This window comes from Crocuta crocuta, unplaced genomic scaffold, assembly GCF_008692635.1.
Source record: "Crocuta crocuta isolate KB4526 unplaced genomic scaffold, BGI_CrCroc_1.0 scaffold266, whole genome shotgun sequence".
Classification (NCBI taxonomy): domain Eukaryota; kingdom Metazoa; phylum Chordata; class Mammalia; order Carnivora; family Hyaenidae; genus Crocuta; species Crocuta crocuta.
Genome location: NW_027531005.1, coordinates 6,980,301 through 7,032,465, shown reverse-complemented (window position 1 = coordinate 7,032,465; position 52,165 = coordinate 6,980,301). Strand labels below are relative to the sequence as shown.

Here is a 52,165-nt window from a genome sequence, read left to right as displayed (position 1 = left end):
ATGCGTCACACCCACCCAGTGTAGCTGCAGCTGGCCTTTTTCATATTTATATCTGCCTCTAAAGCTTTTGCATCAAGCAAAATAGAACTAGAGACAAGATCTAAAATGAGAGTTTCATGCTCTGTTCTTTTTCCTTTTGACCTTCATTTCCTTGATCCTGAAATGGCTGGAGTTCCAGGAGCAGCAAAAAGACACTGACCAAAAGGGACAGCTCAGGTAACCGAGGGCACAGGACACCCATTTCTTGGAGAACTTTCTGCTCCACAGATGGAGGAAGAAGTTTCCCCTCGAGCTCCCCCTCCCAGCGTTCCTGGATCTCTGACTTCCTCCCAGACCTTTGTGTGAGCTCCTCTGGGCTCTTTGGCCACCAGAGTCAAGTTGGCAACAAATCTTGCCAATTTCTTCCTTTGAAATGTTTCTCAGATTCTTTACTTCAGTTCTACTCCCATGGGTTCTATCCTAATCCACCTTGTGAGCTCATGCCTGGCCTGCAGTCATTTTCCACAAGTTCATTCATTCATTTCCTCATTCAAAAGCACACAGTGAGCCCTTGGTAAGCGCCAAGACTTTGAAGTCACAATGAAGAAAAAGACACAGTACACCCCCCCCCCCCCGAAAGTGTTTATAATTTGGTGGAGACTAGATGGGTAAATCCTAAAGTCACAAAAACTCTCTAGGCAACATTCAAAACTCATGCCTGTGGTCCCTCACTCCTCCCAGGAAGCTTTCAGGAAGGCCTGGGTCTGAGCTGAGTCCTAGAGGATGAGTACAAGCAGGGCTGGCCAAAGCGGAGGAGGCAGGTCATGCTAGGAGGAGAAGTCTGTGTGAGAGAGCATGACACGTTCTGGAAACAGCAGCCGGTTCCCTATGTATTTCCAGGTTCTAGTTTATCCCAGATCCACTCATCTGGGCATGTATGACCCTGCATAAACTTCCCCTTTTACCCATCTCACCTGATCACTTTCTCCTCCTCAAATAGAAGCCCCATGTCTCATCTTCTTCTCCAGCCCAAGTCGGCTCCAGTCAAGCCTTGGCTATACTTCCCTGTGCCTTATTCATCCTGTCTGCTCCCTTCCCCCGATGCTCCACCCTAAATCCTCCCTATTCTTCCAGATGAATCTTTCCTTAGTCATAACCTCTCTTACATTATTCCCTAATTACTCAATAGGCTTAAGTCTTACTTCTTCAAGCAACATTGATTTCTTTTCATGCTCTGTGTTATCTGCAGTGGCAAACACAGGGCTAAGAACACTCTAGGAGTTCAATAAGTATCCGTGCACCACACCACTGATAAATTATCCATCCACATTGGCCCAAGAGGCAACCAGAATTCCTATTTAGGAATTTAGAGGAATGTGTAGATTCCAGAGAAGCTCTGCCAACGTTCATCCAAACCAGGGATTAAAACTCAAACATCTGGAGAGAGTCTAGGTGTCGTATAAGAAATGGTTGACTTTTCTCTCAGCTCCATTGTAAGTTAAACAACAGCTGGGCTGACACTTGGTTTCAGCACTGAGGAGGCAATAATAGGACATTGTAGGGACAGTGACAATGACAAAGTGAAGGTTTCAATGAAGCCTTTAATTGTCACCATGCAAGAACACAGATCTGGTGTTGCCAGATACCCTGATTTTTCAAGAAAAGCCGATAATCTGGATTTTTATGTGACCTACCCGTTGCCCCACAAAAAAAACTAAAGCACAGCATAGGCTGACACTTAGTAGGTAAACTAAATATATCTGCGGACCAAATTCAGCCTGGAGGCTGCCAGTTCACAGCCCCTATTCTAAATGGTGAATAGAGCTGACGTTTTCCCCAAGCCTAAGAACGCTTTCTCATGTCATGTGACCGATAACATAATGGTGATTCATTGTATTAAATGTTTTCACACTTACAGTCGATCACACACCACACTCAAAACATACCCCATGAGATTATGGTTGAAGAAGACAGAATACTTCAATTTCAGAGTCAAAGGATATGTATGTCATGCGGACTACCACTCCCAAGCTGTCCCCAGGCTGACTTCAATGAATTATCCTAGGATGTCCTCAGGACCCTCCTCTTTCCTTAGAACTGAAAGAACCCCTTTTTCCTCCTTGGACCCAGATAGTGTATCCTTTGAGTCTGGAAGGACAGTCACACCACAGCCTCTTGGAACTTCTCGATGAAAAGAAGGAGAGAGCTCCATTCAGAAAAACCAGTGTCCCAAAACTTACTTGTGTAGCTGAACCCTTCGACGTCCCATCAGTGTGGGTGGTGTGGCATCTTGCAGTGCTTACCAAACTATAATGTGCAAATAGTCCCTGGGGATCTTTTTAAAATGCAGATTCTGGGTCAGTAGGTCTGGGTGGGCCCAAGGCCGTGCATGCTCCCAGGTGAGACAAAGCTGCTGGACTGCAAGCCACTCTTTGAGTAGCCGAAGCCAAGTGGACCAAGAACAGGCTCTGGCAGGGGTGCCCGGGTGGCTTAGTCGGTTAAGCATCTGACTTTCACTCAGGTCATGATCTTGCGGTTCGTGGGTTCGAGCCCCGCGTCGGGCTCTGTGCTGACTGCCAGCTCAGAGCCTGGAGCCTGTTTCAGAGTCTGTGACTCCCTCTCTCTCTGACCCTCCCCTGCTCACGCTGTCTCTCTCTCTCCTAGAAATAAATAAAACCCGTTAAAAAAAAAAAAAGAACAGGCTCTGGCTTAAGGCCATCTGGGTTCAAGGCCATTGCCAGCGCAGCTAGCAGAATCTCCTGGGGAAATTCACTCAGTGATCTTCTCCAAACCACATTGGTTCCCTCCTTTTACTGGCACTGCCTTGTTCAAACGATAGAATGGTTAAAACATGGGCTCTATTGCCTAGCTGCCTGGCTTTGAATGCTGGCTCTGACTCCTCAGTATATGACCATAGGTAAGTGACTGAACTTCACTGGGCCTCAGATTCCCAGGAAAATGGAGACTAGAGCAGCACTGACCTCTCAGGGTTGTTGTGAGGAGTAAAAGCGCATTAATAAATGGGATTGTTTGGACCCACGTCTGGCCCATAATAAGCGCCCCACATGTGTTAGCCATAACCTGTGAGACGGTTCTGTGAATTAAAGTACAAACAAATGCATTCTGTTTTTGACCTAGAGAAAGATACTCCCAGTGAAGACAGCATCCCTTGCACCCGCGACCTCAGTTGGAGGGATTCGTTCACTTATGGAGAGTGGGAAAGAGAGAACCCCTCGGGTCCGCAGCCCCTTTCGCTCCTCAGCACTCTGGCAGCCTCCATGGGGCCACAGCTGGCCCCACTCATAGGTACAGTGATGGGATTAATCTGATTGCCTTCATGGGACAGGCCTGGAGTTCCACCTCAGGCCCGGGGTCAGCTCCTAGGGTCCTGGGGGTGATTCCAGGAGGCTGGGAGTGGGAGTGGGGGGTGCCAGCCAAAGGCAAGTCAACCATCTTTGTTTCTGCCCTGTTCTCTACATCCAACTGGGCTGAGTGAAACCCTAAATGTGGGAGTTCCAAAGCCCGTAGAGGCCCCTGGGAGTTCCTGCAAGTGGCCCTGAAGGGACAGAGACCAGGACAACACTTGTGGCTAGACCTGATTTCTCTCCTGCTGTGTGGGAGGGGCTGCCTACACGGAATGCCTCTTGGGGCTCTTCTCTGAGGGTGTGGGAAGCTGGCTCTCCCTTTGCCTTTCCAGAGCTCTTGGGTAGCCCCAACCTTCTGCAGAGATTGAGGAGGAGCTAGGCAAAAATGGGGACGTGGAGGTGATACTTCTCTGGAGCCCAGCTCTTACCTGTCCATGTTCCAACACTCATGCATCCATCCATATATTCGTCTGGCAAATATTCATTAAGCACTTCTTAGGTGCCTCTGTCTGACCAGAGATTGATCCCTAAAGAAGGGAGGAGTGGTTTGTGTCTTCTCAAGTCAAATATTATTAATAAAGCACTAACTCTTACAAGATACCTGTTATTAATAGTTGACAATGACAAGACACTTGTTATTAATAGTTGACAATGAAAAAAATAGCATATCTATGTGCCCACAGAAGAACCTTTTATGTATGTTATAGCTCATTGGACATTTTTCTCTCTTACACTAACAGGAAACTCTATCTGAGTCACCCTTTCATACTGGGGAGAATCTATGCAGCCCTCACCAACACCACTCTGCAGCCTTCAGCTTTCTGAGGGACTCTATCTGGATGTGGGGGAGGAGAAAGCTGCAACTAAGGAATCACTAGAATCATCTCATGCTGATAGCATAGTCTTTCCTTGGAGAACCATTTGGGAGCACGGCTCTGGGTGAGAAGCATTATTCCTGCATGGTTCCAGTACGTAACTCCATGCACTCCGGGCCCGCACCACCACCTATCACCACACCTCGCCTCCATTCCGCCATCAGAGCGAGCACGAGAAGACATGCTCTCAGAAGGGCCAAGGCCAAGAGATGGAGAGAAGGAAGGAAAGGGAAGCAGCACTGGAGGAGAGGTGGAAGAGACCAAAATGGAGGTGAAGAGAGGAGGTGGAGGGAGGAAGTCCAAGAAGAGAGGAGATCTCGCAGAGAGGTGGTAACAGGAGACAGAGGGACCTGAGAAAGAAGCTGAGGAGGATAAGAGAAGAAACATACCACTGAGAGATGCCTCGCCAAGCTTCTATTTATCTAATTTAAAACTTGAAAGTAAGGCCATATACCAAAACAGAAATGTCTTTTCTTCTCTGTTCAGATAACTCTGGATAAATATGAGGGGCCAGAAACTCATTCCAGCTGAGGACCTCTCCTTAAGTTTTCTTTTTTGCCAGTTTTTTCTTGGTGGTGGTGGTGGTGGTGATCATCGCGCCTCTTTTCTGATTCAAGCTTCACACCTCCTTCTTTAGCTCACTTCCCTAACTTGGACTTGCTAGCCTAGCTCTGACGATTCAAATGAAGGTTTGGGTTTGAGGCCATAGAAAGTTTCCTGCAGGAGGCAGTGTTAAGACAAGGTGTGTGAGGTAGGGGGAATTTTTCTTTTTGTGGTCAAACTTTCTAAGTTTCCTGTTGTGCCTCAGTCCTACTAGCACTGGGTCAATTTCTTTTGCATATGACACCCCCATGAAATGTTGACATACCTTATTAGTGCTTATTAAACTAGCGATTCCTCAGAGAGGAGGTACAGCCTCAAAACATGGGGAAGTCAGAGGTTCCTGGCTCAAAGTAAAGGCAAAATCAGAGGTTCACAAATCATAGGTCAAGGGAAACACAAAGGAGTATCTGTCAGGTGGCCAATGGACTGGCCTCTTTGTTTAAAATGTACAATATTTCATATTCAGTAAAAAACAGACTATGAGTGTTTCAGAAACACTGCCCAGACTTCCAAGTGGAAAACTTTTTTAAGATGTCTTGCTTTGTTTTAAGATATTCTAGAAAGGTCTTTTCCTTCACGGGAGTAATTTTCAGATTGAAATGGTTGGAGGGCTAAAAAGTTAGTTCCTGGATCACCATCGCTCTTTCCAAGGGTGGGTTTTGTCCTAAATCTTGGTGACTTCAATATGATCCTTCCCATGCCGTGGTCACAGTTCCTCGATCTGCTGCCCAGTAATCCTGCGCACACCTCTCTTCAGCCACTGATTCCCATGATTTTATCCTGGTGTTTGTCATTAATAACTGCACCCCACCCTGTTACGCCCACTCTGCAGCTCTACCACCTCCTATCATTCCCTGAGTCCAACAACCCTTCCACCCACCAATCCCACAATCTGTTGCTCCTTGGACTTTCACTGTTCCTCAGTCTCCTCATGTCATTTCCCTCCCCTCAAGTGTAGAGTCCATACTCTGTATTCAGCATGCACCCCCAGCACCCTGTGTGTCTTCCACTTGATTGTATACACTTGGCTAAGTCAAACTCTCTGCCAACTCCGTTCTTGTATCATGCTGCAAAACTTGCTTGGAGAAAACCATGTGACATATCAGTCACATGACCCTCCAAGTCATCATCTCAAGCCTCAGGAGGGTCCTTAATGTTGCCTGGAGATCATACTATGCTCCCCTCATCTGTTCTCTCTGCTGAATGGCTATTTCACACCTCTGCCTCACGTACACCCCTACCAGTGCCTTCTGATGACCTAGCTTCTTTTTTTTTGTTTTAAAGTTTATTTATTTTGAGAGGAGTGAAAACCAGCGGGGAGCAGGGGAGGGCACAGAGAGAAAGGCAGACAGAGGATCCAAAGAGGGCTTTGTGGTGACAGCAGAGAGCCCAATGCAGGGGTCATACTCAAGAACCATGAGATCATGACCTGAGCCCAAGTTGGAAGTTTAACCAACTGAGGCACCCAGGCGCTGCCCCCCCGCCAGCTTCCTTTTTCACCCAGAACATAGCAGCAACTGAAAGAGAACTCCAAACTCTCGTGGCCATGTCCACTACTTACCTGGCACCAGACCTGTAGATCTAGTTTCTCTCCTTGTTACTATGGAAGAACTGAGTTCTAAGCAAAGTTCAGCTTTTCTCCTTTCGTACTAGTTCCTACCCCATTTCTTCTACCCAAGGACATTCCTCCAGCAATTCTCTCTTTTTCCTACATCAGTTTTATCCCTGCTCCTAGATCCTTCTCGACAGCAACAAACTGGTATTTCTCCTAAACATATTGTTATTTCTTCTTTTTAATAATAGAATAAAATAAAACAAAACCTCTGTTGGTCTCTCTCCCCCTCTGCTCCAATTTTCTCTACCCTTTAATGCAAACTCCTTGAAAGCATTTCCAATTTCTTGCTTCCTATTCTCTCTTGAGTCCCTCTGATAAGTTTTTGAACCCACTTCCCCACCAAACCTGATCCCACATTGCTAAAGCCCGCGGCTAATCAGTCCTCATCTTACTGTTATCAGCATGTGACTTATGTGATTACTCCTCTCTCTTTGAAATACTTTCTTCACTTGGCTTCTAGAACAATGTATTCTCCTGGCTCTCCTCCTTCACTGACTTTACCAACACCTGGATTGTTGTAAGAGCCTCCGCAACAGGTGGCTTGTTTCTATTCTCACCCTCTTCAGCCACATGTAACCTTGTTAAAATTTTAGATCACGTCACTTTTCTGCAAAACCTTCCAATGTCTTGCCATCTGTACCAGCTAAGGAAATGCTAGCTCTGTAAGAGATAAATTCCAATATGTCAGTGCCATAAAATAGCCAATAGAAGTTCGTTTCTCAGAAAAAGTCCCCAAACAGCATCCCTGTTCAGTGAGCAGTTTCTTTTAAGTTTATTTATTTTGTGTGTGTCACACACACACGCACACACACACACACACACACACACACACACACACACGAGTGGGGGAGGGGCAGAGAATGAGGGAGAGAGAATCCCAGCAGGCTCCGCGCTGTCAGCACAGAGCCCAATGCAGGGCTTTGCACCCATGAACGGTGAGATCATGACCAGAGCTGAAACCATAAGTCAGATGCTTTGCCAACTGAGCCACCCAGGCGCCCCCAGGGAGTGGTTTTTTAACAAGAACTTGGGCTCCTTCTATCCTGTGATGGGCCATCTGCAATACACAGCTTCCAGGGTTGTCACGGAAAGAGAAAGAGCTTGGAGAATGGCATGTGGCAGGTTTGTATGGCAAGTAATAACAGTAGTAGACATCATTTCTGCTACTTTTCCTTTGGCCAGAGCTCAGTTACCCGTGCACACTGCCGTCTAGCTGTGTTCATAGAAGGAAGAAGAACGAGTTTGGTAAATAGTCTCTTCCGTGCCTTCTAAGTCATAGTAAAAGTGAAAGTCCTTACAATAGCCTAAAGGCTCTACATGGTGTTCCTCCCCTCCTCACCCCCATCACTGCTACCTCCTCTCCGATCTCATTTTTTCTACTCTCCTTAATTACCACAGTCCAGCCAAACTGGCTCCCCGCTGCTTCTCAAACACTCCAAGTATGCTTCAGGTCAGGGCCTTTACCCTTTTCCTTTTTCCTGGAATGTTTTTTACTGCCTTCAGATGTTCACTTACATGTCATCCTCCTTATGAGCCTTCTCTGGCCACTCTTTCTACAATCCCATCGCCACGCTGGACAGTCCCAACACTCTCTTCTCTCCTTTCCTGCCTTTCTTTCTTTCTTGGTACCTGTCACTACCTCCCGTTCTATATATATTTTGCTTTTTTACCTGGATTATTAGCTACATAGCAGAACATAAGCACCAGAAGAGAGTTTGGTCCATGTTGTCTATTGCTGGATCCCAGTGCCTAGAACAGTGTCCGGCATACAGGAAACAATACACTTATTTGTGGAGTAAATGTTTAGTAGCACCTTATGGGCAGAATAGGGAAAGCCTGAAGAGCATCAGCCTTTTGAGGTTGACATCACACCTGCCACAAACATTCCTTCAGCGCTTCTCTCAGAGACAAATCCAGGCCTCATGGGCTTTGGGTGCAGGTAAGGTGACATTTCTTACACATGTCACCCCTCAGGTTCTCTTCCTCCTCCACCTACTTTCTAACTCTGGGGCCCCCTTACCCCCTTAAAGCTTATTGTGCTTTCCTGGTTCTCACGGCTCCATCAGCTGCCTGCTGGCCAATGACCCTTCTAAGTATCTCCTCCAGCCTACTGGCTCCTTCTTTTTTGGCATCCTGCCATCATTTTAGACTTTCCATGTCTTGAACTCAACTCATTTCTCTTCCACCCATCGAGTGCATTCTCCCAGTTTCCTATGATGAAAACTTTAAATTTCTGAGTGCTGCTTCATTTCTTTCATCTAAGTCACTAAGTCCAGGACTTGTTATTTCCACTTTAAGAATTTCTCTTGTATCTAGGAGTTCTCTCCCACTTTCCTTGCTCTGCGCAGGCAAAGCCCATATCTACAGGGGATCTCAGGGTTGCAGGGCCCCATCTCGGGCAGAGTCCCATAACCTTACCCAGCTTCCCCTAGGAGACTTCCGAGCCGGGTGGCTCTCCCATTGGTCTGCAGTTCCAGGAGGGGCAGGGACCATGGCCTATTCATTGCGGGTTTATCAGCACCCTGGCACAGTGCCTGACTTCAAGGAGGCATTTTTTAAAGTTTTTAAAATACTTCCTGATGCAGTCGATTCTGTCGTCAATCCCTTTTAGGAGATATCCCTTCTAGAAAGAACCATTTTCAAGCTCCTCCCTCCCACAAAGGTGCAAGCTTACAAGCCTTCAGAAGACCGACAATTCCTACTGCCTTCAGCTCTCCTCAGATTAAGACTTTGCGTTACTTTGAGAAACTTATATCTGTGCTCTTTTCATGCCCCTCTCCCACTTTTTTACCCCTCTCATCCCCAACCTGGCATAAAAATTTACCCGCTCCCCTGCCCCCCCACTTGCCCTTGTTCCTGTTACTGCTATTGCTGAGTATTTGCGTTCAAGAATCCCTTAGTCCAGCCCGAGTCACACCTTCTTTGAAGACCTCTCTGGCTACCACCAAGGGTCACTGTCACCCCTTGTATGAATTCCCAAAGCATTCATTGTCAATCTCTCACCTTGGCACGTAAAAGTATATTAACTTGTTTTGTATTTAACTCTTTCATCAGCATACTGTGTGTTTCCATTGGATTTTAAATTATAGAGGCTTTATTTGCTAAGAACATAGGTTTCTGTTCCGTTTGTTTTGAAAACGGAGTGGCCCTCATTTAATGCTTGTTTGAATTTCATGACAAGAAAATGAGTAAGTGAAACATTTCCTGTATTCCTCTTAAATCAGGAAAATGCTGTCGCCCGTTCCGTTCACTTAACATTATTAAGCATTTATTCTGAACTGGGCAGCAAGTCAGAGCCGTAGATAAAAAGATGAGTTAAGTCCAGTCCCTGCCCTGGAGCTTAGCTTAGAAGAGGACAATGGAGAAGCAGCTTTTTATAGCAAAATTTGGCAAAGTGTATTGAAGATACAAAGTGTTAAGAAGGCGAATAAAGGGGGGATTATTATGTCTGGTGGGGCCAGGAAAGACTTCCAAAAAGCTAACCGGTACTTCTATGGACACTCATAACGCAAAGAGTCAGGAAAACGCACTTTGTCCAGGCGAAGGAGGTCGCTTGAACGCAGCCGACCGAAGAGATGTGAAAGGGTCGGCTGTTAGTTAACACCGAGCTAATGGTGGCCAGAGCACAAGGTCTGTGAGCGGGAGTAGTGAGATAAAGCAGAAAGATAATACTGGAGTCAACGACTGTAGAGCCTCTCTGTAGGCTACCCGATCAGGGCGGTAGCATCGAAGGGAAAGAAATCGGGACTATTCAATACAGCTGGAGACTAATTCAGGCGTATTAATTCGGCCCTACATGCTGGTGGGCAAGGAGATAACTAGCACGGTAATCCAAGAAGCCCTGTGGAGGCCGAGTCATGCGCTGTGAACTGGGACGTGGCTGCCAGACAGCCGCGCCCATACGCCTCCCGGAGTCGGGAGCTGGGGCGCATCACCCCACACGGCCGGGGACCAGCGCTGGGCGGGAATCCGGTCCACGCACTCGGCGCGCTCGCGGGGACGTGGCGCTTTCCAGCCAATCCCGGCTACACGACGGTAGGGCCAATGGATGTCCGAGGAAGCTGTGCGACAGCGGCGGGTTCGTTGGTGATTGGTCAGGAGGACGCCGGCGAGGCGGATGGGGGCGGGGCGCGGAACCGCTTCCGGTTGGGCGGTGCTTGCGCGCGTGAGCGGAGCCGGTGGGTGAGCGGCGGCCGCGGCAACCTTGGCTGTGGGTGCTAAGAGGAAAGGTAGGTGCCGTGGCCCTCGGTCCTTCCGCACCGTCTCCATTTTTCGCTCTCTTTCGGCCCTCTCTCTCGACGCGGCATGGGTCCCCTTCGTTCGGGGCCCCTGTTTCTGCTAACACGGAGTTACGGGCCTTGAGCCTGCTCGCGACCCCCGGTCCCGCAGCGCGCAGTCTGAATTGAAGGCCGCCGCTCGCACTCCCGCGCGCTCTGGGAAGGGGCCTGGGTCTCGGCCAACTCCGGCTCCCGGCTTTGCGTTGTGTGGGGTCCTGTTTTGTGCCTGCCTTGCCACGTCCTCCGTCCTTGGGTCGCGTCTCTCACTGAGTCCCTCGGACTAGAGGGTCATTCGTGTTTGCCTACTGAAGGTCGGAGGGCAGTGGAGTAGTAGTATTGTAACAGTTCTCTGCCACCTCCCGCTGCCCGGCCTACCTGTGTCCTCCAGCCCCAAGGCCACATCCCGAGAGGAGGGTGCGTCTGCCAAGAAAGTTGTGTTCACCGACTTCGAGGGTGTAGAAACGGGGCGGGGAGACACTTTGTGATTTAAAATAAAACTTTGTGTAATTTTAAAGAAAAGCCGACTATTTCGAGAGCCTCCTGTTTGGCTGCATAGTTCTGTCAGCGACAGAAAAGAGTTTTTAAACCTTTATTAGGGGGGGCGCCTGGGTGGCTTAGTCGGTTAAGCGTCCGACTTTCACTTAGGTCATGATCTCACGGTTCGTGGGTTCGAGCCCCGCGTCGGGCTCTGTGCTGACTGCCGGCTCAGAGCCTGGAGCCTGTTTCAGTCTGTGACTCCCTCTCTCTCTGACCCTCCCCTGCTCACGCTGTCTCTCTCTCTCCTAGAAATAAGTAACACATTAAAAAAAAATTATAAAAAAAAATAAATAAACCTTTATTAGGGGATTGTATTTTTACCTTGTTTTGTTGCTCATAGGTCCGGACCCTAGTTCTGTTTTTTGGCATCTTGTGTTCAGCAGTAAACTTAATTCCCTACAGCTGCCCTGTTTAAGAACATAGTCGGTGGTTGATAGTTTTGAAAGCAGCTTTTGCGTCAAGGCAGAAGTTTTCTGGGTCTCTTGCTAAAATTTTAGGGCCCTTGATCTCAATTACTAAGTGTATAAATTACTGGAATGATGTCTGAGAGTTGAACTGCATTCACTTACTGGCGGCAGGAGCCATAAAGTCAACGTTAATGAATTGGGAATAAGGTTGCTTCTAATATGGTTTTATAACTGGGAAGTGGAGACCGTGCAACCGCCCATAAATTTTTTTTTTTTTTTGCCCTAGAACGGAAGACACACCACAAATGCATGTCTGACCTCATTCAGTAAATTTAGTTAACCAAGTGACAAACGATGGCCATCACTGAACACATTCACAGTACAAACCTGTAACTTGTAATTGTGTGTAGAGGATAGGTTTCCTAGACCTTGTCTGAGTTTTACAATGATTTGGGGTGTCCGATAGGATTTTTTTTGAGGATTACAACGAGGAGGCCCATGAACAGATAAAGATGAATTAATTGGGTATCCTGAGTGGATGGTACTCAGTTACTTACAGCTTTGAAATCAATTCATCATTCTCAATATAATTGTTTGCTTCCATTCATTCATGTGTCAGAAGATACTTATTGGTGGCATTTTATTTACATTGCACCAGTATAGGAGATCAGTAATTGATATTAACACAACTTTTCTATAACATGGGTGTGCCAGGGGTGTTAGAAAGACAGAGGTGTAGCCAGGCATAGACATTGGAGATACGAGGCCATAACATCCTAGATCCTCTCTGAATTCTTAAATATGGGTGTCATTGATGTTGTAATTTATGTATTAGAGTTAAAACAGCTGAAATGACCCTTTTCTGATGGCCAGATCCGGTAAGGGGAATTGGGGTTTGGGAGCAGTCAGGAACTGCATTTCTGCCAAGTATTGTCCAGCTAACCCAGTAAAATGTATTGGTATATAAAAAGTGCAAGAGACTGTATTAGGGACTGTAGAACAATACTAGTTTCTGTTAGCTGAGAGTCCTGCCTTTTAAACAGGTAGTATCTAGGAGCACCTGGGGTAGCTTAATCAGTGAAGTGTCTGACTTCGCTTGGCTTGGGCCCAGGTCATCATCTCACGGTCCGTGGGTCGAGCCCTGCGTCAGGTTCTGTGCTGACAGCTCAGAGCCTGGAGCCTGCTTCAGGTTCTGTGTCTCCTCCTCCTCCACTTACACTCTGTCTCTCTCTCAAAAATAAACAAAACATTTAAAAAAGTTAAAATAGGGGCGCCTGGGTGGCTTAGTCGGTTAAGCGTCCGACTTTCGCTTAGGTCATGATCTCGCAGTTTGTGGGTTCGAGCCCCGCGTCGGGCTCTGTGCTGACTGCCAGCTCGGAGCCTGGAGCCTGTTTCAGTCTGTGACTCCCTCTCTCTCTGACCCTCCCCTGCTCACGGTGTCTCTCTCTCTCTCCTAGAAATAAATAAAACATAAAAAAAGAAAAAGAAAAAAAAAGTTAAAGTATCTATAGGGGAGCTAAGGAGACAACTTATAGTAGCCTACGATCTATTGTGGAGCGGTACAAATTTTATAAAAGTTGAGAGTAATGGGTACAGATTACATCCAGCTGGAGTAATCATAGTAGATAGATCTTTTTATCTAGGACTTTAAAATTATTTATAGACATTTGGCACAGAAGGGAGGTTGAGCTAAAATAACTACCAAATTCTCAAGGACTCTATGCATGTGAAACATGTATGGCAAAATTACAAGTAGAAAACAAAGTTCCTGTGGCAATTTTGCAAAGCATTCCTGTGGCAATTAATTATGTTTTAGAGTTTCATCATCCCCAAAGGAAACTTTTTTCTCCCAGAATGTCCTGGAATTTTTTTCTTAAAAATTTTCTCTGTAGCCAAAGCAATGTTAAGTTTGTACTAGATTGCTTTGGATATAGAGTTCATGAAGCATGTCATTCCTAAAGCTGTTCTTCTATAGACAAATTTTGCAGTTTTCTGTTCTCAGCTGTCTTATAAATGTGTGCTCTCAATACCCTAAATAATTTAATCAAGAGGCGTTGGGGCACCTGGGTGGCTCAGTCAGTTGACCGTCTGATTTCAGGTCATGACCTCACTGCTCCTGAGTTCGAGCCCGGAGTCTGACTCTATGCTGACAGCTTAGAGCCTGGAGCCTGCTTCAGATTCTGTCTCCATCCCTCTGCCTTTCCCCTGTTCGTTCTCTGTCTCTCTCTCAAATATAAAATAGGTGTTAATGAACTAATCTAAATTTGATCATCACCAGAGAAACATTGAGTAAATGGCTTGTCATTATCATAACTTTTATCAGATCATGAAGGATGACATTATTCCTTTAATGTGATAATCCATTGGTGGTACTTGTACTAAAGTTGTAAGTAAAGAGTGTCAGATTACCAGATAGCTTTAATTTCTAGATTTCATAACCTGGGCCTTATTATAGGCCCAGTCTGTTCCTCCAGTCCAAAATTGAAGTAGTCACTTAGGATTGCCTTTTTTGCTGAATATCCAGCTCAGAGAACTGGAATTTTATTACCACACCCATTTCTCCCACTTGTTAACTTTGAGCAATGGGTCTTTGATCAACCAGAATATCTGTGGGATCACTCAGTGCTAATGTTCTTGAGAAGTTGTATTTAATCCAGATATCTAAATTTCCCTGAAGCAATTTAAGTGTTCTGTGACCGATGACTGGGAAGGAAGGAAAATGGCAAGAATTAGAGCTTTCAAGGAAAATTTTGAATGGCTAAAATAAATGGATTCTTCAGGCTAATCTTTGTTATTGAAAAAATTCAAGCTTATGATACTAATGTTTTCTCCTTCTAAATTAACTGGAGCAATTCATGAGAATAACTTTGCAAAAGACCATTATTGGTGACATACTTCAAAACGATGATAGTTACTTGGTATTTTTCTGTTCTATTTAGTTTGTGACTCTAACGTGGCACTACCCAATAGAAATAGAGTACAAGTCACATGAATACATTTCACCTGAAATTTTAAAGCAGTTTAAGTTAATTTAATAATTTATTAAGTCCAGTACCTACAAAATACCTTCTTTCTATTAACACTTTATCACATCTTAATTCACACTAGCCACAGTTCCAGTGCATAGCAGCCGCATGTGACTAGTAACTATTGTCCTGAACAGTACCGGTCCAGATTTTTTTTTTTTTTACTTTAAGAAAAATATTAGCTGTTACCCTTGGTGAGGGAGGGACAGAATTTTAGAAGGAAAAAACTTGTAAGTAACTTGAGAAATAGATGGGGAGGTGCTTTTTGCACAACCATTGATTTACCTTCTAGATCACGTGGTAAAAATTCATACAACTAAGTCCTTCGTTTAAGTTTTCCTGATATCTTGTTATCCATTGATGTGTAGCTATAGTGAAGAGCGAAGGAAAAAAAGAAGGGCCATTTAGTTTCCTATCATTTGGTTTCAGTTTGGTTGAAAAGAGATGTTTCAGAAATAACTGCACTAATACCGTTCTTCAAATACCTTGTGTGAAAAGTTGTACTGTTCTCACATCTTCCCATGTAAAATATCCTTTGTCTTGGGGGATAGTCTTTGTTTCCACTTGAACATTTTTTATATGCTATATGGATTTAGATAAATTTAGTAGTCTTTTTTAAGTATCTATATTCATAGAACAAGAGGCCTTTGTTAAAGTTTCTAATAACCAGGAGTTGATATATGTGGGCACAGAGAGTGTATATTTAAAATATATATATATATATATAAAGAGCAGGGATTTTCGTTGCCCACTACAGAGAGATGAAGGTAGGACCATTGGGTTTGTCCATCAAGTGGTCTTTGATTACTGTTGTAAGCAGTTTCATCAGTGGTAGATAGAAAGCTAGATTTCAGGGTGGCAGTAGGTAGTGAGGAAGCAGAGATAGCAGTAGAGACAATCCTGTGGGTGAAGGAAAGGGAAGGGCAAGCCTGAATGAATAGCAAGGTCTGGGCAAGACTGATTTTAGATTTTGGAGACCTGAGAAGTATTGATTGACAGAATAGAGGAAGGAACCTTTAGAGGAGTGGGATTGGAAGGTTAGTTGAGAGCGGGAAAGGAAGAAGTTGGATAGATGATAAAGCAGGAGCTCTTGACTTTTACTCTGGAATTCTTCTCTTATTCTTGTTATAAAGATGTCAAGCCTGATGGGGTGCCTGGATGGCTCAGTCGATTAAGCATCGACTCTTGGTTTCAGCTCTGGTCATGATCTCCTGGGTTCGTGGGTTCAAGTCCTGCATCAGGATCTGCGCTGACAGCATGGAGCCTGCTTGGGATTCTCTCTCTCTCCATCCCTCCACTACTTGTGTGCCTGTGTGTGGGCTGTCTGTCTCAAAATAAATAAATAAACTTAAAAAAAAAAAAAGTAAAGCCTGAAACTTGATTTGTTGTTTTCCATCTAAATTGCAGTGAATCAGTTACTTTTCTCTGTTACATGTATCAAAACTTTGCATGTATCTTTTCCAGGCCTTGGTAATGAGCTTATTGCATTCATATTGTAACATTTGGGGTTTACAGGAGTTGTTAGAGTGTTATGTCAGAATTTTTAGGGTATTTTATTCTGGGAATGTAGTCATTTATAAAGTTTTTCTAAATGTGAAATTTCTGTATTAATAGGCATAAGGAAAATCTGTTGCAGTGACTTGACTTTACTTGATTTTGTAAACCTCTAGATATTGTTTGGATATGTCACAAAATAACAACAGAAATTTGTTCTTTGTCTTGGAAGAGTTTTGTTGGTCTAAAGATTTGTTTCTAGTTTAAGATGGAAGTTTTATTTTGCCCTAAGATAAAGGCATACTCACTTTGGCATTTAAGAAAGCCACTAAATATCTAATTTTCTCTTTCCTGTTCACAGATTTGATTGATCAGTTGAATTATTGAAGGGTATGCTGAAGTGTTATCTAGAATGGCATGTTTTACTCTGAAAAGACTTTATGTCTTAAGAATAGTTTTTTCTTCAATTTCCTTTTTTCATTCTACAGAAACGTCTTGAAAATGTTGGCGTTCCAACTAATACTGAAAAGAGTTTTTATAATATTGTTTAAAAAATACACAGAGGGGTGCCTGGGTGGTTGAGTCGGTTAAGCATCCAACTCTTGATTTCTGTTCAGGTCATGATCTCACGGTTCTTGAGTTTGAGCCCTGCCTCACAGTGCAGGGCTCTTTATGTCCCTCACTAACCCCCCTCCAATAAATCTAAAAAATATATAATACAGATAATACACGTGAATGTGTACTCATTTACAAAATATAGGCAACAGAGTACAATATTAAAGTTTACTCCAAGCCAACCTCATCACGCCACCCCATCTCTTCTTCCTTGAGCCTGGGGGTTACCACTGTTTACAGATGTTTATCCTTCCATGCCATTTTTGTGCATATGTGTTATATTTTATACAAATATAAACAATCTGGGAGGCTGTTTGGTTTTTTCTTTTTACATAAATGAGATCTTGACATTGATTTGCAACTTGCTTTTTTGTTGTTGTTCAACTTAACATGTCAGTGAATTTTCCATTTCAGTGCAGACTGATCTACCTCATTCTTTTTAACCTTTGTGTACTGTTCCATAATACAGATTTAGTATGTATTTACTAGTTCTGTGGTTTAGTTTTCCATTTTTTTTATCATTATAAACTGTCAATGTTAAAATCTTTGTGCCAGTGCCTTTGTATACAAATTTGGGTGTTTTAATGGAATAGCATGGAACAGAATGCAGTAAGCTTTGAGAAAAAAGCTTATCTGAGTTCTAACATTGGTGGAAACTGCTTAAGTACCACCTTCTTCCCGTTTCTCTGAGTCTCTTGTTCTTTCACATTGCTTCTTCTCATGGGTTTTCATCAGTCTTTTTTTTTTTTAATGTGTATTTTTGAGTGAGAGAGCGTGGTTGGCGGGAGTGCAGAGAGGGAGAGAGAGAGACACAGAATCCAAAGGAGATTCCAGACTCTGAGCTGTCAGCAGAGTCCAACATGGGGCTTGAACTCGCAAATCACAAGATCATGACCTGAGCCAAAGTTAGAGGCTTAACTGACCGAGTCACCCAAGCACTGCAGGGTTTCATCAGTCTTAATAACCATCAAGTGAGAGTACTTTTATTTTGGAGAATGGATATTCGGGGGAGTGACTGCCTTCCATTCTTATTTATTCTACAGAACTTTCTTATTATACAGCACTTTACATTGACAAATCCTCCTCTGCCATTTCAGGACCTTATTTCTCACCCTTCTCCAGTGAGCTGATGTCTCAGATGTGGGATACGGTGTCCTTGTATGCATTTACAGGCTGAAAGTTATTCATGGAGGCCTCCGGTTTTTCTTTTGTATAATCAGCTCTCTAGGTTGCATTGGGATTAAACATATTTCTCTATTCGCTTTTCTTCTGCTTTTAAGGAATCTTTGTATAACATGCTTACCAATGGCTGTGGTAAACATTTTTTAGTTTATTGAATCCAAAGGATTCTAGGGGTTCCTGGTGGCCGAGTCGGTTAAGTGTTCTCTTTGTTTTTGGCTCAGCCTGATCACAGGGTCTTGAGCCTGCTATGGGTTCCTGGGCTTCATGCTGAATGTGGAATCCTGCTTGGGATTCTCTCTCTCCCTCTCTGTCCCTCTCCCACGTGCACACTCACTCTCTCCCTCTCTCTCTAAAAACAAACAAAAAACCTCTCCCTCCCTAAAAATAATTTTTAAAAACTAAAAAAAATTTTTTTTAAAGAACTCTAAATCCAAGGTAATACAATGTAACTTCATTTAACTGCTATTTGGTTACAAGAAAAAGATACATTGAAATATGTCTAATCTGTTGGCATATTTAATTTCTTTACCCCTGGAGCAGCTCATTCTAGTTCTCAGAGTTTTGAGGCAGGATCAGATATATGCAGTTTCTTTATATTAAGTATAAGTTCAGGTCAGATTTCTTAAGATATCACTATGGCTGTTTGAGAGGTTAGTTAAAATAGTGGTTCACAACCTGGCTGCCTTTTAAAAATATTAATAGGGGTGGGACTTAGTGGTCATATTTTCTTAAAGGTCTTTGGGTGATACTAGTGTGCAGTCAGTCTGGATTGAGAGCCCCACTGAGTTAAGTTATGCTGAAAGAATTTTCATGTTTTCAAAAATATTTACATAAAAATTATGAGCCCTTGGACTAGATGGTTCCACTAGTGACATCCTGGGGAAAGTGAAGTCTGGCTAGTTTAATCTGCAAATTAGGATAAGGTAATGTGTTTAAGTTTCATGTGATGTAGTGACCTTCTGTATAGTGAGCCTCTTGTTACTTTTCTAGGACTACTGTAACAAATTACCACAAACTGGGTGGCTTAAAAGTTCAGGTATTTATTCTCTCCTAGCTGTAGAGGCTAGAAATCAGAAATCAGAGTCTTGGCAGAGCCATATACTCTCTGTCTTTAGGCTCCAAGGGAGGATGCTTCCCTCCCTCTAACTAGCCTCTGGGGTTGCCAGGAATCCTTGACTGGCAGATGCATCATTCCAATCTCTGCCTCTTTCCATAACTTGGCATTCTCTTCTCTGTCTGTCCAAACTTCCCTCCTTTTATAAGCATATCAGTCATTGGATTAGAGCCCACCCTAATCCAAATGACCTCATTTTAAACGTAATTACCTCTGTAAAGATACTGTTTCCAAATAAGGTCACGTTTGTGGGTACCAGGGTCGGGACTTCAGCACGTCTTTTTAGGAGGATATACAGTTCAACCCACAACAAACTTCATGCCTAATAACCACCTATCTATCCAGTAAGGGAACCGCTAATCACAAACAGAAATGAGTAAGAGATTACGTGAATTTACAAAAACTTACTACAGTGGGGAAAGCATTCAGAATCCATGTTCTACTGGTGAAAGATTAGTTAAAATATGAAAATTGGGAAAATCTTTCCTTCTGATTTTAATTTTATGGTTTTTTTTCTAAGACTGTAACCTCTCTAGACAGTACTGAGGGGTATCTGTAGAGTGTGCTAAATAAGTTAGCATCCTGCAGCTTCTCTGTAATTTTTAATCATTTTTTCAATAAAGTGTACCAGTCTTATGCTTGTTCATTAGAATCACCTGTGACTGTTGAGATTCTGACTGTATGGAGTAGGACCTGGAAACCTGTACTTGAACAGCACTCCAGGCGGTCTTTATGCCTGGGCAAGTTTGGAAACAGTGTAAGGAATGCTAAAGCAGTTGTTATCCATCACTGTACCGTCTGAATGCTTTGATCTTTGAAGATGATTTGAGATTGAGCATGGATAATGGGAGACAACTTGGTGCTATATATAGGAGAAGGACGCTGCTCAAATAGTTCATGGTTCCTAATCTAATGATTATCAGAATCACCTGAGAAGCATTGAAAACTGCAGATGCATTTATTCAACTTTAAAGATTCTAATTCAATTGGGGGAGTTTGTTTTAAAGCTTCTTAGGTAATCCTAATAACCAGCCAGGTTTAAAGACCAGACTTCTGATGTAGCACAAAAAGTAAAGTTGTTGGGAGTCAGTAAGCAAATTTGAATTTAAATGTTGGTCCTTTCACTTTTTAAAGAGATTAATGTTCTACTTTGGTGTTTTTTAAAGGGGGCCTACTTACAAGTGGGTATTTTAACTGATTCCTTGTCAGCTTCCAGTCAAATGAAGGAAACTGGTGAAAATTTCTTACCATAAAATTGGAAAGTCTGATATTCTACCATTCTTATTTTATGGATTAAGTAATAATATTTCAGGTGATAGCAAATTAATAACTGGATGTGAGCTTTTAATTTCTTGTTTAATTACAAAGCACACTGCTTCTGGAATTAATTAACCTTTGTTTTTCTTTAGGATCTGATTATCATGGACCTGCGACAGTTTCTTATGTGCCTGTCCTTGTGCACAGCCTTTGCTTTGAGCAAGCCCACAGAAAAGAAAGACCGTGTACACCATGAGCCTCAACTCAGCGACAAAGTTCACAATGATGCTCAGAGTTTTGATTATGACCATGATGCCTTCTTGGGTGCTGAAGAGGCAAAGACCTTTGATCAGCTGACACCAGAAGAAAGCAAGGAAAGGCTTGGGTAAGGTGCCAGCTCTCAAGGGGCTAAAGTAACATTTCTTTATAAGCCATCTCATTCTTTTTTTCTCTTTTGGCTTGGCAACCCAGTAAAGCTGTTTTGAACTACATCTTCTGAAAGCTAGCCACAGAATTGCTACCACTAAAACTTAGTTAATTGCTTGCTTTCATACATTTCTCCACTGAATAATGTTTTTTTTTTGTTTTTTTTTTTATTTCTAGGAGAGAGAGAGACAGCGTGAGCAGGGGAGGGTCAGAGAGAGAGGGAGACACAGACTCTGAAACAGGCTCCAGGCTCTGAGCTGGCAGTCAGCACAGAGCCCGACGCGGGGCTCGAACCCACGAACCGCGAGATCATGACCCAAGCGAAAGTCGGATGCTTAACCGACTAAGCCACCCAGGCGCCCCCTGAATAATGTTTTTTACCTCATTCTACAAAGCAAAGTCATTTTTGCATAAAGTACCAAATGCTACAGGACCCAGATTGAATTGCATCTTGTTCCTAGAGGCACATTACATGGGAGGCTTCTCATCCCTGATGCTTTTAATTTTTAAAAATGATCTGTGACCTATTCATTGTGCCCCAAGCCAAGCCTTTGAGTGGATAATAAACTGCAAATGATACCCGTAGGCTAATTTCTATAAAATTGATGATTTCTGAGAATATCCTTCATTCTTTGTTTTCAGTCTCAGATATTTGCTTAATTAAAAACAAAAGCAAACCAACCTTGCCTTTTAGAAGATTGTAATAAGTAATGGTCTTAATGTCAGAGTATTAGTTGCTGTTTCAATGACAGCTGGGTCATAGTTGGGTCCTGTAGCTCTCAGCAGGCATCTTTTTACCTGGAAAGTTGATTTGATGGTATACCAGTTGATCATTTCTGAGCATCTGAGAATGTTTTGTTTGTTTGTTTTGGTAGTTTTTGTTTTTGGCTCTTCTGAAGCCTTGTTTTTTTTTTGTTTTTTAAGGAAATGCAGGTTGTTTTTGAGAGGGGTTGGGGACAGAGGATCTTAAGCAGGCTCTGCCGCTAACAGCAGGGAGACCGACACAGGGCTCAAACTCAGACCTGATCAGGACCTGAACCAAAGTGGGATGCCCCCAAGAAAATGCACGTTAATTTAGTGAACATTTTCTCCTTAATGAGCATCATTGGTGTAACTTTCTGAACTATATTCAAGAGATTTGTTTGGAAAGTTGTACCACATAGGAATTTCCAAAAGTATTTTGCCATTGTGGATAGTGCTATGATTAGGAGACATTATAGTGTTTGTTTTGGGTGATACTTCAGAAATACCCAAAAGATTTTGCTATGTAGAATGAGAAACCATCTCATTTGAAAATAGGACGCAAAAACAAATACATTAGTCAGTCTTCTGTTAGTTGCTTCTTGAATTTTAAGAGGCTACGCTTACTTTTAATTTTAATCTTATAACTATGCTAACATTTGGGCCAAAAATAGGGGTGCATGAGAGTGTTCTTAGTCTTCATGTCTCACCTATTAATAATGTGCATGTTTGACCCATATTTGGGTCTATACATGGCTCTTCACAGAATTACTCTTAAATAATGAAGGGCCTTTAGACTTGGTGTTACTGAGTGTGTTCTGGCTCTATATAGGTGGTGGAATAGCTCTGCTAGCAGTTTTCAGTAGAGAGAATGTTCCTTTTTTGTCATCAGTAAATAACAAAAATTCAACACATAATCTTATTTGGTTAGAATAAGATGGTTAAAATCATATCTTTTATAGAATGTATGAACGAGTACTATTTGCTTCTCCTAAATTTTGGAGGTAATGACAAATGAGGTAATGCACTATTGTAAGCAAGGATTCCAGATGAACTTTTGTTTTTTTTTAAAGCTTATTCACTGTGGCATTTTAAACATTGTTTTGGTAGGTGACTGTATACCAGAGGTTGGGAACAACAAACTCTCCTCCTCTTTTCCATCTATATTGAAAGCAAGTGATAGAGAGGTCACTGTTTATACCTGTAGTTGGCAAAAATTCACTACTGTTTTTAAATCTTTAGTAATATCTAAAAACATTTTAAAACAATTTAATATAATTTCCCTTTTTTCTTAAGAATATTGACAAATAGAACATGTTTTCTTATGTGTGTATTCACCCACACTCACCCAAAGTGATCTTAAATATACCTAGGTTTCGTTTAGGTGTCCTTCAAATGAGGGTTTATTTGTTTGAGGCGGTGATCCTGAATATTAAAAGGTTCTCACACTTGATATATTTGCTTTGGAAATGAACTAGAGCAGTTCGTCATCCTTTTTTAGGTCACAGGCCAACCCCTTTGAGAGTCTAAGGAAACCAAAAGACTCTTCCTCAGAACAGTTCACATAGGGATGTATAAAATTTTGCATGCTGAAAATTTCAGGAATATTATGAACTCTCCTAGAATCTACTTACTAATGCAGGTTCATTAAAAAAAACAAAGAATTTGCTTTTTGACTCTTAAAAAAAGTAGAGGCATGTGTTACTTCTTAGGAGAAATAACCAGGTCCGCTAAGTGCATTGTGTCTACCCTGGAATAAATGCTTACTTGATGACATCATAACTACATCTGTCAGGTCACAGGAAAACAACACCATTAGCTTCATAAATGTGCACAGCCTTTTAGAGACCAGAGTTTAGAGCTTGTGCCTAAAAGAGGACATACCCATTTCCAGTGTATTTTCACAGCTGCCTGCAGGCTAGATGGCCAGCAAGATAAGAATGGCTTTTATATTTTTAAATGGTTATTGAAATATAGACATATGTGACAAACCATATGTGGGCCACAAAATCAAAAATATTTATCAGTCCCTTTTCGGAAAAAGTTTGCCAACCTCTGCGTTAAACCATCTGAGGTATTTTGGTTGGAATAAATAGAATGGGATTCAGCCAACTTCATTAACAAAAGCCCATTCTGAGCAGTCCTGTGTTTATCTGAATGATATTTATCTGAGTGACCCACTTTAGGCTGTTTATAGTAGTTTAAAATTTTCATTTGAGAATGGCAGGCATTCTGATGCCTTACCCTTTTTTTCTTAATGGTACAGTAGCATTCTTGGTAGTCAGTACCATTTGGACATAAACTAGGTCCTATTAGAGATAATGCAAAAGTTTTTAATACCAGTGTAACTTAATGTGTTGATATTTTTTTAAAACTCCAGGGTTAAAATTGCAAAAAACCTTTCATGTCCATGCAGATAGAGGAGGGTATTTAAGAGAAAGTTTTTTACTGTTTTACCTATTCTATTAACACTTGAGCATAAAAGCTCTAAGATTATACATTTCCTGAAGGAGTATGCTTGTTAAATTATAGAGTTTAAGTACTAGCCAGTTAAGGCTAACAACATACCAATATCAAGATGAATCTCTTTTCATAGTGTCACTAGTAGTCTGTGATTTTAATCACTTTCCAATGTTGTATTTGTAAAATGAATGCAGACTAGGAAAAGACATTATTTGCTACCAAGTGACAGTCTTTTTCAGTCCTGCAAATAATAGAGCATAGGAGTATGCAAAGGTTTCACTTCTCTTGGATATCTTGATTTGAAGCTCCCATTTCAAACTGGGCCACTTACTTGGGTTGACTTTTCATAGGTTGTCTTAGTCTCTATAAGTGAGTGGTTGTATCTGTAGAGATTTTCATATCATGCACATATTTTGAAATTCTTAAGTTAAACTGAGATGCCAAGCCTGGAAGAAAAGCACATGAAGGGCAAAGTATATTCATTCTTTAGCTTTGTAGTTTTGCTTTATCATATGTATTCTCACCCTCTCAACTTACTAACAGTCTCATAATCTCATGTATGTCAGGGGTGGACATTCTTACCACATCATTTCCTCTGAGTTCTCTGTTTTTGTGGTTCTATGTGAAAGTCCAAATCAACATAGTATATAATTAGCTGTTAGCTATTTTTTATAAGAAGCATGTGTCTATCCTTTTGTCTTCGTGTACCTGTGGGTTTTTTTTTTTTCTTTTTGGTTTTTGGGGTGTTTTTTTATGTATGTGTTTGGGTTTTGGTTTTTTGGCTTTTGTTTTTTAATAATCTTGACTTGAGGTATAAGTGATCTCAGAACTATCTTTGATATCTTACATTTTTAACAAAAGTGTTATCTTTTTTTTTTAAGCAGCTGGATTTTTTTTTAAGTCTGGTTTAAATTTTTGAATTTTTTGAAAACCCTATCAGTGATTTGTGATTATTTACCAAGAAATTTAGATTGTTCTAAAAGCAATAAAAGCATAAAGATTTGCGTGTTGTGCTTGCTTCGGCAGCACATAGACTAAAATTGGAATGATACAGAGATTAACTTGGCCCCTTTACAAAGGATGGCGTGCAAATTTGTGAAGCGTTCCATATTAATAAAACAAGATTTGCATGTTGTTTGATACAAAGAATGGAGAACCCAGATAGGAATGGATATTCACTTCTGGATTCTGACCATTGGCTGTAACCTCGCCCCTGAAAGGATGAGACTGGGTTTGCCTTTGCATGTAAGTGCACCAGCCATGGACTGTGCTTGCCTCATCTAGATGGCTCATTACCAGTAACAGTCCACTTAAGAGAAATATTTTCAGTTGCCTGTCTGGAAGGTTTTTTGGAGACAATTTTTATGTCCATGCTTTAGCCCTAGGCAACACCTGTGGTCACAGCACACACCTGGCTAAGTCTAGAGCCTTGTGTCCTTTTAACCTCTTGCTGGATTTCTCTGCATTTTCTACAGAAAGATTGTAAGTAAAATAGATGGCGACAAGGACGGGTTTGTCACTGTGGATGAGCTCAAAGACTGGATTAAGTTTGCACAAAAGCGCTGGATTTACGAGGATGTAGAGCGACAGTGGAAGGGGCATGACCTCAATGAGGACGGCCTCGTTTCCTGGGAGGAGTATAAAAATGCCACCTACGGCTACGTTTTAGGTAGGTCCCTACTATCTGGGGGAAAAAGCCTTGTGGAGCTGGCACCTTGAAACGTAACTGTTTTGTCTTGTAGAATGATTGTAGATAAAATAGACGTGGATAAAGATGGGTTTGTGACGGAGGGGGAGCTGAAATCCTGGATTAAGCACGCCCAGAAGAAATACATATATGACAATGTTGAAAACCAATGGCACGAGTTTGATATGAATCAAGACGGCTTAATCTCCTGGGATGAGTACAGAAACGTGACTTATGGCACTTACTTGGGTAAGGGGCAAGATGTCAGCCTGATAGAGACCATGGTCTTGAGTCAAAGAAACAAATGGGTCACACAGTGAAGGAAAGGACGAAATTGTGCTCTTTAAAAATAGTCCAAATGCTGTGAACTGATTTACCTTAATCTTATTAACTTTAAATGTGTATATTAAGTATTCTAGTTTTGTAAGGTCTGGTATCTTCTACGTCTTTAGCATTTCAGATAATATTTTAGCAATTTTTCTTTCTGTGTTCTCTCAGACCATTTTGGGGGCAGATCTCCTCTCAAAGGCTGTGTTGTTTCATAATGCAAAGCAAGAGACTTTGAAATATCTCTTGACATGGTCACATTAAAGTGGTGACCCTGAAATTCAAACCAAACTAGATTCCTTTATAACTGGTGAGAATAGGAAAATTACTGACTTTCCATAATAAAATAAAGATCAAATACCTTTCCTGGATAAAATTTAACTTTTAGTATGTCTGCTAACTGAGGTTTAGAAATGAAAATTTCCCATTTGTTTTCTCTGGCACATGAGTTTATCAGCCTGCTATGCACATGCTTCAAGGCAAATAAATGTGATTGCTTTCTGTTGATTTGGTAGCTTGTATGCTTGGGCCACCTGTTAGTAATCTTCTATTACTTATCACACTTGCCTGTTGCTGAATGAGAGGTGGCAGTCTTACTGAGTTGATGATTAGGGTGTTTTTGTTATGTGATTCCTCTTTGTGGTTACAATTTGAGATAAGAATGTATAAATGTTACTTCTTACATTTTTATCCTGGAAATTAGGCAAATTTCTGGATTAAAGCAGGCATTCTCCACCACTGATTAACAAGCAGTGAGTGTATAATGGTCTGTTTCCCCCACTGGATAGCCAGCTGTCTGTGTTAATTACAGGACTGCATGCATTTCTAGTGAAGAGACTTTTATTTCTGTATTGAGCTTGTTCTCATTGCTAAGACTAAAGTGGCAATCTCTCTTCATGCTTGACACTTAGCCAAGAACCAAACATATCCTTCACCCAATTAAGAACATGTGTATTAAGAAGTCAGTGCAGATGGAGAGGCACCCGTGCTTCTTGCTTTCTGGCTAAGACCCAGCACCCTCCTGATTCATTCGGACTTACAAATATAGAGCAAAGGCTAGGCTATTGGTGATCTAAACAGAATGGTGTGTTAATAAATTTCAGTTCAGAGACCTAGGCACTTACTTGCTACCCAAAATGAATTTTAAACTCTTTGTATGATTATGTACATAAAAATCTGTTGAGAGCTCTTTTGCTCTCTCAGGTCAAATGATTCAATGTAATGGGTATTTCTACTTGAGACTGAATAAGCTGAAGCACTGGCTAGAGAAGCAATATCTTTATAAGGCATCTTTCCCTGGAAGCATGTGGGTGGATAGCACTAGGGTAAGGAGGTGGCTTACAGAAGTGCTGCGGGGGTTTTTTGTGAGAGTATGTTCTTGATTTAATCTTTGAGTTCAGGTGTAAGTCATCTTAGCTTTTAATTAAAATCTGTCCTAATGAATCTGCTTTCCACAAAAGGAAGGTTAACACTGTCTCCACTACAAGTAAAATATGGAATACTGAGATCCATCCTGGCTATGCCAAAACTAGATCAAAAGCCTATTTGAAACTGCAGGCTGCCTAGCACAGTACTTAGGATAGATGTGGCACTCCAAGCAGTGACAGCAAACACATGAATTTAGTTATTAAAAATATTTTATCGCTTGTGTGCTGCTTGATTCCAGTCACCACATGTTACCCTGAGATGGAGAGAAGGGCTCTTAGTTAAGAATCTAGTCTTATTGTGTAAGTTGTCTTCTGCTGTCTTTCTTATTTTTGTTACACAGTTGGTACTGAAACTTTCTTTGTTTAGAAGAGATGACTTAGTATCTTTAAACGGTGGGTGTCTTTTCCTTAAATTCTCCATCTTCAACCTATTATGATTTTGAGTATCATGTATACTCACGATTCAGTAAGCCGTCTTACTGAATTTTTTTTTATTTTATTTTTTATTCTTTATTTATTTCTAGGAGAGAGAGAGAGACAGCGTGAGCAGGGGAGGGTCAGAGAGAGAGGGAGATACAGACTCTGAAATAGGCTCCAGGCTCTGAGCTGGCAGTCAGCACAGAGCCCGACGCGGGGCTCGAACCCACGAACCGCGAGATCATGACCTAAGCGAAAGTCGGACGCTTAACCGACTAAGCCACCCAGGCGCCCCTCCGTCTTACTGAATTTTGACAGTCAACAAAGAATGAGGTTTCAAACTGCCCCACTTTCAAAATAGAGTGGTAGTTTGTTTTTGTTTTCCAAACTGTGCTTAAAGTATGGAAGGACTGAACTTTGGTATTAAAAGTCAGCAGTGTGGTGCTATTGTTAAAGGGACCCTGTGGGTCTTTTTATAAAACTAGTGCCGTATCTTTATTTAATCAGTATGTTCTAGGAACAATTGTTTTAGTTTAAATGTGGAGTCTTTTACATTTCATGATATCTTCACGTGCTATCTTTTGGTCCACACAGCAGATTGAAAAGATTTTTTTGTTCATTTATTTTGGGCTTTTTCCTACAGATAACTCCTTCAACTTAAAGAGCTGAATTTCATTCTACAAGAGACTAAATAACTACTGCATATATAGTTCAACATCATAACACATGGATAGGTCCAGATTCAATTTGGTTGTAATCTAATGTTTGCTTTTTGTAACAGCTTTATTAAGGTATAATTGGATGTAGTACACTGCACATATTTAAAATGCACAATTAATGAGTTTTGACATAGGTATATACCAGTGAACCCATCCTTACAGTCAAGATAAATGAATATATTCATCGCCCTAAAAAATTTCCTCGTGTGCCTTTATAATCATGCTTACCTTCCCTATCCCTAGGCAACCTATTCTGTATAACTCTAGGTTAGTTTTGCATCCTAGAATCTTACATAGTTGAGGGAAAGGGGTGGCAAACAGTACCTATAATTCTTGGTAGACAATTTGAGTTGGCTGAAAAAAGTAACGTGACTTTTCAAAGGATAATAATGCTGTAGGCTTGAATCAAAGTGACCTTAATATGAGATAGAAAGCCTTTGATATCTAGATTCTCAGTGGGATTCGAATGTTTAATAAAAATAGCAATAGCTAACATTTATTGAAAGCCAACTATACGCCAGGCACTATTCTAAACACCTAGTTATTTGCTCATTTACCCTTATAGCAGTCCTATGAGACATGCACCATTATCACCTTCATTTTACAGATGAGTAGATTGGAGCACAGTTAAGTTACTTGTCCACAGCCACACAGCTAGGAGGTGGGTAGAGTTAGGATTCAAATTCAAATAGTATGACTTTAGAATTACCACTGCTTTTCAGATATAACTAGAAAGTCCAAACTTTTAGTAGCCTTAACACCAAAAATAGTGAGGCATTACATAGATTACATAGCCAAGAAGTCAGGGTTCCATGTTAGATGGCAAACATTTTCATTCAACTTGGACCTGACTTCGATGACCAAAACTGAATGTTTTTTCACACTGTTACAATTTTACCTGGGGATTTAGGTTGTTTCTTCATTGCTTGGTTTGTCCTTCTTGAAAACTGATTCCTCAGCCCATACATTTTCATGTTTTGTGGAAGTCTGTTAAGATTTGGCCTAAATGTTTTGTCTTCTAGATGATCCAGACCCTGATGATGGATTTAACTATAAACAAATGATGGTTAGAGATGAGCGGAGGTTTAAAATGGCAGACAAGGATGGAGACCTTATTGCCACAAAGGAAGAATTCACAGCTTTCCTGCACCCTGAGGAGTATGACTACATGAAAGACATAGTAGTACAGGTCTGTGGAGAGCAGTGATTCTCAACAGAAACTCAGTTTCTCTTTTTGTTGTTTACACTATCTTTTCTCTTAAGCCTTTCCCTATATTTGGAAGAATGACTTATTTTTAGGTAAGCTCTGAGCTCCATTGTAGGGCTTGAACTCAATGACCCCGAGATCAAGAATCCCATGCTCTAATGACTGAGCCAGCCAGGTGCTCCAGGAAAGTCCTTTTTTTTTTAAATGTTTATTTATTATTTTGAAAAGACCCAGAGTGAGTGGGAAAGGGGCAGAGAGAGAGGGAGACACAGAATCTGAAGCAGGCCCTGAGCTGTCAGCACAGAGCCTGATGAAGGGCATGACCCCATAGTCCTCAAGATCATGACCTGAGCCAAAGTTGGACGCCTAATTGACTGAGCCACCCAGGTGTCCTAGGAATATCCTAATCTTAACAATATCCCATAACTGGGACACCTGTGTGGTTCAGTCAGTTAAATGTCCAGTTTCAGCTCAGGTCACTATCTCACAGTTGGAGAGTTTAAGCCCTGTATGGGGCTCTCTTTGGATCCTCTATTCCTCTTTCTCTTTGCCTCTTGCCCGCTCATGTCCCTCCCTCCCTCCCTTCCTCTCTCTCTCTCTGTCTCTCTCTCAAAAATAAACATTAAAAAAAAAATCCCATAACCAGTGATCAGACTCTAATAACAGTAATAATTGAAGAATTCTCACAGAAGTAAAACATAAGCTGTAGACTTTAGTTTTGTAAACATGAAAGGTAGACTATAGTTATAGACCTATTGGTCATATTAGAATGACTTCGGCATGACTAGGGCTATTCCACATCATTATGGGCTTGGTGGGATAGGTCATTATTAAATAGTGCCAGTGTTCCTCTGAGAAGATTCCTAGTTATTTTGGGTTGAAGCATAAAAAATAGTTAATATTTTACCATTTTTTCTGCTAGGAAAACAGCAACTTCCTATGCTTTAACCATATCCACACGTGTACATGTGTGTTTTTATCATTTTTTTAATGCTTATTTATTATTTTTGAGAGAGACAGAGGTTGAGTGTGAGCAGGGGAGGGCAGAGAGAGAGGGAGACACAGAATCCAAAGCAGGCTCCAGGCTCCAAGCTGTCAGCGCAGAGCCCAATGTGGGATTCGAACTAACGGACCGTGAGGTTATGATCTGAGCCAAAGTCAGGCGCTTTAACTGACTAAGCCACCCCGACACTGTAACTACACCCACACGTTCCTGTGTGCTTTTAATGAGTGATAAATAATTGCCTAAACCTGGAATAATTAAAGTCTAGGTACGGACTTTAATAGTCTCTTCTTACTCTCTTTTGTCCAGGAAACAATGGAGGATATAGATAAGAATGCTGATGGTTTCATTGACCTGGAAGAGTATATTGGTAAGTCTCTTTCTACTGTTTTTCCTAGAAGAAGGTGAGAAGTTGTAGAACTGTGTTTGCCCATAGAAATAATTTACCCCTGGGTGGCTGGCTCTCAGCTCAGAGCCTGGAGCCTGCTTCAGATTCTGTGTCTCCCTCCCTCTCTCAAAAATAAATATTAAAAGAAATATTAAAAAAAAATTTAAATGTTTAAAAACATATTTATTCCCTCTCTAATTCAGAATTTCCCCATATGTGTACTATAAAAGTAACACACAAGACAGCTAAGGCAGGGCACTGGCCCAGTGCATCATACAAATACTACATTTTCTGAATGTGCTGTAGCATAGAAAAAAACAGGCAAGTCCTGTCCTGAGGTACTAGTACCTCCTTTGTTTAAAACAGAAGTAGTTCTAATCTTAGCCCTCAAGTTCAGGAAAATGACAGTACCAACTGTCAAGTGACAATAATACACTTTAGTAATGAGTTCATCCTTGATTCAAGGGAAAACAGTCCGTGGTCTGGGGAGTGCAGTGCCTAACAAGTAGGGCCGCTCTCTTCCCAAGGGATTTGGGGCAAGAGCCGAGTTTTCTGGAGCATTAGAAAAAGCAGCATAGAAACAGTGTGACTGAGTAGCAGGTCCTATTTTCTAGGGTCAGGTAAACTAGCCAAATCTGAGTTGGAGGATTGTGACTGGTCTGTGTTAAATTTCCTTGGCAGTACGGTGTTTCCTTAAGTGCAGGCTGACTTGTGTTCAGTTTTGTGGCTTGGGCAGTCTGCTGGAGCACTCTCCATTTTGTGGGTTCCTACATATAAAATCTTTACCACAACTAAGTAGCTACCTTTGCCTAGAACTGCTAGAAACTATTTAGACGTATACAAGGCATGTTCCCCTACCTTGCATCCAGTGCACATACACTGACTTGGATGTATACCTCGGGAGTCTTCAGACTTTTTCATTCACATAATTCTAAAAGAATTTTTTTTAATTTTTTAAATGTTTTTTTTAATTTATTTCTGAGAGAGAAGGAGACACAGAATCTGAAGCAGGCTCCAGGCTCTGAGCTAACCGTCAGCACAGAACCCGATGCGGGGCTTGAACCCACGAACTGTGAGATCACGGCCTGAGCTGAAGCCGAACACTTAACCGACTGAGCCACCCAGGCACCCCTAAAAGAATTTTGACAAACAATATTTTATTACACATTTTAAAATCGGTATCTGCAGTATTTAAATAGAAGTTTAAACAGTTGTAAAGAATAATCTCTGTTGGTTGTAAATAAAGTACCTTAACTCTTAAATCTAGTAAAATTCAGGTACAATAACAATTTCTTAGCCACCACCATTCATATGAGTAATTTGAACAAACTAACTTTAGAAAATAATAGAAAATTAAGATTTGGACTGAGTATTCAGGAATGCCAAAAAATTGATTTTGTGAAATGTGATAATGACGTGGCTATATAAGAATATACCCATCATTTTTAGAAATACGTTTTGAAGTATCCTTAGTAATTGGTTGGTAGACAGTTTGAGCTTCTAGTCTACACTTCTCAAGTTTTCTTGAGGGTTTAAAATAACACCTTTCTAATACCAGTAGTCAGGTTTAACTAGTTGCCTTGGATTGAAATAGAATGTAGGAAACAACTTATCTTTTGAAAGTTAGCCTTTATCTTTCTGGATGTTAGTCATCTCCCTTTTTCGTTTTTTAAGGGCCAAGGACTCTGGACTCATTAACTCAAAATCAGTAGCTGGAAATACTAATTAAACCTCAGGAAAATGCCTTGATTTCTAAGGCCTCTCTGACCTATAAAATAGCCTTGTAACTGCTACTACGTTCCAGATGGGGAAGAAGTTAAGCCAGATTAGCATGTGACAGTCTTGGGGGAAAAAAACAAACTCACCTTTTATGTCATGTGTGTCTGTGCATGCAGGTGACATGTACAGCCATGATGGAAATGTTGATGAGCCAGAATGGGTAAAGACAGAAAGAGAACAATTTGTGGAGTTTCGAGATAAGAACCGTGATGGGAAGATGGACAAGGAAGAGACCAAAGACTGGATCCTGCCATCAGACTATGATCATGCAGAGGCAGAAGCCAGGCACCTAGTCTATGAATCAGACCAGAACAAGGTAAGTCCGGCCAGGCCCAGACAACCTAGCAGTGATCAAAGTCTTTTTCTAGGGGATTACCTAAAACATTGCTGTTGAGGTACATGGAGCATTTAAAGTCTTAATTAGTCTAAGTCTGCTGCAAATCTTAAGTTGGCGATTAAAAACTTACAGGGCAGTGCTAGCTATCCGATCTTGTCTTAGAAATCCCTTTGCCCAGTGTTCACACCATTGGAGGCATTTGGCTTCAGAAAAGAGCCTATGTGCGTAGCCTGTGCCCAGCATGCGTCATCTGTTATCTTTGGATCCTCAAGAAATTTTCCCTGCCTTTTTTTTCCTCATTTTTTCTTTTTTTTCTTTTACCTATTATAGGCACATTTTGCCTACTCAAAGTTGGTCATTTCCTTCTTAAATATGCTTTTTAAAACTAAATTCTTAGTAGTTAGATTGTAAATCAGCTTTCCTCTGGAGCCTGTTAAAATTGTCCTTGATCAATTATCTGAGGCATTTGGTTTATTAAAAGAGTGGTATTATTACTAAGCCCTGTCACCTTTTCAGCGATTTGAATTCTCTGCCTAGAGTGAGCTGAAAATCTATAGATGGGGGGGTTTGTATTCTGAACATTTCTCCTATCTAGGCTAGTCTTCTGTCTATACAGTGTCTTAGCATCGAGCCTTTATAAGGGTTGGTCTGTTTATAGAGTTCTTACTTCAGTCACTTAAAGTAGCCAAGTGCTATGTCCTGAGCCATGTGAGAAAAAGAAACTCACAAGGTCAAATCTTGGGAATCTGTCCTAGATAGTTTTTGAGATGAGTGTCTCAGCCTTCCTTTGGGGTTGTGTCTGCAGTCTGATTGGTGGCTAGAGTGTAGTGGGGATGAGGACTATGTGAGGGTGTTAGCAGATGTTCCTGTGAGGCAGTGACTTGATTCACTTTATTTTACCCAGCTCTTCCTGTCTGGTACCTATACGGAGGAGATGTTCCACATCTTGCTTGACGTATCTCTAGCATTAGGTTATGGAGCTATATTATTTCCATCCCTCCAGTTTAACTTAATAAGAAAAATGTATTAATTGCTATTTTCTTTCCTCCGTGTGTATGTGGAGGGGGTCAGGGATGAGGGTTAAGTTCCCATTTAATTTAATGGGATTAGAATCTTAAATCCTGACTACCCCTTTTGTTCTATACAGTGTTTCTAAATTTGGAATGGGAAATCTATTTTGCCTCAATCCACTCTTCTCTCTGATTTCAGGATGGCAAGCTTACCAAGGAGGAGATTGTTGACAAGTATGATTTATTTGTGGGCAGCCAGGCCACAGATTTTGGTGAGGCCTTAGTACGACACGATGAGTTCTGAGCTGCAGACAGAGGAACCCACATGTCTTCAAAAGTAATTTATTTTTACAGCTTCTGGTTTCACATGAAATTGTTTGCGCTACTGAGACTGTTATCACAAACTTTTTTTAAGACCTGAAAAGGCGTAATGAAAACCATCCCGTCCCCATTCCTCCTGCTCTTTGAGGGACTGGAGGGAACTGTGCTTCTGAGGAACAACTCTAATTAGTACACTTGTGTTTGTAGATTTACACTTTGTATTATGTATAACATGGTGTGTTTATTTTTGTATTTGTTCTCTGGTTGGGAGTATGATATGAAGGATCAACATCCTCAACTCACGCTCATAGGCAGATATTAGCCCTTCACTCTTTCTCAACCCTTGCTATGTAATTTTTATAATTCTGACTTACCTAATTTTTTGAAGCCTGAGATCAATAAGAAATGTTTAGGAGAGAGAAAAAGGGGAAAAATGCCCCACAATTAATATTTAGAGAAACAATCTTGCCTATTGAAAAGTATGTTTTATAAGTGGTAGGGGCCACACAGTCCATTCAGTTGCTATAAGTCCAGCAATTGATCGTGGCATTATCTGGGCAAGTACAGATCCCTGTGCTGTCAGGAAACTTGGCTCGACTTGATTTCATTCATTTTTTTTTCTTCCCAGTAGGACTAGCTGTTTGCTAATTTTGCTGGGCACAGCTGTGTGTGGGAAGAGTTAGGGCCAGTGTCTTGAAAATCAATCAAGTAGTGAGTGTGATCTCTTTACAGAGTTATACATAGAAACAGCTGGAAAATTAAGGGAAAAATACCAGTGTTTTCAGGGCATACTGTTTTCTGGGTGTGCATCTGTTGAAGTGCTCAAGACTGTCTTGCCCATTGAATTCACTGGAAGGGCCCCATTCAGCGCCTGTCTCCCCAGGTGTTCCGAGGACTTAATCTTGCTTTCACTGCAGTTAAATTGTACTCCTTTCCAATTACGTCATTGAAAGTGCCTTTAATAAGAGAAATGATTACTAAATGAGGGTTCTTTTAAGAAACCCTAAGGTAAATTAGATTGTTTGGACCACCTTAAATGAAGCTTACAACCTCCCAATGTATTGGGGATTTTTTTTTCTTTCCTTTCTCTTTCAGACAGTGGTTAAATAGCAGTATTAGTTAGGAGCTTGGTTGCAGTGTTCTTGTCTTGTGGGCTGGTTTCCAAAAACCACATGCTGCTGAATTTACCAGGGATCCTCATACCTCAGAATGCTAACCACTTACTACCAGGCCTATTTCTGTGTCAGCTGAAGAGCTTGAACTCAGACGCAAAGATGAGAGGGCCTACATAGAGGACTCTTTGGTTTGAGGACCATTGCTCAACCTTCTTGCCTTTGACCCGTCACTTACTTTGCCCCCATTTCCCCTTCTTCCCGCTGCCCCCAAAAAGTTTATCATGGTTCAGCAGATTGCCAATCCTTGTCAAGGAGAGGGACATTGTAGAAAGAGCTGAAGAAGCCACCTTCTGTTCCCAACACACTTTACCCATATTTTATGTAACACGAACTCTGTCTTTTTTGGTCCCTTTCTTAAAGATGGACCTCTTTTGAGAAGAAGAATTGTATTCCAAACTTTTTTAGCCCTCAGGTTACTAAGATAAATATATGTATATCTAACCTTTATTATTTCATATATCTTTATGGATAATACATTCAGGTGGTGCTGGGTGATTATTATAATCTGAACCTAGGTGTATCCTTTGGTCTTCCATGATCATGTTGAGGGGGACTACTTGGCCTCGTAAAAAGCCAGATTATCATGTAACTTCATCCTGGCCTTTGCATTGAGCTCTTGAGAGTAGATACACCCTTTTAAAGTTTAACTCCAGCATAGGGGAATGGAAATTCTCTGCTCTCCAGATTCCCCATTTTTATTGTTAAGATCAGAGATGATAACGTCAACCAGGATTATAGAGAGCACATGAATTGTGGGGCAGGAGAGCCTCACAGCTCACTAGGTACAGAGAACCCAGGCCTTATGTTAAAGTTATGCACTTAGAAAGCAAACCTTCATATGCTAAAATGGCAACTTCTGGAAGCTGGGTGCTCAGCAGCAAGTGTTGTACTCTAATCTCTAATGATCCCCCTGGATTATCTTTTTGGTTTAAGTCAAGCCTGAGGCTGGTGAACAGTGGCCACACACCCACATTGTGTGTTCTGTGAATGCTAGCTCTCTTGAATTTGGATACTGGTTATTTTTTATAGAGTGTAAATCAAGTTTTATATTCTATAATGCAAACAGGTACCTATCTGTTTCTAAATAAAACTGTTTACATTCATTGTGGGGTATGTATGTCCTTTATTCTTTAAAGAAATAGAACCCTTCCTTAAAATTAAAGGTGCTATAAAATGTCAAAGAAAAGGAGATCCCCTGAAAGGTTTACCGTACTCCCTCCCATCCCAGAGAAGTTCCGCCTGCTCCCAGATTAGTTACTCCTTTCTTCTGAAATCTTCTGTCATCCTTCTCACTACAGCTGTAACCCTTCTCTGCTTTCCTTGGGCTATATAACTGGAGAAGAGCCCAGCTGCTCATTACATAATTATCTGATACCAAACACAAGCCATTCCTGAATGTACACACAACATTTATCTTGATTTTTATTTCCAGAAGGCTTTTTTTCAGGGGGAGCATAAAGTATAAGGTAAAACCATTTTTTGAGCATTTTTTTGAACATTATAAACTGTGCAAAGGTATGTAAAGTCATTTTGAAAACATGAAGAGAATTAACTATTAATACACAGCTTAAGACAGATATATAGGTTTAGCCTAATTGAGTGGGGAACACCTGAAATAAGTCCTGCTGACTCGGGAGCTTCTGGACACAGATGTCCCTGCCAGAGCTATAGTGATTATTGGCAGTGATGGCATACAGAAGTTCTTTCAAACCCCTATTTTGGGCCTACTCAAGGTTTTGTTTGTTTTTTCTGTCTGTCTCCCATTTCTAAGGTGTTTGTGTTTGTTCTAATTCAGATTGTATCATCTTAAAGAGATTCCCCAGTAGGGAAAAAAAAAGTTACTGAAAAGGAAGATAATTATTATCCATACACTGAATAACATACTACATACGGGGCTCCTTTATAGTTGCCCCATATGTAAAAATCACTTCTCCCAGTGCTCTGAATGGTGCCACTTAGGAATAGAATTTGAGTATTGTTCAGATAGCCTTTGGAGTGGTCTAAAGTAGACCCGCCTGGAACAATAGCTTTGTAGGCAGGAAAGGAATGGTAGGAAAATGGAAAGTTGATGCCCCAAATTGCCATTATTCCCCTTCCCATCTTTTGCTTTGCCAGTAGTTTGTTTTTTGAGAGAAAAAAGGAATTTCCCTAAATGTAAAATCCTAGTTGCTGCAAATAAGCCAATATGGCTCCTTAGGTGGGACCAACTTGGCTGGAAGAGAGAGTAGAAACTTCTGTTTTCTGGGAGCTGGACATTTCAGAATCATCTGTCATGGGCTTCCCACACACCATCTCCATGATGCAAGCTCGGAACTGGAAGGAAAGGGAGGAATTGAAGATAGTCCCATGCAGACCAGTACAGAGGACATGACATTGGGAAATGGGGTAGGGGAGACAGGGGAAGAGATCTCATTCTTTGTATCCCCAAAGGCTCATACAGTGCCATATACCCAGGATCTCCTCGTAGTTTTGCATACATCTCCCCAATCCTGAGAGCTGCTGCTGGGTCTACAGTAGTAATCCCTACACATTTTGGCTCAGAGGGTCCACTGCTGGGAAACCTCACAAAGCAACCTGCTTCATTTAAACCCTCAAAAGTGGTGCCAGAGTAGGCCCATCCACCCACCCCACCATTACTAGAAGGTGCTCCCAACTGAAAAGAATTGCCAGTTTTCTTTCCATCCAGGAGTTTTGAATCCATCTCTGAAGGCTAAGGAAACAATATAGCTATTAATAATTCTCAAAGCAGGGGGTTTGCCCCACAAGATAGGAAATCTCCTAGATTCATCTGAACTTGGGGTTTTTTTTATTAGCTCCGATTCAGGATTTGGGGTAGGAGGCCACCTGGTACTTCAGATGATAAAGTGTTTTCAAGATTTATGCAAATGTTGTGATCTCTGTGCTTTGCATATGCTCCTGCAGGCTGGAAGTTGGGAAGGATTAAGAACTCATGAAATGGAAGAACTAGGAATTTAGGGTAATGATTAAATCTATTTGTTTCTCAAGAAAACAAAACCCTTTGGAGCAACCTGATTTTTATGCTCAGATTCTTTTTCTCTGGATTCTATTCCCTTGTTTCGATGGCCACACCTTTCTCCCTATACTTACCAAGAGCTTCCCTTGTTCACCCCTAGAAACCTTTTGAGTAGAGTCCAAGGTGCCCTGAATTAAAAGTCATTGATGAGAGAAGAACCAGGTGTCATAAATGAGAGTCTCCTAGGAATGTAAATGGAGAGCTTTACCTGCTTATTCATGAAGCAGTAGATGATGGGGTTGTATACACAAGCACTCTTAGAGAAGAAGGCAGGAATGGTGACAAGCCGTAAGTCCAGCCCGTGGTTACGGTTGTTGACCATGTACATGGCCATCGCAGCATAGGGTGTGTAACAGACACAAAAGGATCCCACCATCACCACCACCATGCGGCTCACTTCCCGCTCTGCCTTCTGGGTCGAGGCTGACTCCTGTTGTTGGGCTGCGACCTGGGCAGAGCACAGAGAAACCTCCTCTTCCTGGTCTTCAACTCAACCCTTTTCTACGGGGCGGGGCATGCACTCCAGTTGCCTCTCTTCTGTCCCAGCTTCTAGCCTAGCGCCTCTTGTTCTCCTTCCATGAGGAAGGCAGGATGGAGATGGCTCTCTGGTCTGTGACATTGGAAGAGATCTCAAGAATCTCTTGACACAATTTTGAGCAGAGAGGACCCCCTCCTACTCCTCACACCATTTCATCATTCTCTCTGCCCCACTTCCTCCACTGCTTTTAGATCTCTACCTGGCTACGGACATTTCCAGATGTCTAATGTTCTTTCCTTAAGTTTGTTTTTTTTAAGGAATCTCTACATCTAGCATGGGGCTTGAACTCACAACCCCAAGATCAAGGAGTTGTATGCTCTTCCGACTGAGCCAGCCACGCACTCCCAGATGTCTTACGCTCTAAAGCACTCACCCATTCTTCCCTCTCATCTTGAAGCCCCCAATCCCGTCCTCCCTGAGCCTCACAAAAATCACTCACAACTCTGAGGGCTCCCAGCAGCTGCATGTAGGAGAAGCAGATGAGGGAGAGAGGCACAATGAAGCAGAAGATGAAGAGGAACCAGGTATAGTACTCGCTGCGGTATTTGGTGCCCACGGTGTACCAGTCAGGGCCACAGGAACACTGCAGGCCCTCAGGGATGAACCTGCAAGGGACCAAGCACTCAGCCGCTGGACAGGCATTTGCTCACCGCAGGATTCACCACAAAAATGAGTGAAGTGAGCTGAGCTCCTGGACTGTGCTCCTCCACCACGGACCTTCAGGGTGGTTTCTGTCTTTAACAGCTGAGGCCATAGCAATTCCAACTGCAGGGTAAACGTTAGCACTTGCCTCCCCCAGCCCTTGCCCTCACCTACTCCACCAGCTCGTTAAAAAAGTGGAGGTCAGAGACTAAGATTATACCCAACTCTTTCCACCCACGCCCACCTGAGCTCCTAGCTAAGTTAGCGCCACTGCCCTACACTCTCACCGGCTCCAGCCAAAGAAGGGTGGGATGGAGACGCCAATGCCAATGGTCCAGGTAGCCAGGACCACCATCAGTGCGTGCTTGGAGCTGAAGCGGAAGTTGCCAAAGGGCTTACAGATGACCAGGTAGCGCTCAAAGGCCAGGAAGGCCAATGACCAGCCTGTCACCAGACCTGTAGTGAAACGTGAGGGTAATTGGGGGTAGATGGGCCTACCCAGCCTGGCAGACAGAGTGGAATACTGACAGGGTGGAGCAAGCATAGGAAGACAGAGGGTTGGACTGACGGTTGGTACGGAGTTGGGACTCGGTCAAACTTCTAGTCCGTGCTGCTTTATACCCTAGTGATAAAGAGCACCAAACTCCTTTCCCCCAGACTCCTCTTTAGGGGCCCGCTCTAACCCAATGGTCTGGGTCCTGGTTCCAATCCTAGAGCAGTCCTTTGTCTCCCCCCAGTCTCCTTCCCCTGCGTACCTGCTGTACAGCCCATGAAGGCCTCCCAAGCACAAACATGGCGGCCAAAGACGAAGTATCCATAACAGCTGGTGATGAAGACAATGGAGACAGAGAAGGTGCAGTAGAGGAAGCCCCCCAGGGACACATTGACCAGAATATAGTTGAGTGGCTGCCGCAGCTTTCTGTAGCGCAGGGTGGCCACCAGCACCGTGGCATTGAGTGGTGTTCCTACAAAGAAGACAAAGCCCATGAAGACTGCCTGGAGGTGGAAGGCCCAGACAGGGGCAATGTGGTACTGAGGCCCATCCCATGGCCCCACCAAGGAGATGTTCTTGAACAGAAAAAACTCCTCCTCCTCCCCTGACATCTTACTCATGGGATGTCCCCCACCCTCTGACTCCTCTTATAGAATACCGTCCTACCACCTCTCCCCCACCCTGCAAAGAATCCTCTCTCCAAAGCCACTTTTGGTCTCCTTGAATGATCAGTACTGATTCTAAGCCTCCTAAGGACAAAGTTTGAGATTAGAGATGTCCAAGCCCCCACCTAAACCTCCTTTTGTGGGCGCAAAGCCGATTGCGTGTTGAGAGGATAAAAATATTGGGCTCAAAGAATCAACATGCAGTGCTGGGGGCTGGAATGAATAAGAAACAGCTCACTGCAACCTAGGAGATGCTGACCCATATTTAACAGAGATGCTCCATCACTTTTGTGCACATTCTCTGAGTGGAGCTATTGAGGGCACGACTTTCCATTTGGCTTCTGACACCACCACATCCCTATAGGTTTCTGCACCCCTGTAAGTCTCCCTTTCTAGAGGTCTCGGGTTCACAGCCAGCCTGGGAACTAGCCTCAGGCTGCAGGAAGGGGCAGTGAATGGGGAGTGCCCGGGGAGCACCTTAGTCAACAGCCTTCATAGTTCAGTACAGGGGCAACTTGACAATGCTTGAGGTCTCAGGCCTCCCTGGCTGCCTCTGTTTCTTCATGTTGAGTCTACCCAGAGAATGTATGTTTTCTACTCAGACCCCAGCCTGGCTGAGGTTGCTTTGCTCACGGGCCCTGCCTTTAGCTCAGCAGTACCCAAGTTACTACAGTCTTGCCCCATCTGCTCTGGAGTCCTGCCCGGCTCTCACAGCCTAACTCAAGGCCACTTCTGTGCAGCTCCCCAACCCAGTGAGGCCAGCTCTGCTCTAAGCTCCACCTGCGCTTACACTCAACACTATACCTCAGCTCTGTGAATGTACTGTCTTCCCCACCACAGCAGACCCAGAATGCAGAGATAAAAGTGACACACTTTAAATACAGATAAGTGAAAGGAGTATCAGATGAATCCCTCCCATGGGTAAAAATTATAAACTCCGGACAAAATATGAGAAATGACTACTGGAAAGTGCTATAAAGTACCCCAAAGCAGGCAGAAATGGCAACGACCCAATCCTTGAATGACCAGAACCATCTACATTAAAATGGATTCTTTCCCAAGGGCACTCCCCAGTCTACACGGCAAGGGATAGCTGGAGCTCAAGCAGAAAGTCCCAGCCTTTATGGCTTGCAGAATCAAGATAGTCAGACCGAAGGTGGGTTTTCTAGAAGGAAGGAAGCCACAGAAGAGGAAGCCTTCAAATCTGCATGCAAACTCCCCTCAAATCCTAGGCTGCCTGCTGAGCTAGATGTGTGGAGAGTAACCGAGGAGCCCAGCAAAGAGCAAGAGCTAGAGGTCTGAAGCCTGAGCAGATTGAGTTTTGAGTTTGACTCCCAGCAATTTAGAGGAGCTGGGCAAACACTTCTGGCTTCCCATGTGAAACTCCAAAAGGCCACGCCTTAGGCTAAAATCTCTGTCCTTGGAACCCTGAGCTAGAAAGGCTAGAAGGAGCCTTGGCAGTCATTTGTGAGATACTGATGTCCCGATGTACATGTGTGCATATAGACAGACATACACTCCACATACGCTCACCCGCAGGTGGGAGGAGGTGACAATGAGATCGAGATGATGTGTTGTGACAGTTGCTGTCTGTTAAATACTGACCTATAAGTCCTCTCCAGACAAATGATAAGAGTAAGGTCTACACACTGGTGTAGAAATGAGGAATCATCAAAGGACCTGCCTGACTGAGAGCTGTCCCCTCTTGGGAGGGAAAGGGGAAGCTCCTAGAAACAGAGCCACCATTTTCCCCAGAGAATTCCATCTGTGGCTAGTTAAACGCACAAACAAGTCACTGAGGGCCTAATGTCCTAGTGCCCACAGCAAGGCCACAGTGATTTTAGGCCAGAAAAAAAATGTATGGTAAGTGCCGGTGGGTCCCCACCTGAGCAGCTCTCATCTCCCCAGACCCCTGCCATCTTGGAGGCATTTGGAAGTATGCGGGGGGTGTTTCATGGCTGTCTCTACAGCGAAGAAGGGATGACTGGTATTTAGTGGGCAGGGCACTGTTCCAGACAGGCCACATAAAGAAGAATGATCCTGCCACAGATTCAAACAGCACCCCCAGAGAGAAGCACTGGCTGGAATCCAACCTCCGTCTCATCCCTGAAACATTCTCAGCCCCTAGGAGCCTTTTCTTGGAGCGACCTCACTTCCGGGCACATCCACCAAGAGGAGCAATTTAGGGAATGTGTGCTGAGGTAATGGAATGACGCGTTGAGTGTGCTATTATTTATCAGCCAGTTTCTAGCTGGGGAACAGCTACCCAAAAAAGTCTCTTTGGTGGTGGAAAGAGATGAGCTGTCGCCTTTCTCTCTGGCCACGATTAGGTAGCCCAACCAGCTGCCTGGTCTGGCACTCCTGGATGGAGACCACAAAACTGCCCTGGATACAAAAGAATGCTCCCCAATCCTTTCTCTCAGGTGAGGGGCCATTCCTGCTGCCTAACCTCCGAGAGAGGAGCTGGTTCCCTAGGAAGCCTGCTTAAAAGGTTGGAGAGGGGGCACCTGGGTGGCTCAGTCAGTTAAGCATCCAACTTCGGCTCAGGTCATGGTCTCATAGTCCGTGGGTTCGAGCCCCGCATCAGGCTCTGTGCTGACAGCTAGCCCAGAGCCTGGAGCCTGCTTCAGATTCTGTATCTCCCTCTCTCTCTGACTCTCCCCTGCTCACGCTCTCTCTCTCTCTCTCTCTCTCAGAAATAAATAAAACATTAAAAAAATAAAGACATAAACAAAAAAAAGGTTGGAAAGCAGGAGGTTTTCTTAAGGCATATGGTTTCTACTTGGGGCCAAGAGTTGTGGACTGACCTGAACCTCTGTTGCCACGAGTGATTTTTTGTGTACTCCCCTGACACTTTTCTTGCATGTACTCACTCACTCATTCACTCATTCCACAGACATTTGCTAAGTGATGTCTGCAGTAACAGTTGTGCTGTGCAGATGAGATGAGATGAATCTGGTAAAGTGATTACACAAAGCCCAGCTCACAGAGAAGCTTGGAGTCACTCGTCAGCAGGACTGATGGAAGGCTGGACGCAAAGACCAAGAAGACAGGGCTTTGCCTTCCGCCAGCAAGCAAGATGGTGGCGAGGTGTGGGGGGGGATGGATATAGCACAGTGGAAGCACAAGAAAGGGAGCCTGGCAGAGCCCACCGGGCGCCAGTCTCTGAGCCTCCCCCTCACTCTCATTTGGGAAACTCCCAACTAGAAGGAAACCACCCAGGCCCACTTAGCCGATTAGCAGGTTTTTCCTGCCGTGTCCCCAGGCAGGGTGAGCAGGGTAGGCTGGGGTGTGGGAGGGAGTGTGAGTATTTGCAGGATGTTTTCCCATCTCCAGCTTTCTAGAAAGTCTGGGTAGTGGTGTGTACTGCGTTGAAAGCAGCCTTCGGATTTAGATAAATGTGCCTCTTGTAAGCTGAATGTAGAGAAGTTTCTTTTTCTCACAGTGGGGATGACGCCTGTCTCACAAGGTAGTTAGTTAAAGGCTAAATAAGATCCGTAAAGCACAGAACACACTGGCCCATAGAGCTTTAGAGGCCAACTTTCCAATGATTTCCCGCCCCCCACTTTCATGTTGCCATCATAGTTACCTCTGCTTTGTACAGCACCTTACAGTTTGCAGACTGCTTCACAGACACTGCCCCACCTGATCCTCAGGTGAGAACTGCTCCATAAGGCACACAGGACAGGTGTCCCTTCCCCAGCTGACAGGTGAAGCAACTGAGTGACTTAGCAAATGTCACCTATCAAGGTGATCTGATCAGTCTTCTGCTTCCTCGTCTAGGAGGCTGATGGATTTGGAGGATTTTTTTTTCTGGAGGTAATAAAGAAGCGTTGTTCTTTACGGGGTACCGGAGCCGGCAGACGGGCTCCCGCAGGCCTGGGGCTCCTCTGGAAAAGGAGGTTGCTGGACCCTTTCCCACCAGCGCCTCCCACAAAGTCCACATGGTGGCCTTGGGGGAGAAGTAGCTGGTAGTGGGGAAGAAGGGGCCCTGCCCGGAGCACGAGGCATCTGCGTGGCTCCGCAGTGGGCCAGGGGGGTGCGGAGAGCCAAGAGGGAGGCAAGGCCTGCTGGAGTGCAGCCGACCTGGGCTGGCTGCCAGGCTGGGGAAGAGTCTGCCTCTAGGAACCACAAACTGTGCCTGCTGCTGATGTGGCAGGAAGGCACATCTGGTCAGACATAACCATCAGTGGCTCGTTGGTCTAGGGGTATGATTCTCGCTTAGGGTGCGAGAGGTCCCGGGTTCAAATCCCGGACGAGCCCTGGTTTTCCTAATTTTTTTTCCTCTGGCCCAACATACACATATGCAATGCCTGCCCTTTTTAGTGTAGAGGCATAAAGATGGCCTAGTGGTGAGTGAATAAAGACCCTGAGGACAAGCTGCTGGCCTGTCTCCCCATTAGCCATGGCCTGTATAATACCCCATAATTTCCACTGAGGCCAGATGGGGCAGGAGGGGACTGGCATAGCATCGGGAGCTGAGCTGGAGAAGGTCAGAGCCAGAGGCTGCGCTGCGTCAGGCAGAGAGAGCCTCTCAGAGGGCCTCGTGTGAAGAGTGAGTGATCAGGACAGGGGTGGGTCTGAGCTGGAGGGCATGGGAAGGCAAGCTCCTTTTATAAACCCAAGCTCTGAAATGCACTGGATTCAAAGTCTGAAAAGTAGGATTAAAGTTACCATTTTGAGTCTCAGTTTTCCTCTTGGTAAAATGGGAACAGTAATACTTATTTCTTAGAGTGATTGGAAAGCTTAAAGCAGAGGTTGTATGTGAAAGCCCTTTGCAAACTACAATGTGCCTCACAGACAGAAGGACTGTCTGGGATAACGCTAACAATAAAGGAAATCTAGAGGTGCCTGGGTGCTGGAGTTGGGTACGTGTCTGACTCTTGCTCTCAGCTCAGGTCTTGATCTCAGAGTTGTGAGTTCAAGCCCCATATTGGGCTCTGCGCTGGGCACGAAGCCTACTTTGAAACAAAACCAGAGGGGTGCCTGGGTGGCTCAGCTGGTTGAGTGTCCAACTTCAGCCCAGGTCATGACCTGGTCAGTGAGTTTGAGCCCCGGGTTGGGCTCTGTGCTGACAGCGCAGATCCTGGAGCCTGCATCGGATTCTGTGTCTCCCTCTCCCTGCCCCGCCCATGCTCACGTTCTGTCTCTCTTTCCCTCTCAAAAATAAATAAACATTTTTTTTTTATTTAAAAAAAACCCAGAAAAGGAAATAAAGAAAAATCTAGAGAGGAACTTCTGGCAACATGACAGACTGAACTAATGTAGCTATCTCCTCACTCAGGGCCCCCCTAAAACACACACAGAAAGATTACATAAAATAGACTTAAACTTTTAAAAATGCTTATTTATTTTTTGAGAGATGGGGTGGGGGAGCAGGGAGGGAGGGGCAGAGAGAGACACAGAATCTTAAGCAAGCTCCAGGCCCTGAGCTGTCAGCACAGAGCCTGACACGGAGCTTGAAATCACGAACCATGAGATCATGACCTGAGCTGAAGTCAAGTGTTTAACTGACTGAGCCACCCAGGCACCCCTGCATAAAATATAAGTTAAAAATTAACATCTAGGTGGGGCGCCTGGGTGGCTTAGTCGAATAAGCATCCAACTCTTGATTTCAGCTCAGGTCATGATCTCACACTTTGTGAGTTTGAGCCCCATGTTGGGCTTCAGCCCCAAGTCAGGCTCTGCACTGACAGCATGGAGCTTGCTTGGGATCCTCTCTCTCCCTCTCTCTGCCCCTACCTGGCTCACATGCTCTCTCAAAAAAATAAATAAATAAACAAAAAAATTAATATCAAGGTGCCTGGCTAGCTCAGTTGGTAGAGGATGTGACTCTCGATTTCGGGGTCATGAGTTCAAGCCCCACACTGGGTGTAGAGATTATTTTAAAAATAAAAAAAATTAAAACAAAATTAATATCTGAATAATGCAAAACTTTATTTTTTTAAAGGAAATTCTCAGAATTAAAGAAGGAATACAAAGCCAAAGAAAAGAGAAAAGGAGGCCGTCATGGTGGCCCATGGTGGATTTCAGACGCAGATATATGCCCAGGGACCCGGAGCTGTGTTTAGTGCTTCCAGATATAGGATATAACTGGAGAAAAGTTATATCAGTCCACTGGAGAAAAGAAGCTGGGACTGAACACCCTGCTCAAGATCGGAACACCAAAGATCGGGCCACCTGGGTGGCTCAGTCAGTTAAGCATCTGACTTCATTTCAGATCATGATCTCATGGTTTGTGAGTTCAAGCCCCATGTCAAACTCTGTGCTCACAGCCGAGAGCCCGGAGCCTGCTTCAGATTCTACATCTCCCTCTCTCTCTCTGCCCCACCCCTGCTTGCACTCTGTCTCTCAAAAATGAAAAAGAGTTTAAAAAAAAAACAAACAAACAGCAAAGATCTACTTTGTCCATGGAAAGAAGATGAAAAATGGCACATACCAGTCCAAGGATATGTGAAATGATAAGAAATAGAAACACAAGCCAACTCAGAGAAATTAAAGTCCCCAGCCTAAGCAAATGCTTGTATTGCATCTGGATTTATGTTATCTACACTGGATCCTCAGGCAGTGAAATTAAAGCTAAACCCAGTTTAGGATCCTTGGAATGCCATGTAGCCCCACAGAAAGCAAGAAAGAGCTCTGTCCCAATGTTTTCATAACCCAGGGCATATGAGACTCTCACTAAACAAACAAACACTGAAGAAGAGCTCACAATAAAATATCATAACCCAGACAAGGAAGCAATCCACCATAAGGAAGAGTCAGCAGAGCAACAATTAGGAGAATTAACATTCCAAGAACTGTGCATAATAGAAAAACATGAGAAACACTATACAATAAGCATACTTAAAACTACCAAAGATTAGGGGCGCCTGGGTGGCTTAGTCGGTTAAGCGTCCAACTTTTGCTTAGGTCATGATCTCGCGGTTCGTGGATTCGAGCCCCGTGTCCGGCTCTGTGCTGACTGCCAGCTCAGAGCCTGGAGCCTGTTTCAGAGTCTGTGACTCCCTCTCTCTCTGATCATCCCCTGCTCATGCTGTCTCTCTCTCTCTCTCTCCTAGAAATAAATAAAACATTTTTAAAAAATGTTTAAAAATAAAATAAAAGAAAAAAGAAAAAAAAAAGAAAAACTACCAAAGATTAAAGACAAAATAAATCATAATGAAAACATTGCACTATTAAGAAAAACACTATTAAGGGAAAAAATAAAACCTAGTGAAAGACACACCATTGAAATCAGACTCAATGACCAATTAAACAGTAGACTAGACCCAGCTGATAAGAGAATTAGTGAATTGGAAGATAGGGCTGATGAAATCATTCAAAGTACGGAGAGGGGGAAGTGAAGAGATTGAAAATATGAAAGAATAGTTAAAAGACACTAGGGAAAGCATAAGACAGCATTAGCAACAAAAGAGTATAGGAAAAAAAATAGAATATCTTCCAAAGGCCAAGAGAAAACTGTCAAACTAAAATTCTATGCCCATTACGTTTCCATTTAAATTATAATGATATAGGGGCACCTGGGTAGTTCAGTTGGTTGAGCATCTGGGTTTTGATTTTGGCTCAGGTCATGATCCCACGGTTTGTGGGATTGAGCCCCAGTCAGGTTCTGTGCTGGCAGCATGGAGGCTGCTTGGGATTCTCTCCTTCCTGTCGCTCTGCCCCTCCCTCATGCTCTCGCTTTCAAAATAAATAAATAAACATTTAAAAATATAAATTATATGAAATAAAGACATTTTAAGGCAAAGATTGAGAATGTTCACCAAAGACTGTCACCAAAATACCACCAAAAGATATATACTTCAGGGGCTCCTGGGTGGCTCAATTGTGTAGGCATCCAACACTTGATTTCGGCTCAGGTCATTATTTCAGATGGTGAGAGTTCCAGAGGTTCATGAGTTCCAGCTCCTTGTCAGGCTATCAGTGTGGAGCCTACTTAGGATCCTCTGTCTCCCTCTCTCTCTGCTGTTCTCCTGCTTGTGCTTTCTCTCTCGCTCAAAAAATAAATAAACATTTTTAAAAAAGATATACTTCATAAGAAGGGAGCAAATAAGAAAGGAGTGAAATGCAAGAAGGAATGGTGAGCAGAAAAATTTATAAATGTTAGTGAATCTTAACAAACACTGAAAACCACTGTTAGCAGAGTGTAAATTGATCCGACTGCTTTCTAGAGCAGTCTGGCAATAATCAATTTGCACATATTCTATGACTCAGAAATTCTATTTCTTGGTACCTACCTTAGAGAAGTGCTTACATATGTGCCTAGGAGGCATGCATAGCCCTAACCACTAAGACACTGTTTTCCAACACAGAAAACTGGAAACAACCTAAATGCCCATTAGCAAAATAATGGAGAAGTAGATGTGGATATTTGAACACTGAAATAGTATTCAGCAGCTAAAATTCGTGAATTGGGGCTAAGTAAAACTTGGATAAATTGTTCAAAAAAAGTTGAGAAATAAAGAAAGGTTGCAGAATTTTTATTTATTTATTTTTAAGTAATCTCTGTGCACAACGTGGAGCCCAAACTCACAACCCAGATATCAAGAGTCGCCTGCTCTACTGACTGAGCCAGCCAGGGATACCCAGATAGATTATTTTTAAATACACAAATCAATATTTTGCTTTTTGTGGATAGATACATATAATGTAAAACTGTAAAACTATAAATAGAAGGGCTATCTGTGAATGATATGTGGCAAGAATGGACAGCTGGACTTCAGTGGTAAGTACATGGATATTTGTGTGTGGCTATATACTCTGTACTGTACCTTTCTGCTTTTTTTTTTTTTTTTTAATGAAGGGATCTGGGCATTTAGAAATAAGGGTAAAGGGGGATAAATGGCTGCATCGATCATCAGAGAGGATGATCTGCTGGGATGGGATTAGGGGAGAGGCTGAGTCCAGAGTCCAGGGATTATAAGGATTAATTCAGATCATCCCCCTAAGCTGATTACCTGGCTGGGGTCGCCACAACTCCTGGCCCTTCAGATATGCATCCCTGGACCACAGTCAACTCCACCCCCCCCCCATGTCTGCTAAGCCCTTAACTTCACCCCTACTCTCAACCCAGTACTGATCTGTCCCGGATTTGCCCAAATTTGGGTCCTGAAAATTGACTGGCTCAGGTCTCTCCTGAAAGCTCCCCAAATCAAAGGTGAATGGTGACCCGCACCCCAGGAGACAGGGAGAGATTAGTCCTAATACTCAGGATCAGAACTCCCTGAGGAGAGCCTGGATCACTGGATGTCACAGTTGACAAGTTCCTCTCCTGCCCCTCCCTCCATGAACCAAGAAGTCAGCAGTCAAGGTCAACTGCTAGCTGAACTTCCTGGCTGAGCCAGGTCTAGAAGGAGTGTGTTTGGGCAGAACAGCCGCTGGGGTTCCGACATTGCAGTCTCTGTCGGTCTCTGGAGCTCTATGCCCCCATCCTGACACCTCACCACCCCATGGGAGCCATGTCTGGACAGGCCTGTTATGCACAGCAGACTCTCTGAAAGGGGTCCTCATGGGCTTGTTCAACAGCCTTTCCCCACAAATGGATCACCTTGACCACAGGATCTGGGGTATAATCCTGTCCTCTGGGGGAGCAAATGAAATCTCCTTGATCTGTGCTCATCATCTCTCAGAGCACCAGGCTGGTGGTTTGCAAGAGAGAAGAAAAGGACAGAGCAGGGAGAAAGAGACTTATAGGGCAACATTATAGTTCACAGCCAACATTTAACTCCCTAAGTGTGAAACCATGTATTACATGATAAAACAGAGTATTAACTGTGCAGTTGAGAGATTTACCTTCCTCATTTATCGTGTATGGTGGAGATGGGGATGCCGGAGATACAAATGACTAACATACTTCCCAGTCTTTCGGAAGTTGGGCAGACACAAGAGTAAACAGACACCTCACACTGACCGGTGCTGCCCTAGAGGGAAGGAGGCCAGGGTAGAGGCCAAGAAGTCCTCTCCTGCAGGGAAGGCTGCGTAGAGGTGACTGAGGGTTGAAGAATAAGTAGGGGGTGTCCGAGGGGCTTGTGAAACTGGAAGCCTGTGTGGCGAACACAGACAACGTATGCCCATAACCTGGGGAGTGGGTATGCAAGAAAAGGGACTGGTGTGTGTCCCTGGCTCAGAAACCTCCTAACGCTTTTCTGGATGTGCTGGGACTGCCTGGTTCCCAAGTGTACCCACTTCTTCCCTGGCTGCGACCTGTGGAGAAAGAACAACTCAAGATCCGGCGCCCGGTAGGAGTTCCATGAACGAATGATTGAATAAGTGAAATAAGCCCTCTGGGTTTCCACATCTCCCTTGTATGAGAGTGAGAATCAGCAGTGCTCACCCTGAACAGGCTACAGGGGGCAGGGTGGGTAGGGATTCAGGCTCGCAGCGCACAGGGTGTGGGGCCAGGTGAGAAGGCGCAGTGATGGAGCGAAGGGGTCTTCAGGCAGCCAGGGCTGCGTGGGGTCAGGAGCCGCCCTCCTGGGAGTGTCCCTGGTTCTGGCTTGTTGCGGGCCCGGGGGGAGCAAAGAAGGAGATCAGGGCCCCGTAGTTCGTATATCTCCGCCTCGGCTTCCCTCCTCCAGCCCTCACGCAGTCCTGGGACGCAAGAGGCCACCTTGCGGGAATGGGGACGGCGGCCGGGGGTCTGCGCTGACTGCGGAGGTGGGGGAGGTGGGCGTGTGAGTGTCTGCGCGTTTGGAGGAAACAGGACCTGAGGATTCGTCCAGCTTTGCCTTCTCCGCCCCCATCACGGCGAGGGACGGGGCTCTGACACATGGCCCCGAGGGTTCCCCGCGCGCAGCCGATCCCGGACAGGACCCTTCGCCAGAACCAGGGGACGTCGCGGCCACTCCTGGGGCAACCTCAAGCTCCGAATGGCTAGCGTCCGCTCCCCGCCTCCTACACGCGGGCCCTGGGGTTTGTCTGGGGACGCGCTCCCTTGCCCTCGCCGCGCCCGCTAGCCTCCGCCAGGTCTGCGAGCCGGGCGGAGGGGGAGGGCTTCCGGGCGGGGGCGGCGGCAGGT

General features: G+C 43.4%; 3 protein-coding genes and 2 non-coding genes across 10 annotated transcripts in view; 4 read left to right on the top strand and 1 right to left on the bottom strand.

Moving 5' to 3' along the window:
* The window catches only part of GARIN1B (golgi associated RAB2 interactor 1B), a 24,499-nt gene extending 19,759 nt beyond the window's left edge, over window positions 1-4,740 (top strand). For 3 of the 5 annotated variants that reach the window (XM_077770801.1, XM_077770797.1, XM_077770798.1), the window contains 3 exons: window positions 173-216; window positions 3,118-3,285; window positions 4,085-4,740. In XM_077770801.1, the coding sequence (XP_077626927.1) occupies window positions 173-216; window positions 3,118-3,285; window positions 4,085-4,098 (226 nt within the window). In that variant the 3' untranslated portion in view covers window positions 4,099-4,740. The remainder of the gene's footprint in view (window positions 1-172; window positions 217-3,117; window positions 3,286-4,084) is intronic. The other 2 variants (XM_077770799.1, XM_077770800.1) reach the window with 2 other exon arrangements.
* A 5,845-nt stretch (window positions 4,741-10,585) lies between these two features.
* CALU (calumenin) lies at window positions 10,586-36,876 on the top strand. 2 transcript variants are annotated; one of them, XM_077770767.1, is made up of 7 exons: window positions 10,586-10,666; window positions 20,499-20,731; window positions 25,719-25,912; window positions 29,576-29,742; window positions 31,073-31,133; window positions 33,047-33,246; window positions 34,477-36,876. In XM_077770767.1, the coding sequence occupies exons 2-7, from the start codon at window positions 20,511-20,513 to the stop codon at window positions 34,579-34,581; spliced, it is 948 nt and encodes a 315-aa protein (XP_077626893.1). In that variant the 5' UTR covers window positions 10,586-10,666; window positions 20,499-20,510; the 3' UTR covers window positions 34,582-36,876. The 2 variants fall into 2 exon arrangements, with proteins under 2 accessions (XP_077626893.1, XP_077626891.1); XM_077770765.1 differs by lacking the exon at window positions 25,719-25,912 and adding an exon at window positions 25,452-25,645.
* Window positions 24,987-25,091, top strand: LOC144237121 (U6 spliceosomal RNA). The gene has a single exon (XR_013336770.1). It is a non-coding gene; the product is annotated as a U6 spliceosomal RNA (small nuclear RNA).
* A 1,090-nt stretch (window positions 36,877-37,966) lies between the features above and the next one.
* On the bottom strand, window positions 37,967-41,100 carry OPN1SW (opsin 1, short wave sensitive). The gene is made up of 5 exons (XM_077770806.1): window positions 40,743-41,100; window positions 40,275-40,443; window positions 39,785-39,950; window positions 39,016-39,255; window positions 37,967-38,086 (listed from the first exon to the last, which is right to left on the bottom strand). Exons 1-5 carry the CDS (start codon window positions 41,098-41,100, stop codon window positions 37,967-37,969), a joined length of 1,053 nt encoding a protein of 350 aa, XP_077626932.1.
* Window positions 41,101-45,336: 4,236 nt separating this feature from the next.
* TRNAP-AGG (transfer RNA proline (anticodon AGG)) lies at window positions 45,337-45,408 on the top strand. Its single transcript has one exon. It is a non-coding gene; the product is annotated as a tRNA-Pro (tRNA).
* Window positions 45,409-52,165: the final 6,757 nt, after the last annotated feature.

Excerpts from the sequence above, each read along its gene's own strand:
- CALU (XM_077770767.1), top strand. The coding sequence starts at position 20,511 with ATGGACCTGCGACAGTTTCTTATGTGCCTGTCCTTGTGCACAGCCTTT. Across the intron at positions 20,732-25,718 it reads GAAAGCAAGGAAAGGCTTGG|AATGATTGTAGATAAAATAG; the intron begins GTAAGGTGCCAG and ends TTTGTCTTGTAG. Across the intron at positions 25,913-29,575 it reads GACTTATGGCACTTACTTGG|ATGATCCAGACCCTGATGAT; the intron begins GTAAGGGGCAAG and ends TTTGTCTTCTAG.
- OPN1SW (XM_077770806.1), bottom strand. The coding sequence starts at position 41,100 with ATGAGTAAGATGTCAGGGGAGGAGGAGGAGTTTTTTCTGTTCAAGAAC. Across the intron at positions 40,444-40,742 it reads CTTCATGGGCTGTACAGCAG|GTCTGGTGACAGGCTGGTCA; the intron begins GTACGCAGGGGA and ends GTTTCACTACAG. Across the intron at positions 39,256-39,784 it reads TGCTGGGAGCCCTCAGAGTT|GTCGCAGCCCAACAACAGGA; the intron begins GTGAGTGATTTT and ends TGCTCTGCCCAG.